At 50.4% G+C, this 69,009-nt stretch overlaps 5 protein-coding genes and 1 pseudogene across 9 annotated transcripts in view; 3 read left to right on the top strand and 3 right to left on the bottom strand.

Moving 5' to 3' along the window:
• Window positions 1–645: 645 nt before the first annotated feature.
• Window positions 646–4,714, bottom strand: LOC120657442 (probable E3 ubiquitin-protein ligase XBOS32). Of its 2 annotated transcripts, none has more exons than XM_039935745.1 (11): window positions 4,261–4,701; window positions 3,679–4,083; window positions 3,527–3,586; window positions 3,349–3,420; window positions 3,088–3,263; window positions 2,849–3,009; window positions 2,330–2,388; window positions 2,200–2,246; window positions 1,961–2,101; window positions 1,603–1,694; window positions 646–1,387 (listed from the first exon to the last, which is right to left on the bottom strand). In XM_039935745.1, the coding sequence occupies exons 2-11, from the start codon at window positions 3,871–3,873 to the stop codon at window positions 903–905; spliced, it is 1,488 nt and encodes a 495-aa protein (XP_039791679.1). In that variant the 5' UTR covers window positions 3,874–4,083; window positions 4,261–4,701; the 3' UTR covers window positions 646–902. The 2 variants fall into 2 exon arrangements, with proteins under 2 accessions (XP_039791679.1, XP_039791680.1); XM_039935746.1 differs by having other exon boundaries at window positions 903–1,387; window positions 3,679–3,912; window positions 4,261–4,714.
• A 3,963-nt stretch (window positions 4,715–8,677) lies between these two features.
• Window positions 8,678–10,852, top strand: LOC120657441 (putative RING-H2 finger protein ATL49). The gene has a single exon (XM_039935744.1). The coding sequence runs from the start codon at window positions 9,166–9,168 to the stop codon at window positions 10,660–10,662; it is 1,497 nt and encodes a 498-aa protein (XP_039791678.1). The 5' UTR covers window positions 8,678–9,165; the 3' UTR covers window positions 10,663–10,852.
• A 19,305-nt stretch (window positions 10,853–30,157) lies between these two features.
• LOC120657439 (probable alpha,alpha-trehalose-phosphate synthase [UDP-forming] 11) lies at window positions 30,158–34,185 on the bottom strand. Of its 2 annotated transcripts, none has more exons than XM_039935742.1 (3): window positions 31,970–34,185; window positions 31,238–31,511; window positions 30,158–30,779 (listed from the first exon to the last, which is right to left on the bottom strand). In XM_039935742.1, exons 1-3 carry the CDS (start codon window positions 33,916–33,918, stop codon window positions 30,453–30,455), a joined length of 2,550 nt encoding a protein of 849 aa, XP_039791676.1. In that variant the 5' UTR covers window positions 33,919–34,185; the 3' UTR covers window positions 30,158–30,452. The 2 variants fall into 2 exon arrangements, with proteins under 2 accessions (XP_039791676.1, XP_039791677.1); XM_039935743.1 differs by lacking the exon at window positions 30,158–30,779 and adding an exon at window positions 30,882–31,167 and having other exon boundaries at window positions 31,220–31,511; window positions 31,970–34,114.
• A 19,147-nt stretch (window positions 34,186–53,332) lies between these two features.
• On the bottom strand, window positions 53,333–56,466 carry LOC120657438 (annotated as a pseudogene). The gene is made up of 2 exons (XR_005668180.1): window positions 54,740–56,466; window positions 53,333–53,907 (listed from the first exon to the last, which is right to left on the bottom strand). The product of XR_005668180.1 is annotated as a protein CYPRO4-like (transcript).
• Window positions 56,467–58,347: 1,881 nt separating this feature from the next.
• On the top strand, window positions 58,348–62,871 carry LOC120657437 (serine/arginine-rich splicing factor RSZ21A-like). 2 transcript variants are annotated; one of them, XR_005668179.1, is made up of 7 exons: window positions 58,351–58,505; window positions 59,147–59,248; window positions 60,763–60,851; window positions 61,097–61,340; window positions 61,616–61,727; window positions 61,813–61,938; window positions 62,048–62,871. XR_005668179.1 is itself a non-coding variant. In XM_039935741.1 (6 exons), the coding sequence occupies exons 2-5, from the start codon at window positions 59,160–59,162 to the stop codon at window positions 61,695–61,697; spliced, it is 504 nt and encodes a 167-aa protein (XP_039791675.1). In that variant the 5' UTR covers window positions 58,348–58,505; window positions 59,147–59,159; the 3' UTR covers window positions 61,698–61,727; window positions 61,813–62,852. The 2 variants fall into 2 exon arrangements, 1 of the variants encoding a protein (XP_039791675.1); XM_039935741.1 differs by having other exon boundaries at window positions 58,348–58,505; window positions 61,813–62,852.
• Window positions 62,872–65,191: 2,320 nt separating this feature from the next.
• LOC120657436 (cyclic nucleotide-gated ion channel 17-like) overlaps window positions 65,192–69,009 on the top strand; it is a 6,961-nt gene continuing 3,143 nt past the window's right edge. The window contains exons 1-3 of the mRNA XM_039935740.1: window positions 65,192–66,405; window positions 67,647–67,859; window positions 67,965–68,251. Of these exons, the coding sequence (XP_039791674.1) occupies window positions 65,827–66,405; window positions 67,647–67,859; window positions 67,965–68,251 (1,079 nt within the window). The 5' untranslated portion in view covers window positions 65,192–65,826. The remainder of the gene's footprint in view (window positions 66,406–67,646; window positions 67,860–67,964; window positions 68,252–69,009) is intronic.

Raw genomic sequence — 69,009 nt, 5'->3', positions numbered from 1 at the left:
CGCCGCGCGGCGCCGATCTGCATCCGCTGACCAGGGGCGCGGAGCCGGCGATATGGGCTTCGCTTCGTAGATGACAAGTAAGCGCTTGAAACGCCGGCGCCGCCGCTGCCGGGGGGCCGCGCCGCCCACCCGCGGCTGAGCACGCCGCCGGCCGGGCTGCCGCGAGGGCACCTGGCAATTGATCAGTCATGGGTAAATCACAACCGAAACTAGGTTCAAAAGCCTCTCCAAAGGCAAAAGTTGCCGCCGCAATTGGCCACTTCTTCGTGATGCAATGTACTTGGCCATTTCAGGAAGGGATCATCATGGATGGTTTGTGACTTTGTGCGACAAGCAGCAGATCCGTGAATGCATCTTGGTGACAGCAACTCAGCAAGCGTAGCAGACCGGCAATAAACAAACGGTACGACGTGGAGCGCAGCACATGGACGGTTATCGGAACGAACCACCAAAAGCACACGCAGAGGGGAGGACATGCATGTTTGTACTAAGCTGTAGCAACCAACAACCACAACACATGGCTCTTTCGTGCCTGCCACTAAAACACCAGTGATGTACTATATTGGCTGCCCTTTTTGCCCCTTTTGAGAAGAACACCAGTGACACAACAAGTGTTGGTCCAGACACAAGGGTAGGCAGGAGTCATGCACTGAAAAATCGATGATGCCTCTGCATTTCATTGCTTCCGGAAAATATATAACACCACAAGGTTATTTACAAACCAAAAAGGTAGTAGTTACATGTTGCTCCTGATATATCAACTAGGAGTTGGGACCGGCGAATTCATACCACAACTGGACGCGAACATCAGACCAACCAAACCGACCAAAGAATACACAAAAAACAGACCTCAACTCAAAAAGCGCACAAAACTGGGGAGATGCAAATGCCTATTCGCTCTATCAGTTGCCAGTAGCAACAATTGGGTTAAAGGTTACCGGCCAGGCTCTTCTGGTAGTCTCTCCTTGGGAAGCCGAGCGCCGCAAGCTAGATCCGAACCTCGAGCATCTTAAAAGGCAGGGATTTGTGTCCATGCCCATACAAAATGCTGGGTTCAGTTTCATCGCTGGTATCCTCTGGCAGCTCAGCGAGCGGAAGGAGGACGAGCCCATCGGTGGCATGCGCCCACACTGGAATTCAGACCGATACAGATGGGCAGCAATCGAAGCAGAAGAATCGGAGTTAACTGCTGGGCATGTTGTGCAAAATGACAATGAAAGGCTGTTTCTCGGCAGCTCTCTTATAGGGCTCGTGCCAGGAAGAGTGATGAAAGATATGATTGGATGTCTACAGAGAGGACATGGTATTGCGCCCGCTGGGCTCACTGATGTGTAGCTAGTTGAACAAAGGTATAGAGCACACCTTGTGCAGAATTCATGTTTGCAACCTACAAAACGGAACCCATATAATGTTTGCAATCATGAAAATCTGAGTTACTAAGTGCTTGTGAACCAGAGCATAAAGTTATAAGCTAATATAAGCACTTGATATAAAGCTCAGACTAGTAACAGTATTGCTAGGATTTCGGAGAACATTTACGTATAAATTCAGTAAGCATCAACTAAAATGACCAATAAACCATATGTACATTTGGCAGCATACCTTCTGCAGCAACAGAACAGCTCCCTTCTAAGCAGACAGCGCAGGGGTCAATACAAACAGGTGACTGGTTCAGGTATCTCCATCCACACTCCCTACAAAATGAATTGAATTGACATAAAGCCATCAGATATTTCCGATACAAACAATGAAAAGAGACCAATATGATAGTCTGCTAAGTGTTAGAATTTGTAACACATGGTTTTGAAAACTATAAACAGGAAACATTATAATTAAGGAACATTAAAGTATACTAATGAATAGCACCACATGGCAACCAATAAGAGGCGATATACAGTTATTCAGTATTTAACACATCAGGACCACATGACCAGGGAACTAACAGAACCATAATGATCACCTTGCAATGTTCATGATACTCATGAGTGGAAGACAAAGATATGGAGATGGAAGAGTGCGTATCTGGCCCTCTGGTTCTTTACTTAAAATTTCTTCAATTGAATTCCGTTGCCAGGAACGAGCCACCATCAATGGGGTCCATCTGCATAATAGAAATGAACGTGGACTTTAGACAATTCACAGTGCTAACAGGAATACTGAAAGCTATTTCTTCCATGCAGCAGAACCTTGGAATCATACCCGCTAGCATTTTGTGCAGTAATGGAAGCTCCTCGAGCCATAAGGAGCTGCATCGAACAAAGCCCTATCAGTACATAATTAAAGGAATTCAGCCAAACATTTTAACAAAATTTTGACCAGCAGGACATACTTGACAACAGACAGCATTTCCACCACAAGCAGCATAGTGAAGTGGGGTGCTACCAGCTCCTGCCACATTGAAGCCAAAGTACATTTTAAACAGCATTATCAACTAAATAACAACATAACAGACAAACAGTTCACTTTAATAAATTAATGTATCTTAATAAGTGAGAACAAGCGAACAATAAAATACAAAGCTGAATGACATCGATTTGCAGATAAGGACAGGAGCAAATTGGTAAGATTTTTCAAGTCACTAAAGGACACATCCTCTCAAGCCATGCCAAGCCACGCCATAAGCATATGTACAAATTACATATACAAGACAATGATTGAAACCATTTCTAAGACGATGAATCACATATGTTGTTAATTTACTGACTGCTTGCAATGTTCCCCAATAGGTTAAGCACTTACAACAAGAGTATCATCCAAAAAGGCAAAATTATTAAATAGCCAAGTATATAGTAATGCCAATGGACTAACAGTTCGAAAAAGCAGTTATAAAGGAACAGTAGCAAAATACCTATTAAATCTATAGTCGTTCCATCCTCAATAGTAACCTCAAAAACAGATGCTCCTAAGTCCAGTAAAAGTTGCACGCACTCTACATGCCCATTTAACGCTGCCATATGAAGTGGGGTTAAGCCTCCATCTGCCTTCTGATTTACCATCTTGACCAAAGCACTGATAGCAAAGACAACTATTGCATCATTTGTGCACAAAAATAAACTAAAGAGAAAACATGCAAGTTATCTAACATACTCATGATCAAAATCAGTAGTTGAATCTTCTTCAGATGATCTATGATTTGTCTGGGTGAAGAAATTTGGTATGCTTGGCACGTAATCTGCAAGAACAAGACGAAGGCATCGGGCATGACCGTGCAGTGCAGCGAAATGGACAGCAGTTCCACCATTGAGATAATCTGTCCTGTGAACCTGTAAGGCATTTTGCCATGTCACAACTGTATATCTGAAAAATTGTAGGGAATGCTGTCGTTGAGTGACGAGTCAAAGAACTCACATTTGCATTGAAGAGAATCAGTGTTTGAACAACCTCCCAGTGGCCATATTGACCGGCTTGCATCAAAGCAGTCTATATACAATTAGCAGAACATATGCTTAGATATACCATATCGACCCATCTATGTCACCTCATCTCAAACAAACTCAATACAGGCAAGTCTAGAAATTGAGCATACCTGGCCCCTGTAATTCCTAAGGTTGATCTCAACGCCGGATTCAAGCAATAGAGACACAATCTGAACATCCAAAGAGCAAACAAATTTGAATGGAAATGGTTTATACATCAACTCAAACTCTGATGCTTCTTCAGAAGATAAAACAGCATTACCTCATGGTGGCCTTGCGCAGCGGCATAGTGCAGCGGTGAGTTGCGGCCGCCAAATGTGGAGTACCGGGCAAGGCGAGGGTTGTACTCGAGGAGCGCACGCGCCTCCTGCAGGTCGCCGTCGCGGGCAGCTGAGACAAGCCGCTCACCGGAAGCAGAGCACCCAAAGGAGTTGCCCACAAGACTGAGGAATCCCATGGATGCCCAAGATGAGGCCTTCACGGCACAGCTCCCTTCCTTCAGAGCGCACGAGAAGAACTCGTATCAGATGCCTCTTAAATTTATCAATCTTCTACGGGGCTGCGGCGAACCGCATTCCAGGATGATTAGGAGACAGGTTGAGAAGCTCAATCGTGGCAAGTGGAACTGGATGATCTCAAGCTAACGGCAAGAAAGACCTAGCATTTCCTGCGAAAACACAAAATTTTACGAAGAACTCAACAAATTGACTCGAAGTCCGGCATAATGCTGCCAAAAAGCAATGACTCTTCCAAGTAATTGAAACGAAACGTAGACTTTTCACATAAACCAAGAAATCGGAGTTGAATGATGCGGTATTGTTGCCGGGAGATCACAAGAACGCACCTTCAGAACTGCCCCGAATCGTCGGTCCGGACCGAGCAGAACGGGGCCGATACGAACAATTCCCTCCTCTAAATCAGGCTGAATCGCCGCAAGAAAACAAGAGGCCGGCGGGCGGGGGATTCACAAGACAAGCGGCAAGCGACGGCCGCCTCGAGTCCTCCCCTCACCTCAGCGCCCACGATTCCAGCGAGGGCGCCGGGCGGCGAATCTTGGGGCAAAGCCAAAGGCGATTTGCAAGAACGCAGCCCTGCGATTTGAGCCGGGACAAGGGAGGAGAAAGAAATAATGATCTTGATTGGGACGGCGACGTGGAGATGCAGGTAGCGGCCGAAAATCTCCACGCTCCAGGTCACACCGCCCGGTCCGTATTACTGGTGCGCCGCTACAGGTCCGTCGTTCCTTGTTGCTCGCCCCACTATTGATTTTCAGAGCACGACTAGTAGCTGTTGGAAATAACAGGAGGCGGCGAAGGCGATGATTATCACTAGGACGAAGTGGTGCTGGTGTGCTTGGATTGGAAAGGAAAAGCAAGGACGCGACACGAGGTTTTTGCTGTTTTGCTTTAGATTTTTCAACGTGAAAATTACTTTCCAGTTGTTCCCTCTCTAGTGTTCGGTTTAGCTGATTATTCGTGTTTAGCACTTGTTTTCTCTTTTTTCCAGATGGATTTAAGCATTCAGCGTGCAGCGGTCCGCTTTCATCATGTTATATCATCTGTGACCTTTGTGGGACACTTGTGCATATCTGAGAAACTTTTTATAACATGCGATTAAGGCCCTGTTTAGTTTTCAAATTTTTTTTACAGTATTCATCACATCGAATCTTCGAACACATGCATAAAGTATTAAATACAGTTGGAAAAAATAACTAATTACACAATTCAACTGATTGGCACGAGACGAATCTTTTAAGCCTAATTAGTCTATGATTGGACATTAATTATTAAATAACAACGAAAGTGCTATAGTACCCAGAACTTAAACTTTTTCGTGAACTAAACACAGCCTATGTTTTTCTTTCGTAGAAAAATGTTGCATCGAACTACAATTGGGGCAAAAAGAATATATTTTCTCGGCCTTTGATATTCTTCAAGGTTTGTGCCCCGGCCAACGATGTGTGTGGGTGGGTGTTTCTGTTTGACCGTTTCGACGGTAGTTCAGTTTAGGACCTCAAAAGACTCTAGCAGTAAAGTGGGGGAGTGTTAACGTTGGTGCAACAGTGACCTAGTAGACAATTGGATGGAAGAATAAAAATGAAAGGTGTAAAAAAAAGTCAAAATATGTACTTATATTGCCGCGATTTGGAGGCAAAGACATTCACCTATGAAATCAGTAATTGCATAGGGCAGTTTTAGTGGGGGTACAATGCGCTTGTACTCCACCGAGTTAATTTTAACAACGTGTTACATGATACGACGGCTCATGTATTGAGGCCAACCTTCTATAGATTTCATTCAGCGGATCAACAATGGAGACATCAAATTTACTAAACCATTCCGAATTCGTGAATTTTTGCACGAGACGTTCTTTACGAATATAAAGAAAAAAAATGCAGTTCCTTTGCTATGCAATGGAGCTGGGGCATCGGCCCCTTAATTATAAAAAGATGCATTCAGTTGCAACCCTGTCAATTTACAGTCTGCAGGTTGGATTATGTCTTCAACTCAACGTTTAACAGAACAACTTACCGAAATAGCAACATGCCATTTTTGTTTTGGTTGAAGACTTGAAGTCATCGTCAGATGGCAATTTGACATTTTTAAAACGGGAGATCACTTTCAGATCGAGGTGCCCTCGCAAAAAAAAAAAAGTTGGTCCGAGGAGGGATACCTACGTAACCTGCCTTAACCCAGTTAGAAGAACACAAGATATAGGCATATAGCTAGCGCAGAACATGGGCCGGGCCGTTGAAAAGCGTTTGCGGCTATGGGCTTTTTGTTCCCGGTCTTAGTGAGCCGAGCCTAGCCTGATGGCAGCATCGTTTCCGTGGACCACAACCCCACCCACTTAGCCCAACAGCTCCAGCAATAATAAACAAACTAAAGCTCCTTTGTCACAAAAAGAAAAAAGAAAACACAAGGTGAAGCACGCATCTCCACGCAAAGGCCCCGTTGTCTCATGTCCTTGTCCGAAGAGCACGCACGCATCCTGACGCAAAGAATGATCCTGTTTATACTAGTAAGTACCACCCTTTTATACTGTTCCTTTGGCCTCGCGTGGTTTGGCTGCGGGCCGGCGTCGGCGGTGCTCGTGAGACCAGACGGCAATCCAAACCACCACCGCTCGTTTGGAGCCCCTGCTGCGGTGCAGATGAGAACAAGATTAGCAGCTCGCGGGGGCAATCATGTCGTGCATTAGGCCACCGAATCGAGTTAAATTCCAGCGATGTGATATGATATGGTGTGATTTGTACGGGTGCCAAGCAAAAGGGCCTCCGCGGCTAACCACTCCTTTTGGTGCGGCGTACGGGCTGCTTGCTAAACGACGCATCCAATCTGCGCCGGGGCTCTGCGTAAAGTACCAGTGCAGGCAGCAGAGCAGCATGAATTTGACATAAACTTGCAGAGGAAAAACAGTGTTTTCTTCCAAAAAAAAGTGAGGAAAACAATGGCAAATTTTGCCCTGCGAGAATACCAGGAGAGGGAGAGAGAGAGAGTATTGATGCAGCAGTGCTCCTCCTAGAAAGTTCGGAGGCGGAAGTAGAGAATCCCAAGGCGGCTAATAAACCCCCGAATTACTGCGCGTCGTCATCAGCGGGGACAATTAAGGTGGATGCGCGCGCTGACCACGCTGCCCGAGACCCCATGGGCATGGGGGTGTGGCCGTGCATGAGCATGAACCCGAGGCGAGAACAGAAGACTTTGGAAGGAGTAGTAGGGTGGAAATCGATCGCTCGCCTCGGTTCCGGGCGGTCGACCCCATTTTTGCCGGCCGCACACGCACGGCCTCTGATGATGATGCTTCGCGCTGGCTGGCTCAACAGTGTGCTACGCCTTGGACTTTTCCGACGTCAAACCCCCCATAATCCGTGCATAGAGACGCTCCCTTCCCTTGATTGTTTAGGAGATAGAGCGAGCTACTCAGCACTAGCATAACACCACCCATGACCATGACCTGCCGGCCACCGCTCACCTCCATGCCATTGACGCTTCTTGGCCATGGCTGATGGCACTGCCAGTCTACTCCATACGTGCATCCAGTTGGCACTGGCTGCACGTTTGGAGCTGAGCTTGCCTGAGCACGTACACTTTGACCGTGCGTCAGCTCAGCTGGAAGGACGGAAAATGTGACCGGTTACTGTGCCTCGTGGTTCTGTTTTACTGCGCCACTATAAAAGTAGTATAAACTACTGCTATGACTAGCCTACAAAGAAGATTTCGTCTTCATTATCGTCCAAACACTGTAAAATTTTCGAACTTGAGCAAGTTTTGACCATCAGCACAGTAGCTGGCTGGCTTGACTTGTTGCAAGGTGGTACTAGCTAGTGGCCAGCAGAGGATCACCGCATCACGAGACTCGCTCAGCAGAGCAGCAGCCAGCAGCTGGGGCTGGCCACGCAGCAGCAGCACGGGGTTTGCGTCTGGGGCCTGCCGCGGCAAAAGGCTTCTGGAATCTGGCGAGGTCAAATCACAAGCCATCGGCATCTGGATTTGAAAGCCGCGTCGGGATTCGCGCCCCGCTAGCTTTCCCTCACTCCCTTGTCACCGTCCCTCTCGCTCGCTGTCTCTGATCTCCGATCTGCTTGCTGCTCGCCCTAGGAAACTGCCATGGAAATTTCACGCCATCGCTTCCCAAATTATGCCATCAATTCGGCATGCCCCATCTGTCGGCACACCGATCAGATCCGGCAGTTTGCGTCTCTCATTTACGCGCAACCATCTGATCTCCCAACACTGGCATGCTACTGAAGGACGACCATGAGAAGCGAGACCACCACCGTTCTTGCAGTGTTTTGTTTGGCATGGGGATCGCATGCACCTGGCCTGTGGCGGCGGCAGAATCCCACTGCTCTGCTCCTCCGGCCGCCCGTCTCGTGACTCGACATCAATACATCATTCGAAATGAATCTGATGTTGATGTACCGGTAGAGCAGCCGCTGCAGGTCATTGAGCCAGGTCAATGCAACCCAGGTGCAAGAGAAGGACGCCACGGTGCTAGTAGCCAATAGCAATCGCCGCCGGCGCCGTTCTCTCCTCCAGAAGCCAGAAACGCAGTGCGGGACATGTAGTAGTACACGAGAAGCGGGCACGCGACGGGGCAGAACGGGAACCGCTCACGTCATTGTTAATCCCTGCAAAAGTCAATGCGATTACAATACTACTCCAGCTCAAGGGGACTCGATCCATCAAGAAAAACAACCGACAAAACCAGCAAGAAAGGGAGAGGCGATCGAGAAAGAGAGAGAGAGAGAGAGACCACGGACCAGGCAAGACCTCAACACATCAACGGACATCACTACATCAGCAGCGTCACCGCGACACCACCGATTTGTTCTTTTTTCTAAAGAACTTTTCTTGCTTTTCTAATGCTGCATCCACTGATCCGTCGCCGCCACCTTCCCGGTGACCTCACCGGAGTGACTCACACTCGCGTGTCCTCTGGCAGAGGCCGCCGTTCTGCTAACCCACACCACACCTAATGCCGCTGCCTTTTTCTTTCTAGCTAACCCATGCGTGAGGGCGTGAGGCTAATCCTCCTTGCAATTTACTATTCCGCTCTGCTTCTCACGCAAAGCTTACCTCCCTTGCAAACTAGCAACTGCAGGTACTTCTAGCTTTTTCTTTTGTTGCATCGCCATCGGCCACCTGCTCCTCAGTCCTCAGTCCTCACAAAAGATCCAAGAATTCCAGGGCAGGATTTCCAAAATGGCCACGCCAAGATCCTCCCCCAACTCCTAGCACATGCCATGCGCAACAATTTTGATCTCTCTCTCCGAAAAGATTTCATTCCATTCAATCCCATTCCGTCCTTTTTTGGGTTGGTCATAAAGCAGAGCTGCTCCTTGGATCCACGGCGGTTTAGCGGTTTCCTTTCCCCTGGCTCCGTGAGATTGATCCAGGCTGCGATGAGCGGCGGCAACTCGTCGTGGCTGATGCCTCCGCCGTCGCCGCCGCAGCCCCAGCCGTCGGCGCTCGACAACGTGGAGGCCAAGATAAGCCCGAGCATCCTCTTCATCGTGGCCATCCTGGCGATCGTCTTCTTCGTCTGCGGCCTGCTGCACCTGCTCGTGCGCCACCTGCTGCGGCTGCGCCGCCGCCGCCGCACGCGGGAGGACGCGGAGAGCGTCACGGCGTTCCAGGGCCAGCTGCAGCAGCTGTTCCACCTGCACGACGCCGGCGTCGACCAGGCCTTCATCGACGCGCTCCCGGTGTTCCTCTACCGCAACGTCGTCGGCGCCGCCGGCCAAGCCGAGGGCAAGGACCCGTTCGACTGCGCCGTCTGCCTGTGCGAGTTCTCGCCCGACGACCAGCTCCGGCTGCTGCCCAAGTGCAGCCACGCGTTCCACCTAGAGTGCATCGACACATGGCTGCTCTCGCACTCCACGTGCCCGCTCTGCCGCCGGAGCCTCCTCGCCGAGCTCTCGCCGACGTGCAGCCCCGTCGTCATGGTGCTCGAGTCAGAGAGCTCCCGCGATATGGGCGCGTCGGCGACGCGGGCCACCGACGCCGCCGACGGCCAGCCGAGCGGTCTCGCTTTGGCGCAGGACGGAGCAGAGGAGGTGGTCGAGGTGAAGCTGGGAAAGTTTATGTGCGTGGAAGGTAACGGCAATGCGAATGCCACCGCCAACGACGGCGATGGGGCCGGCACCAGCAGCGACGGCAATGGCGACGCCAATGCCGAGGCCGGTATCGGGCAAAGAAGGTGCCACTCCATGGGGTCCTACGAGTACGTCATGGACGAGCGCGCCTCGCTCCGCGTGGCGATCAAGCCGCCCAAGAAGAAGCCCGCGGTGTCCAAGTCGCGCCGCCGCGGTGCCATTTCGGAGTGCGAGTTCGGCGCGTCCAAGCGCGGGGAGACATCGCTCCGCCTCCCATTCACAGCAATGGTCCAGCAGCAGCAGCAGCAGTCGGAGTCGGACACGGCTATGGCGAGGCTCACCAAGGACAGCTTCTCCGTGTCCAAGATTTGGATGGTGCCGTCGTCCAAGAAGGACCCGGAAGCGGCCGGCGAGAGGCGCGCGGTGTCGTTCCGGTGGCCGGTGAGCAAGGACGAGGAAGAAGGCAAGAACAAGAAGAGCGGGAGCGAGGCAGACTGGGACGTCGAGGCTGGGAGCTGCGGCGGCAACAGTGTGGTGTCGTCGGTCGCCGAGGAGAGGCCATCGTTCGCGAGGAGGACCCTGCTCTGGGTCGTCGGAGGCCGGCAACAGAGCAGAGTCGGAGCTGTTCCCGATCAGGATACCTGAAGAGAGAAAAAAAAAGGAAATTATTTCCCTCTTTCTTTGTGTTCTTTGGCGGATTGGTGGTAGCGAGTAGCGATTGCAATAGCTAGAAATTTGTAAAACCCAAAAGGCTCTGAAGAATTCTTTCTTTCGCTTGTGTATTCGGGTCCAGCTTCGTGTCAGGCTTTCAGCAATGAGGTGCCATTCCCGATCAGAACTCATCTGAAAGCAACTGACGAATGATGAGCAGCAATGAACTGAACTGCAAAACCATTCGTGCAAACAGAACAAATCCACAGATAATCTTCAGCTGCTATCGAAACAACCATTTAAATGTCCTCAAGAATTCCGTTTCCTGATGTTAAATGCAACTAAGAATACTTTGGGGACAGTGCCGATTGTTTATCTTCTGATCTTCCGCTTGCTGCTCAGAAATTCAGAAACCAGACTGATCTCGATGGATGCGAGTCCGGGGCGGCGAAAGGAGCTGCTGCCCGCGCATGGAAAGGGCGTTTGGTTGGATCCACGCATCCGATCGCCCGGCTCGTCTGGTTCCCGGTGACGGGCATGTGATGAGCGTGCCGTGCCGTGCCATGCTGCGCGCACCACACGGCGTGCTCCTTTGTTTGCTCCTGCTTGTATCTGGAACTCTGGCAGGAGGGCTTTCTCCTTTTCAGAAGCTGCAACGCAGGCGTGCTGTCGAGTTTAGGAAGGTGGCATCTTAACCTGACCTGTAAAGGACGCTCGGCTCCGCTCAACAAAGATTCTTTTCTTCTGCTGCTAGTATATACTACCTCACCCTTTTCCTCGCCACTGATGTGATGAACCCTAGAACTTGAATATTTCATTCATAAAATTCAGATCCTTTTTGAATTTTGATCAACTCTGTCAGCTACTGTCAGTACAACTTGCAGTTACAACATGCATTGCAAATATGACGTGTTGTATTGTATGTATGAGGTAGTACTGGCAATGTGAAGTTCAGATATAACTAGTTTTTTCTTCAGAAAAAAGAAGTAGAGGTTCAGTCAGGATTAATTCAGGTGATGGTGCCACGCATGTGTTGGAATGGAAATGCAAATGGGGTCAAGGAGACTGGTCCAGCTGCTCTACTAGTAACAGACACTGGATGGAAGGAGATGTCCTCCTTGTCACCAGTGGCGGAGCCTGACCAACCAATCAGGGGGGCCGGCCTTCGGTAATTGAGAGATTAAATCAATGAACAGTATCAAATTTACTGTTCATTCAATGGAGATTTTGTCTGGTGGGTGGGGGGGGGGGGGGGGCGCCGGAGCCCAGTTTGGCCTATGAGAGGCTCCGCCTCTGCTTGTCACCATCCCTAGGTTCTGGACGTTGGTGAGCTGTTCCTCCATTACACTGTCCAGTGCTGGCAACGGAACGGTGGTCTCCTTCAGATTACAGGCTGTTCCAACAGTTAATGCGCCTTGGAGGACCCAGGAGTGTACCCTCACAACCCCACCCCGCAAAAAAAAAAACTCTGCGTGGCATCTCTCTTTGTTTATTCCACTTTCTGACGAGCAAAGAGGTGGTTAATGCAAAGTGTGCCGCGCGCTGCAAAAGAGGTCAGACGCACGTAATCGCTGGAGGGTTTAAATTGATCGATTCGGCCCAGAGCTCGGGGCGGTCTATTCCCCGCACATATGAGGAGGCACGGACGTGTCGCAGAAGCCCCTCCACTGTTGCTCCTCAGCCATCCGGCGCCGCCTCTAGCTCCGGCGTCGTTTTCGGCGCCTCCGCCGCTACTCTCCACCGCCGCCAATTTTAATCAAACTTGCAGGCACGGTGCCGCCTTCTCCTCGCTCCCGCCGCCGGGCACCACCCACTGAAATTCCGACCCCGCCCGACCGACGGTGCTACCGTGCCGCCTCACCCTCCACCAGCCAACCCGCCTCCACCGCCGGGCTGCTACCACTCCCGACCCCATCTAAGTCCGGTGGCCATTAGAGCCTCGACAACCCCAGAACCTAAAGTCCGTCGCTGCCTTCCACCACCCCGACCATCGGCAACATCGCTGGTGGCCGCTCCGTCTATCTACCACCTCTCTCCGGCCACCCCTTCCTTTCCCTTAGCTTGCAACCCTCACCGGCGACCGCTTCCCCCTCTCCTGCTTGAGGAAGACGATAAACGATGGTGGACGACGGCTTATGCGACACGTCGCCCCCATTCGCTCTCTCGATAAATAGACTTCCCGTCGAATTTCCCGTTTCCCATCATCATTAACTCCCTTGAAACCCAGCAAGATGCGGTGATCCGTTTGATTTTGCTGGTGTAGTTTAAGAAAAGAGTTTACCTCGCTGCCGCCGGCGCCGACGACGGTTGTTTGTGGTGGATCACCTTGTGGTGGATCACCACCGGCACGCACAAAACATGTCGGGGTCTCTCGAGTGGATCTCGACTCTTCCATTGACTAGCATTTATGTTGATGTGATGCGCCGCTTGGTCGTCGGTGCCGTGGTTTCAGCTTAGACTGTCTATACTCGTCATACTCTAAATTCATCCTCTAAAATATATATTCTGTTCTGGTCATCAATATTCTCTCCTCTACATTCAGTTTCTCCGCACTCGTTCATACTCTACAGACATCCTCTATACCAACTACCGATGGATGGGCCCACGCGTCAGCATCCTTTGTATGTTTTTTATTCCCAGCGCCCTCCCTCTCTCCCCCGTCTCTCTCTCCCTCCACGACCTCGTCTGCTCCGCCCGCCTCCCTTCTCCTCCGCCCGCCTCCTACCTTGCCATCGGCCATGCCCCCCGGTGGCGGCGGCGGCCCGCGGCGACGGGTGCGAGCAGAGCTGGGCCGCTCCTACCGCTGGTGCGCGCGAGGCCGCGGCGGGACTGCTCCGCCGGCCCGCGTGAGGCCGCGCGGAGCTCCCTCTGCCAGCCCGCGAGGCCAGCGGCGGGACGGCCCTGCTCCCTTCTCCTCCCTCGATTTGGGGCGGCGGGCGGCCGGATCCGCCCTTCCTCCAAGGCTCCTCCAAGCTCCGCGGCGCCTCCTCCTCGGATCCTCCCTCCTCCCTCGCCGGCGACTCCTTCCTCCGCCGCGCCTAGTCCCTCCTCCCTCCTCCCTCGCTGGCGCATCCTCCCTACTCCCTCCGCAGCACCTCCTCCCTCGCCGCGAGCTGATCCGCCGGCCTCGAGCTCCACGGCTCTGAGGCGTCCCCGTACAAGGACCGCGGCCCTCCCCCCTCCCTGGCGGGTCGCTGCGGGGCGCGCGCGGCGGAGCTCGGGCGGCCTGGGCGAATCCGCGCGCAGCAAAGCTCGGCCGGCCTGGAGCTCGATGGCATGGATTTCAAGAAGAAGCAGGGGCGAACGGCGAGGAAGCGCGGTGGCCGGCGGTGCTAATCCGCCCTTCTCTATTTCTCTCTCTCTCTTTCTCCCTTCCGGCCTCCCTCTCCCCCGACACCATGCTCCGGCCGTGCTCCATTCCCTCCCTCCCTCTCTCTCCCCGTGGCCATGGAGGCCGGCCTCCCTCTCCCCGGCGAGCAGTTGGGGCTACGCGCGGCTCCTCCTGCGCTGCAGAGCCGGGGTGGTTGCCTCGGGAGGTGGTAGCGGATGGCTTTCTCCTCCCCTGGGAATGCCGGACGGCGGCTCGTCCGGAACAGTTGCGGACCGGATGCAGGACCCCGCTGCGGCGCTCCGTCTGGTAAACTGATACTCTAAGATGGCGTGGCGGACCGCGTTGCATACCCAGTGCAGAGAGATGTTTTTTTATTTTTATATTTTTCAAAATTGTTTTTTACAGAAATATATTTTCGGTTTCACAATTTACAGGTTTATACCCCTACCACCCGGCAGGGGGGCGGCAGGGGCCTATATATAATTAAAATTTATGTTTTATCGCATGTAGGCCCCTACCGCCCGGCAGGGGGGGCGGCAGGCTCCCCCCAATATAAAAGCCGAGGTTCTCCCCCCACCTGCATTTGCAGCAAACAACATCCATAGAGGGAAAATGAGAAACGTGGGGGTGAGGGAGAGAGTTGCAACAGCGAAGCCCTGCCGGATTTTGGATCCGAACCGCAGGTAACCAATATTTCTCAACTTTGTCATTCGAAATTTTTTGTATTTTTAATTCTATAATTAGTGTTTTTTATAATTGTAACCGCTTAGGGTTCGGATTAGTAGTTATAATTGAAGCCGTACCATGGTTTTAGAAACTGGTTTAATTAAAATTAAGTCTTTGGATGGCCAGATATGTCGAGCAAGGTGGCGTTTCAAGTTCATTACGGTAATTGCTATAGAATTACTCGTGATTCCTATGGAGTAAATCTATCAGCATTGGAACGAAGACAGTGCAGTCTAGATAGGCCCCTGCCGCCCCCTTGCTGAGCGGTAAGGGTATAAACCTGTAAATTGTGAAATCGAAAATATATTTCTGTAAAAAACGATTTTGAAAAATATAAAAATAAAAAAACGCGTGCCGAGAGCCTTAGTGGAATCGGAATCCTGCTACTCTTTGCTGGGCCTGGTCCTGCCTGGATGTAGGTAGGAGAGCGACGAGTGGGCCTTTTGATGCCCGCTAACCCAGCGGCCCACTACCTTCTTTCATCAGGCCTGGGGCCCATTTTGGTGCAGACATGTTACCCAGGCCTGGAGGCTGCGAATGGGCCTGAACGCACCCGGCAACGTCCCAGCCCAGCTTCTTCTCTTCCCAACGCGTATAGTGGCCCAATACTTGGAGCCCATTGGGACGCTCTGGAGTTGCCAGGTTTTGGTTAGAAAACTGGAGATGCCAAGGTGGTCGAGTACCATGCTTTTCTCTGCTACTCATCCTACTCCCCTTAAAAATGATCTAACAATTCTAAGCTTCATATAAAAAGGCTCTCTAACAGTTTCAAGAAAAGGGCTGTCTAACCACATCACGACATGCAGAAAAAGAAGAAGATTGCATTGGAAATTTGGAACAGTTGGTTAAACATGTCGTCAGTATTCATATCTCCAAAAAATCGTTTATCAATACCTGCGGAAACCGTTTGAAAGTCTCGCTCACCCAATCAAAGCGTCAGTAGTTTGGGTATGCATATCGTCTTTGGCGCCTGTCAGCCAAAGATGTCATCTTCACAAAAAAGTACACAGAGCAAGGACGGACGCAAGCGAGCTGCTCCTTTCAGCGAATATGCCCTCCCGATCGTCCACTAGAGCAGACGGCACCACAGGAATCAACTTGGATACCCAAGTGGGATCACGAGGCACGGATCCGAGACCAGACCTCGCACGAGGATGCCATCAACACACGCGGTTGCGACGGCCTCGTTCTGGCCTATAGCTTGCCGTCCATGCTCTCGCTTCGAGACGACTAGGACGAATGGACGAATCAAAGCCGCCGCCTCGCTCGAGTCGACGCGCCCTCACAAGGACACACGGCACCGGCACGTACGCGCCCTCGTAGTCGCGCGTCGCCGCGAGCGACCGGTGGCTGCTGGTATTAGTTCAACTCACAAGGATGAAGTGGGAAATCGCTAGGTATGTGTCAGAATGTGACACTTGTTGGAGGGTTAAGACGAGCCACTTGAGACTAGCCGGCCCTTTGTGTTAGATTGATCTTTTTCCTAATAGACCCAACGGGCTATTAGGCCCCTAATCCGCGCCCTGATCGGGGGCACCCAACCCTTAATGGTTGGTGGGCCCCCGCTGCACAGCGCTAAAATAAAAGGGGTGAAGGGGCCGGGGCACGCAAAACGAAGTTCGTCGCGCCGCCAGTACCCTCTCCCACATCCTAAACCCTAGCCGATCTAGAAAGAGCGCTGGAGCAGCGGGAAGCCCCACCTTCGCCTTCTTCACTGCAGCCGACTCCTTCCCGCCGTCCCCGTCACCGTCCTCGACACCGTCGGCCCGGCGTCGACCTCTCTGCTTCACTCGTCGCCGCCCTTGAGCGGATCTCCATCAACGAACCCGAGATGGCCGCCGGATCGAGCTCCACTGGTGGTACAGAAGGTCTCTCTCCCTCTCAGTGTACTCTTGTGTTCTCTACGTTCTAGATCTAGGAACATCTTGTGCTTGAACAAAGAAAAGAGAAAGAAATCCTACTCGGTTTATGCACTGTGTCGATCCTAGAGGTTTAACATTGGTATCAGTTGCCTACACTCGTGCAGATCGAGATTGGTATAGTTGGATTTGTCTGTGAATCGAAAGAAATCAAAGGAAAAGAAAGAATACGATGCAAATAGAAAAGAACAGAAAGAATCGATGGCAAATCGAGTTCAACAGTGAAACCCAAACCCTAACTCTAGGGGAAAGGGGACGCCGGACTTACTGGGTCTATGCGTCACCCATGGCCGCCCTCGTGCGGGACAGACCCGCGCAGCCCGTTTCATCGGGGCGCGGCACAGGATGCTCCGCCGCTCGCCGCCGGGACGCCGGGGCGCACGCGCGCGGGCTCGAAAAGCGAGGAGCCATCCATGGCGAGCTCGACGGCGGCGCGCTCACCCACCGGCGAGCGCGCGCGCCGGCGAGCAAGCCGCGGTGGCGCCGCCCTGTCCACTCCGCCGGGCCACCATGGCCAGCGGCCGTCGCCTCCTTTTCGTGGAGAGAGAAGACAGAGAGGAGAATGAGCCTAGGGTTTGCGAGCGACGCGGCGTCGCCGAGTTTTGTTCCCGCGAAAAGAGCACTCGGCCATCCGATCTTGATCGTCGGCGATGGACGGCTGGGAACGGCGGCCGGCGAACGGGCCAGTTTTGGCCCAAGAGGGGCGCGACGCCGGGCCGGTTTGGCGGCCTGGCCATTGGCTGTTGGGCCGAAGGCCCGAGCGTCGCGCGCGTCGAGTGGGCTGGGCCGATTTCGTGACTGGGCTGCTTCAACAGTGAAATCTTTAAATTATCTTTTCTATTTTCCAGAAGCATTTTAATAACAGTTTTTGAATAGTTTTGATTATAGTTTGATCTCTATTCAATTTTGCACCAACGTGTTTATTGTTTAGAGATAAAAGTTTATATTTTTGCTTTTGGAAATAGAAATTCCTACTTGTTTCCGCTGCTAAGATTATATAGTTGCTTTTATACTTTAATTCGAACCAACGAGACAATTAAAGTTTAAGAGCATGGTTAAAAGCTTATTTTAAAGACTATGGTATTGTTAATTTTCTGACCAACGTTGTTAATTACAATACTGTAATTTCATAGTTTTTGTGCATTTATTTCTATTTCTGCCCAACGGTGATATAGATTTAATTGCATAAACAGTTGTATGTTCTATTTTTGACCAACGTTGGAATTATTACATACAATTGTTGTAATTATGTTCTCATTATTTTTGAAATTTTCAGCGGGGATGAACTTGATGGGATTCATCAGTCACATCCCGACTCTAAAAGGAGACAACTATGGCGAATGGATCAAGAAGGTTGATCTTGCTTTCGTCTGTGGAGAAGTGAATGAGATAATCACCACTCCAAAGCCCACTGAGCCACCGGCTCCAGTGAGAGGAGATTCTGACACTGATACTGAGTGGCAGAAAAAGCAAAGGGACTATGCTCCCTTACAGATGGCTTATGATCTCGAAAAGACAAAGTGGAATAACGCCAACAAGAAATATGTGGCAGTTATAAAGAACACAATTGATCCTAACATTTTGGGTTCAATTGGAGAGTGTGATTCAGCTGCTGAGTACCTTGCAAAGATAAAGAATCAGTTTACTGGTTCTTCAAAGACTTATGCTACACAGATCATAGAGCAGTTGATCACAAAGAGGTACTATGGCAATGCTGGTACAATAAGAGATCATATCATGGGGATGTGCGCTTTGAACTCCAAGCTCAAACCAATGAACTTGGATCTCAAGGAAGAGTTTATGGTGCACCTGGTGTTCGCCTCTCTGCCAAAAGAGTTTGCAACGTTCGTTGTAAACTATAACTCATAGCCAGAGAAGTGGAACATGGAAAAGGCAATTGCCATGTGTGCACAAGAGGAAGATAGACTCAAGAAACAGAATGGTGGGTCTGTCAATTTTGTGCATAATAACAAGAAAAGGCCTTTCCATGCTGCTTCTTCCTCTAAAGCTAAAGACAAAGCCCCTATGCCACAGAAGTATCAGCAACAGCGTCAGCAACAACGCACTCCAGCTCAAGATGAGTGCTTCCACTGTTTTGACAAGGGGCATCGCAAAGCAGATTGTCCCGCTTATTTAAAAATGATAATGGCAAAGAATGGTGAGAATGTAATTTCATTTGTTAATGAATCCCTGTATTTAAAGTTTTCTAAATCTACTTGGTGGATTGATTCTGGTGCAACTGTTCATGTTGCAAATTCTTTACAGGGATTCCGTTCGACAAGGACTACGCTAAGAAGCGAAAGACAAATGAAAGTCGCGAACGGAGTTCAAGCAGATGTGGAAGCTGTTGGCGATGTCTCCCTCGAGCTAGTTAATGGTTTCATGCTTGTATTAAAAGATGTTTTATTTGTTCATTCGCTTCACAGAAACTTGATCAGTGTATCACGCTTAGACACAGATGATTTTGGTTGTCATTTTGCGAATGGCAGATGTGAACTATGGTTTGATAATAATTGTATTGGTGATGCTGTCCTTTACAATGATCTTTATTTATTATCTATGCGTGATAAAGTGCATTCTGTATGTAATGTGAATGTGAATGAATCCTTGTCAGAGAAAGAAATAAAGAAAAGAAAGAGAACTCAAGAAACTTCATCGAAATTATGGCACTGTCGTTTAGGCCATATTTCGAGGGGGAGAATTGAAAGATTAGTGAAAGGTGAAATTCTTCCACAGCTAGAGTTCTCTGATTTTGAACAATGCGTTGAATGCATTAAAGGAAAATTTGTAAAGCAAATTAAAAAGGGTGCCAAACGAAGTGCAGGAACGCTAGAAATAATTCACACTGATATATGTGGTCCGTTTCTTGTGAAAAGTGTGGATGGCTATGATTCGTTCATAACATTCACAGACGATTACTCCCGCTATGGTTACATTTATCCAATTAAAGAAAGATCTGAAGCATTGGATAAATTTAAAATATTCAAAGCTGAGGTTAAAAATCAGCTTGACAAAAGAATTAAAATAGTAAGATCAGACCGTGGAGGGGAGTACTACGGTCGACATACCCCTTATGGACAAGTTCCTGGACCTTTTGCGAGGTTTTTACAGGAAAATGGTATAGTTGCCCAATACTCTACACCGGGGGAGCCTCAGCAAAATGGAGTAGCTGAAAGGCGCAACCGTACACTAATGGATATGGTGCGCAGTATGATGAGATATTCCTCATTGCCATTGAGTCTGTGGATGGAGGCGTTGAAAACCGCCATCCATATTCTCAACAGAGTGCCAAGCAAATCGGTGCCCAAAACACCGTATGAGCTATGGACAGGAAGAGAACCCTCACTGACTCACCTACGGGTCTGGGGGAGCCCAGCAGAGGCTAAAGTGTTTAATCCAAATATTGGAAAACTAGATCCCAAAACTGTAAGCTGCCATTTTATAGGCTATCCTGAAAAGTCGAAAGATTTTCGTTTCTACTGCCCAGACAGACATACAAAGTTTGTAGAAACGAGACATGCTGTCTTTCTAGAAAGTGAAATGATCAGGGGGAGCATGGTACCTAGAGAAATTGACCTTGAGGAGAAGCGGGTGTATGTGCCTACTCCTATGATTCAAGAGCCATTTTTCTCACTACCTGTTGATGCTGCACTAAAAGTTCCTGAAATAGTGACATCAGTACCTTCTTCGGTTGTTGCTGCGCCAACTATTCCAGTTATTACGGTGTCAACACCTATCGCAACTCCACCCATACCAACTGTGAGCGAAGGTTTGGAACCTGTCATCCAGGAACCGCCTGAACCCGCGGTTGGACATGAGGAGGAGGTGCTACAGCCCCCTATGGAAAATATGCCAGAAGTTGAGGCACAAAATGTGCCACAAGCAGTGGCCCTTAGAAGGTCACAAAGAGAAAGAAGATCGGCTATTTCTAGCGACTATGAAGTTTATAATACAGAAGAGGTTCATATGGAAGGTGATCCCACTTCATATGAAGAAGCCATGAGAAGTATTCACTCATCTAAATGGCTGGAAGCTATGAAGGATGAGATGAAATCAATGAGTTCCAATGGTGTTTGGGACTTAGAGGAAATTCCTAAAGGAGCCAAAACAGTAGGCTGTAAATGGGTTTACAAGATAAAACATGACTCCAAAGGGAATGTAGAAAGGTTCAAAGCACGACTCGTGGCAAAAGGCTTTACGCAAAGAGAAGTGATAGACTATAACGAAACTTTTTCTCCGGTTTCGTGTAAAGATTCCTTCAGGATTATAATGGCATTGGTGGCACATTATGACTTAGAGTTACATCAGATGGATGTAAAGACGGCATTCCTTAACGGGGATTTGTATGAAAATGTTTACATGGCACAACCAAAAGGTTTTGCCATGAAAGGAAAAGAACATATGGGGTGTCGCTTAAAGAAATCCATTTATGGATTAAAGCAAGCCTCTAGGCAGTGGTATTTAAAGTTTGATGAAACCATAAGAAAATTTGGGTTTAAAGAAAATGAGGAGGACAATTGCATTTATGCAAAGTTCAGAAGTGGAAAATTTATTTTCCTGATCCTGTATGTGGATGACATTCTACTTGCTAGTAGTGATGTTGGTCTGCTACTGGAGACAAAGAAATTCTTGTCCTCAAACTTTGATATGAAAGATCTTGGTGAAGCTTCATTTGTTTTGGGAATTGAAATTCATCGAGATAGAACAAAGGGGGTATTGGGACTGTCACAAAAGGCATACTTAGAAAAAGTTCTAAAGAAATACAGTATGCATATGTGCAAGCCTTCACCTGCTCCAATAGTCAATGGCGATAGATTTGGGAAATTTCAATGTCCCAGGAACCAGTATGAGATCGATCAAATGAAAGCAGTTCCATATGCTTCAGCTGTCGGAAGCCTACAGTATGCTCAAGTTTGTACACGCCCTGACTTAGCTTTTGTTACCGGGATACTTGGCAGATATCAAAGTAATCCAGGACAGGCACACTGGATTATGGTAAAGAAAGCATTACGTTATGTACAAGGAACAAAAGGCCTCATGCTAACATACAGAAAATCCGATTCCCTAGAGATAGAAGGGTACTCAGATGCGGATTTTGCGGGGGACATCGATGACCGAAAGTCCACATCCGGTTATGTGTTCACACTCGCAGGGGGAGCTATATCGTGGAAAAGCTCCAAACAAAGCGTCACTGCGTCATCGACGATGTACGCTGAATTTGTGGCATGTTATGAGGCCTCGGGGCAGGTTGAATGGTTAAAGAAATTTATACCCGGTTTAAGAGTGGTAGACAGCATTCAAAGACCACTCAGAATGTTATGCGACAATGAACCAGCAGTGTTTTATGCTCACAATAATAAGTCAAGTGGTGCTGCCAAACACATTGACATAAAGTTTTATGTTGTGAAGGAGAAAATCCAGAATCACTCTATTACACTCGAGCATATAAGTACAAAGAAAATGCTTGCGGATCCGCTCACTAAAGGCTTACCACCCAATGTGTTCATGGAACACATAGCCGGCATGGGTTTAAGGGAAAGCCTGTGATTTCTGGAGAATAAAAAAAAAGGGCCCAAAAGATAAAGAATTTGTTTCAAAAACAGTGATGTGTGTGGTAGCTGTTGAGTCTATCGGCCTTGGACCGTAATGATAAAGCATGCTCTATTCATTAATCTGTGATGGAACAACTAAACAAAAAGTTTCAAGTAAAAGTATAAAGTTAAAAGAACAAAGTGAGATCAAGGGGGAGAATGTTAGATTGATCTTTTTCCTAATAGACCCAACGGGCTATTAGGCCCCTAATCCGCGCCCTGATCGGGGGCACCCAACCCTTAATGGTTGGTGGGCCCCCGCTGCACAGCGCTAAAATAAAAGGGGTGAAGGGGCCGGGGCACGCAAAACGAAGTTCGTCGCGCCGCCAGTACCCTCTCCCACATCCTAAACGCTAGCCGATCTAGAAAGAGCGCTGGAGCAGCGGGAAGCCCCACCTTCGCCTTCTTCACTGCAGCCGACTCCTTCCCGCCGTCCCCGTCACCGTCCTCGACACCGTTGGCCCGGCGTCGAACTCTCTGCTTCACTCGTCGCCGCCCTTGAGCGGATCTCCATCAACGAACCCGAGATGGCCGCCGGATCGAGCTCCACTGGTGGTACAGAAGGTCTCTCTCTCTCAGTGTACTCTTGTGTTCTCTACGTTCTAGATCTAGGAACATCTTGTGCTTGAACAAAGAAAAGAGAAAGAAATCCTACTCGGTTTATGCACTGTGTCGATCCTAGAGGTTTAACACTTTGCAGCCCCTGAGTATTCTCTCCTGGAAGTGGGAGGACACCAGTATGGATTTCATTGTCGGCTTACCCAAAATTTCCAAGGAGTATGATTCGATATGGGTTATTGTGGATCGTCTCACCAAGACCGCGCATTTTCTGCCGGTAAAGATCACACATACAGCGAAGCAATATGCCCAGTTACATCTGGATCGTATTGTGAGTCTGAATGGAATTCCAAAGACAATCATTTCAGACCGGAGTGCTCAGTTCATTGCCCGGTTCTGTGAGCACTTTCACGCCGCCCTCGCCACTCAGCTCCTTCGCAGTTCGGCTTATCATCCCCAGACTGACGGCCAGACAGAAAGGATAAATCAAATATTGGAGGACATATTTAGAGCATGTGTGCTCATCTATAATAAAAAATGGGATGAGTGCTTGCCATTGGCCGAGTTTGGTTATAACAATAGTTATCAAGAAAGCATCAAGATGGCTCCATTTGAGGCCTTATATGGACGGAAATGCAGAACGTCATTGAATTGGTCATAAGCTGGGGAGAGAGTTTTCTTTGGGCTTGATATGGTAAATGAAGCAGAAGAGCAGGTTCGGGTTATTCAGGAAAATTTGAAGATTGCCCAATTCCGACAAAAGAGTTACGCGGACAAGAAGCGTCAATCTATCCTATTTCAAGTGGGGGATCATGTCTATCTGCGGGTATCTCTAATGAATGGGGTTCAACGATTCGGTGTGAAGGGAAAACTCGCACCTCGCTATGTTGGGCCTTTTCTTATTAGTGAGCAGTGTGGACCAGTGGCATACCGCCTAGAGCTTCCTGCTCACTTATCCGGGGTTCATAATATATTCCATGTATCTCAGCTCAGGAAATACCTTCGTGTTCCCACCAAGATTGTTGATATAGAAGAGTTAAAATTGGAGCCCGATCTTGTGTATCCTGAGCACCCGGTGAAAATTGATGATTATAAGACTCGAGTCACTCAAAATCATACTAGCAACTTCTATAAGGTGCAATGGAGTAATCACTCTGAGCGGGAAGCTACTTGGGAGACGGAGGAATTTGTTCGGACTAAATGTCCGGAATTGCTACAAGCCTATCGATGTACACACCAATTTCTAACTTTCCCTTTAGCCATTCAGTAAATCTCGGGACGAGATTTCTTTTAGGGGTAGGATTGTAACACCCAGGTGTTAATCCTTGGTAATTAAGTTAACCATGGTCATTAGTTCAACTCACACGACAAATCACTAAACCCAAAAATTTTCCTGTCAGTTTGGGCCGGACCGGTCTGACCGATCGGAGCTACCGGTCTGACCGGTTGAATTGGGTTCAACTGGTTGGGCCCACAATATTTAAATCACACTTTCTTTTCCTCCCCCACCAACTCCCTCACCCTCACCAGAGCCAGCTCGAGCCTGACCTTCCTCTCCCTCCCCTCTCACCCAAACCCTAAGTCCCCAATCCTCCATTTCCACTTGATTCCAAGGCCAAGGAAGGATCAAACCGGCGTGGGGGAGCTTCTTCTCCACGATTCCCTCCCTGGGGAGCGGGGGATCCAAGTTCTTCACAGGGCAAACACTCACCCAAGGTATTTTAGCTTGTGATGGTCGATCTCTAGTTCTAGATGTTTTTAGGTGGTTCCGTCTGGTTAAAAACATCCAAATGTATCCCTGGACTAGTGCCTATAAGGGTTTAAGAATTTGTGGGCGATTTTCGCCGCGCCAAGAAATCCTAGGTTTTTTATCTAGGCAAGACCAGTCTGACCGGTCGGAGGGACCGGTCTGACCGGTAGGGGTCCGGACAGTCCGGTCATTGGTTCGGATACTCCGGGTTTGTGGTAGTCTAGATATTCCGGGTTTAGGTCCGGATTCTCCGGATTTGGGAGTCCGGATACTCCGAGAATACGTCCGGATACTCCGGATTTTTTTGTCTCGAGTAGCACACAGGCCAGACCAGTCTTACCGGTTTGGTATACCGGTCTGACCGGTGCTAGCAGGGCCGAGAGGGTTCAATTAGGGTTAGTTGGCACAATTGGATAGAAATTAATTTGGTTGTTGATTACTTGTAATTTTTGCAAGTCATGCATGCATTCTCTCATATCATATGCATATGCATACGTGTAGCAGCCGCAGCGAAGGAGGTGATATACGAGGTGGTTGCGGAGCCCCCAGAGCCATTAGAGCAGGCCCAGCAGGAGGAGAGGTGTGAGAACCAGGCCCAGAGCCCAGTGGACCCTGGTGTTGAGCAATAGACGCAAGGCAAGCCCCGGTGCACATCCTATTATTTCAAATTTATGACACCTAAATATGTCTCTATTACTTGTGCATTAGATTTAGGAATTATTTGGGACCCTAGTTGCATGATCCCTAGGTTCCCTTGAGTTATACTAGTATGTATAGGACGATAGAAGTGCTATGCTTAATGGTTCTCGGTAGAAGACGAGTGATCTCTGGTCACTCGCGAGAAATAGGATGATTAGAAGTCGAGTAATTTCCGGTTACTCGCGAGATACAAGATATATTAATATTTCAGTATATGAGTTGTTGAATTTGATATGTAATGAATGGAGAATTGAGACCGGACGGAAATGATGAGGATATGTAGGTATGGCAGCAGGACAGGGTTCCTGGGTATCTTAGTCCCGTCTGGGTCGGTTAAGGACCGTAACGTTGTTGACCCTGCTGATCATGTTTGAATTGTACTAATCGCATACCGGAGTAGTAGGAGGTAGTCGAAACCGGTAAGCCGAGTACTGCTTTGCTTCGAAAGTGCAGGAACCCGCACCCAACTCCTAGGGCGAGTCGAGTGGCCGCGGAGAGAGGGGCCGCATATGTTTACTTTTGGTGGTCTCACGTAGGGCTTGGCTGACTATATGTCGTTGGGCTGGTTCCTGTAGTTCGAGGCGGGGAGGGGAAAGGTTGGTGCGTGGGGTCCGACGGGTCACCTTGCAAGATTAAATCGAATCGATTCGCCGTCAGTCGCTCTCGGATATGAGCACCTTGATCACTGCGTCGCATCGTAGTGCTATGACGAGATGATGAGTATATTTATATACATATGATGATGAACACCTTGAATTATTATTGATTTCACCACCATATTTGCTATAGTTGGTTCATGCAAATATTAGAATAGAGTTAATTTGTATAGAATCTGGGGCTAAAATACTGTAAGTAAGGAATTACTTTAGTCGTTTTTCTGCAAAATAACCATCAGCCAAAGGCCTTGCATGTCTAGATATGTGGGCTAAGTTATACCCACTGGTCGGGTAAGTCTTGCTAAGTATTAGTTGCTCAGGGTTTATTGCTACCCAAATTATTTCAGGAGCCCAGGACGTTGAGTTCTGCCCCTGCTGTGCCAAATTCATCTGCCGCAGTGCAGAGGGGTGGAAGGTGGATGAGCGAGACCCCTAGATTAGGGCGTTGGCGGGCTGCACGCTTGCGGGCTGAGCGTGCAGCCTCTCTGTTTTGTTGCGATCGGTCTGACCGGTAGTCCTCGGCCGGTCTGACCGGTGTGGATAACCGGTCTGACCGGTGGTGTTAGGCTGTGAGTGGGCAACAGTGTAGTGTAGTCGTTGTTTGGGTGTAAATTCTAGTTGATAGTTGTAACACTTGTAATTTATGTTTATATTTGAACCAGATTTGTAAAACTATTGTAGTTGAACTCTTTTGTAAAAGTGATGGTTATTTCTATTATTGTCGCGTTGTTGTATTTTCAAGTATTCGTCGTGCTTGTACCATCTGCGCCCGCCTTCGCGTGGGACTTCCGGTGTTGTTTCGATCGGGCCGTGGGTTGAGAAAGAATTGCCAAATTAAGTCATTAAGCTAATACGCCCGATGTGTTCAAATGACGGCCATTACGCTTAATTTAGAGTTTTAATTTGGCGATTCCGTCACAACGGCACATGCCTACGGATCAACCGGATTCTGATCTTGTTGTGCCTGCTACTGCTGCTGTCTAGCCAATTGTTTAGCGCTAGCCCGAGAACAATGCCTGCTGACGGCATGCGGCGGTCTATGGATCTTGCTATATACAATGATCTCACTTGGAAGCCTGTACTACTGTCGTGTCCTCTGTCCAGGCCATGGATCTTCTGCTTGCCGATAAGGATTTCTTGGTCGACGTCACGCTGAACAAGAGATCTCCCCTTGCTGCTATCTCTAGCCGGCTAGCACATCCCGATCCAATATCAATCCATCCATCCATCGTTCAAGCGCCATGTGATCCCAATGATGGTATTGGGATGGTACAGAGAACGGAGGAGAGAAGGATATTCTTTGCTTGCTTCATGGCCATGGGTCCAATTATTCGGCCAGCCATCGGTGGCATGTGCCTTGCCCCCTCCAGCTTCTTCGTTCTGGATAACAGACAATTCATCTGCAACTGGAAACTCCAAAGTGGTGTGTGTCATTGGATAATCCAGAGTTTTCTCAGTGGCGGCATGGATATGCTAGGTTGGACGATTATGTGCAGACAGAACAAGTGAGCTGATGAGGTAGGAAGCCTAACTTGTCATATCCAAGCATCTACCGGAGTCGAGCGTAGCATCAGATGAGCAGTGTATATTTGATCTCGATTGGATCGTTCGGTGTCAAGGATAAAGTATCATGAGCCTATAAACTCCTGTAAACAGTAGTCTTGAACGTTCGTTCTGAACTCTGATCAATCGCACTGCATCTGGAGGTTGACATTCTGACGGTGCCGGGCATCAGATAACGCGATAAGACGACCGTCAGATCGACGAGTTGCGTCTGATGTATCACGGCACGAGATGACAGAAAAAAGAAGTGATAAACATGAGATCATAATGTGCCTGGTAGCTCTGGAGTGGAGAACAGGGGCTACAGCAGAATCCGCGATAATCTGCAAGCAGACACAGCCACTGAACCCGGAACACGTTTTTTTTTTTCAGACTCGAAACACATTGACGGCCATGACGGGAATACAGTAGCCGTGCGCTTGTAGAAGTGTACACAAATTGCTTCAGAAACCAGGACCCCTCCTCGCCCGTTCCTTTTCGCAGCACGTGAGCGATCCGGAGCTAATTGGCCAACTCCGTTCCGTCAGAAAACAAGACATCCCCGTTCGGTCACCTGGCCCCGAAAGGAACCCCGCCTAACCTAACCCTGGGCCGGGGCCGGGGACAGTAAAAAACACGAGGTGCCATGGCACTATGGCAGACGCTCGATGTGTTGCGATGTGACCATCGAGGCTCCTTTCAGCGCGGAATTCCTCTGTCTGAACTCTGAACCTGGTCAGAGAAACGGCAGACGCCGCACCCTGATTAGTGATTGCTCCTTACTACCTGATCTGCATTTGGCCATCTAATCCATCTTGTGAGACCGAATAGACCAGCGCCCCCATGCCCTGGACCATCCGCTATGGGAAGCTAGGCTGGGGTTGCGTCTCCATGCGCGTCAGCGGCATGGGAAGCCAGCAAGCCACGACCAGTTGTGGTGGCCCGAGAGGCCAAGGTTGAACCTGAGACGGCAACACGGCATCCTACTAGCGGATCTTGCGGAGGGGTTTGGTGGCGCGCACCGAATCGACGGGACTGGAGATCGATCGTACGTGCTCAGCGAAGAGGATGGGAAAGCTCGCCGCGCGTTGGCGTGTGCTTATCCCAGCAGACGGTGAGAGACTACCTTTGTTGACTTGAGGGGGAGGTTGCTCCAAGCAATGTAAGATTCGTATAAAACCTCCAGGGATAACCGGGTCAAAACAGTTTTTGTCATAATACAAGGCAAGGTCGGCCTTTTGAAAACCTTTGCGGGCTGCAGCTTTGGACGCTGAGAAATTTCCAGCTGATAGACTTCACAAGGTCATGCCATTTTCTCTTCTCTGAACAAAGTTCCAGGCTGCTTCCATTTGCTTATCCGAATGGAGAAGACTCACCTGTTCACAAGTTCTTCGAAAAAGAGTCACCTGTTCACTTGGGTCAGGTCCGGATGTACAAGTACTATGGTCACCGACTGTGTGTGGCTGTCGAGCCAGACATCTGAATCATTGCGCCTAAGGCGAGCTCCAACGGCTCACCGTAAGCCGCCCTCCACCCTACGTAGGGGGGCCTTTTGGGGGAGCGGGCGCTCCAACGGTCAACGGCTCCCCCACAGCTCCCCCTACGTAGGGGGAGAGATGAATCTCCCCCCATGTATGGGGGGAGTTTCAACTCCCCCTATATCTCTAATCACACCGTTTCTTCGCGATATTAATCCTGTTTGAGCCCCATAACACGATGATAATGTGTATTATGGCAGTACAAATACTGTATGATTTTTTTAAAATTCAAAAACATTAAATAAATAGTTAGTTAATGAGTGATAGTATATAGGGAGAATAGATATGGGGGAATGGTTGGAGAGAAGGAGTTATAGGGGGATGAATCTTTTGAAGGGAGATAGTAAAATATAGTAAATAGTACGTTTGGGGGGAGTTGGATGGGGGAATGGTTGGAAAAAGCCTAGAGCCCCCTTGCCGGCGAGGTGAAATGATGGATCACCCGCCGCGCTGTGGCCTTTAACTGACCATCACGTCTCGCGTGTACCGCATCGACTGTAAGCTACTGCTGCAAGACAGGAGGACGAGGCTGCTGCTTTCCGATGAGAAAGAAGAGAAGAAAAAAGAGGACTGCAATCATGGCAGCTACTACAGACTAACACTTCCTTGCTACCAAAACCTTTCCTAATCCTAGGAAACGTCTGCTTCAGGCGTGCAGGACGCCACCATACGAGCTGCAAGTTGGCAATCATAATTAGGGCTCCCGACGCCTCACCTTGGCTTGTTCGGCTGGCAGCTTCATCCAGCGCAGCAACAATGTTTTTCTCTCACGCCAAATCAGCCTAGCCACCAGCCAGCAGTGTTTTCCTCTCACGCCTGATCAGCCCAGCCACCAGCCAGCCGAACGAGCCTTATTTAATCCCTGATTTGCAACAGTGATGCTACAGTACTATTCGCTAATTATAAATTAATTAGCATCATTAGATTTGTCTCGCGATTTACAACTCATCTGTGTAAAAAAATTTGTAAATAAACTTCATTTAGTAATTCAAATTAGTAAGATTCCAACACAAAATTTTTTTCGCTCGAACTAAAACACGGCCTTGGTGGGGCGGATAAGGAGCACCAGATCAGGGAGGCTGGTGCTATCGGGGGGCATCCATACTGAGCTGGGATTGTATAATGCAGCAAAGGCGAAAGGCGTGGCTGAATGGGACTGCCAGGAACAGATCAAGCAAAGTGAAAGAATCCTTTTGTTGTTTCTTTTTTTCTGATTTCATCGTCATCGTCAACTACATGTACAAGGTGGTCGATACATTCTTGCATATTATCATACGGGGCATGTACAGGCACGGCCGAAGAGGGGTAGAAATGTAAAAGAATGAAAAAAAGAAACCAAAGAAAGAAAACCTGTTGATCCTGTAACTGCAGCTAATCCTAAAGCACGCGTCTGAATCATCTTGGTCGTCACCATTGGTCGGTTATTCGTCACTCCTTCCTGTGCAGTAAAATCCCCCTTCCGTTGTTTCGTCTCTCACAGCGAGCCCTCGAACGAGACCCGGAGCTGCACCGCCGGCCTGGGCCGCTGCGACGGCGCGTTGGCCAGGCCCTCCAGCATCTTGATCACGTCCACCGTGTCGTCCAGGTAGTACCTGGCCATGCTCGGCTTCTTGCCCACGGTGCAGGCGAACACCTCGCTGGTGGCCGGGAGCCTCACGCTGGCGTTGGACGGGCACACGATGCTCTCGAACATGTCCTCGTCCGACCGGTCGTCGCCGATGCACAGCACCAAGTCCGGCGCCTTCCCCGTCTTGACCATGGACGACAGGAGGCTCTCCACCACCACGCCCTTGCTGATGCCCTGCACCACACCAAAACCAAAGATATTTTCGCGACTGTTATTTTTCTCGCTGCTTCCACTACGACCAACCCCCCAGAAATTTCCAAGTGGTTGGGGACAAATGGGATGAGCCCTCCTAAGCAGGTTGCTTTCGGAGGGGCACAACACAGCACAATTAAAAAGACCACAAGGCCCTGCCCTGTTTTCTCGCGGATTTCCCAGTCCACAAGAGGCGCGCGCGGCGTGGTCCATGCTCATAATCCTCTACTACTTGTTTGTGGAGAGACCGGAGAAGATGCAGATTGTCCCCAGGCATGTAGTGGATGAGGACTGGATTGGGTTGGGTCGGGTCGATCCTTATCCGATGGCTTTAGTTCGAAAGCTACGTCTGGTTGATCGGCATGTTTCGTGCACGTCCTCAAACTGGGCTGAACAACCAACCAACAGCAGTAGAATAATCGCGCACGCGCGTGGCTTACCTGGGGGTTAACCTCGACGATGTGCTGGCCCCTCTTCACCACCACGGGTTCGTTGGCCAGCACGTTTTCGAGGTGGTCGAGCAGCTCCTTGGCCTGGCAGGAGCCGAAGTCCGGATCCGCCTCCTGGTGGTGCCAGACCAAGGCGCTCTCCTTGTGCTCGATGGAGGAGCCGTCTGTTGCCTCCGTGTACAGCCGCATCACCGGCTCGGCCGTCTTCTTCCAATCGAAGTCGGCGGCCAACGATGAGGTCTCCCATGGCACGCCCCTGCTCCACCTGCAGTCAAAAGAGTCGATGAGCCATCACCTACTGTATTATTGGCCAACTCGTGTATTTTTTTTTCAAGGGGGATAGTATTGGCCCACTCATTAGGAATGCTGCTCCTTGCAACCAAAAAGTTAAATGAGCCAAAAATACTAGTATACTGAAAAAGAACATGCTTCAAGTAGTAATGCTCCTAGGATTGTTCTGGAACAATTACTGTAAGGAGTAGTAATTGTGATCCGAGACAAGGCTCAGCATCTAGACATGTTGTTGGTCAGTAGTAAAATGTTTTCCTTAATTAAATGTAAGGGCTTATATATAGTCGTACCATTGCTTAATTAGCCACGATCATCATTCATAGGGACCGAATCTGGAACAGTAAGAACCCAAATCCACGCAAAGCAAACGTCCTACCAACTAGCGGATCCTCATCAGTAGTGAAACAGTGCAAGGAGAGATCTTTTCTTTACCTGGTGAAGTAACCGTGCTCCGCGGCGATGCCGAGCTTCTCGCAGGGCGCGAACCACTTGCTCAGCTCGTCCTTGCCCCGCCCGCTCACGATGAACACTCTGTTCTTGGGGTCCTCGCAGAGGCGATTCAGGACGGAGATGACCTCACTGCTGGGCGCCTTGTCGATCGAATTCTCCGGCATCACGGTGCCGTCGTAGTCCAGGAGAATCAGCCGGTTCTCCGTCCTCCGGTACGACGGCAGAATGTGCTCGACGGAGAGCCGCCGGAAGTTGGGGCCGAGCGCCACCACCTTGAAGCTCATGCCGAAGCCGATCCCCCAATGCCGCCGCGAGAAGTGGTCCTTGCAGGCGCGCTGCAGGTCCTGGTCAAACGACCTGGCCCAGTAGGCGACGTCGTGGGTGCTCACGTACTTGTAGTGCTTCTCGTGCCGCAGCCGCTGCTCCGCCTCGGGCATCCGCAGCGCGGCGTTCATGGCCTCCGCCACGGACTCCACGCTCCACGGGTTCACGCGGATCGCGCCGCTCAGCGACGGGGAGCACCCGACGAACTCCGAGAGCACGATGACGCTCCGCTTGGGGGCGTCGTCACCGAGAGCGTCGCTCTCCTGCCGGAGGACCGTGTAGATGTAGGGTATCCGGTTGAGGCCGTCGCGCACGGCGCTCATCACGCAGCACTCGGCCGCCGCGTAGTAAGCCGCCTTCTCCTGCGGCGTCACCGGGCCTTCGAGAAGCACGATCGGGGTGTAGCCGGGGGTGCCGAACCGCGCATTGACCCGGGCGCTGATCGCCCTGGCCTCGTCCTGCACGCCCTGCACGTCGCGCCCCTCGCTGCGCGCCGGGTTGGTGATCTGCACCAGCACGGCGCGGCCGCGGAGCTCCGGGTGGTCCACGAGTAGCTGCTCCATGGCCAGGAACTTGAGGCCGATCCCCTTGAACAGGTCGACGTCGTCGACGCCGATCATCAGGCGCCGCCCCTTGTACGCCTCGGCCACCCGGCGCACGGCGTCCCCCGTCTCCGGCGCCGAGACCACCGATCTCAGCTGCCCCATGTCGATTCCGACGGGCAGTATCTTGACCGTGACGGTGCGGCCGTAGTACTCGATGCCGATGTAGCCGCGCTTGGACTGGTAGTCCAGGCCGAGCAGCCGGGAGCACGCGGACAGGAAGTGCCGCGCGTAGTCGAAGGTGTGGAAGCCGACGAGGTCGGCGTTGAGGAGGGCGCGGACCAGGTCGTCCCGCACGGGGATTGTGCGGAAGATCTCCGATGAGGGGAACGGCGAGTGGAGGAAAAATCCGACCTTGGCGCGCGGGAATCGCTTGCGGAGGAAGGTGGGGAGCGCCAGGAGGTGGTAATCGTGGATCCAGACGAGGTCCTCGTCGGGGGAGAGCACCTCGGTGAGGCGGTCGGCGAAGGCCCTGTTCGCCGAGAGGAAGGAGTGGTAGAGCGTCCGCTGGAACGGGAGGCCGCCGAGCGACGACGGCGTCAGCGGGAGGAGGTAATGGAGGAGCGGCCAGAGGTAGTGCTTGCAGAAGCCGTGGTAGAAGCGGTGGTGGAGGTCGCTGGGCAGATAGACCGGCAGGCAGGAGAAATTCGCCAGCAGGTAGTTGGACAGCTCATCGGAGGCCGCCTCCGCGGCGGCCGCCGGGAGGGTGCCGATATGGAGGACGGGCGCGCTGGCGGGCAGCCCCGAGCGGAGCTGGTAGGCGACGGTGCCGGAGTCGACGGTGAAGACAAACCCGAAGGGCGCGGCCGGGTCGGGCGCCGCGCGCAGCGGCAGGCGGTGGGAGACGATGACGCGGCGCGGCGGGGCGGGCGGCGAGGGCGAGGTGGGCGAGGCCGGGGACGCGACGGACATGACGCGCGGGAGCCGGAGCGGCGTGGGCGACGGCAGGGGCACCTCGTCGGCCGCAGCGAGGTCGAGGAGGTTGTGGCAGGAGAGCGAAGGCATCGCCAACCTGTCGTCCCCTCTCCCTGTTCCTATCCGCGGGTGGCGTCGCAGAGGCTGGAGCGGCGGCGATGGGGCATGAAGAGAAGGGTGGAGAAGCGCCGCGACGCGACGAGGAGGAGCTGGGAGGCGGACGGATCGATCGCTTTTGCCGAAGCTTCTTCTTCTGGTGGGTGGGTGGGGGGGGGGGGGGTAAGAACGGGCGCAGCCGGGGGAGGAGGAGGGGGAGGTATAAATATGGCGAGCTGGATATGCGTGTGCCTCCGTCCTCTGTCGATGGCTGGGGGCCTTATCCACAATTTCTCCGATGGCAAATGACGGGACTGCCCCCGCCGCGACGTGGGATGTTTTTTTTTGAGTCGACGTGGGATGGTTGGGGTTGGGCGGGGAGCAGGGTTAACAATTTCGGCGAAATTTCGGCGAAATTTCAGAAAATTTTTTGTTTTCGCTAGTTATCGGGATCCGAAATTTCGGTATTTTTCGGTATATTTCGTTTTCAAATTCAAAATTCAACAAATTTCGACCGAAATTCAACAAATTTCGACCGAAATTTAACGAAATTCGCCGAAATTTACCGAAATTTCGGAACGGAATTCCGTTTCCGCTAAACACCGGGATTTGACCGGAAAACGAAATGGTTAACCCTGACGGGGAGCGGAAGCGGATAGGTGGCGAGCGTCGCGGTCGCTAACGGTTGGGGTTATCTATCCGACTCGCTCGCGCCGTATCCGCTCGCCGAGTCGTAGTCGACGTCGCGGCCCTCTGCCCTCAGCTTTTGTTCCGCTTACGGGCGGGACACGACGCCGCCCGTCTGCGCATCGCATGCGTAGCTGCGCGCGGCGAAACACCTCCACCTGGTAGATGGATAGGATAGGTGCTACCTGCGCCCCGCTCGGCTGCTGTTGCGTTGTTTATGCTCGCGACTCTCTTGCCGTGGTTGGTTGCGCGGAAATTGAATTCTGGGATTCTTAATTGCTTCGACAAATCAGGGGTCCTCTTGGGTTGGGTCTGAAAAGCCGTGCTAATTGGACTCGAGCACAACGGGTCCTATAGTTTAGATAACCAATTTTAGGTGATGATAATAATTAAGGTCAGACGTATTACACCAATCCAGGGAATCATTCCAATTCCAACTGTACTATGCTGTATTTTCGCGATTCTTAATTGCTCTTTACTCTAGTGGATCAGATTTTTGTGCCGCCAAATGTAAAATGCGATCGATCAAAATGGGGTAGGTCAAGATTTCCAGGATGCCCATATCACACGATCAACTTCGTAGAAATTGTGGCGCGTGTGGACATCAATTTCGTAGAAATTGTGGTCCCGGATTTGGATCAGGTACGATCTCGTGACTTGGTACAATCATAAATAAGATTGTGCTGTCAAGGGTAGTAGTAATTAATACGAGTAGGGACAGGAGATGTACTAGCGCTCTGATGAATAATGATACGTGGGGACAACTATGGGTTTGAAGTTTTTTGCTCTGTTTATGCGCATATATATGGTTTAAAATATGGATAGGTGCTTCAGAAAATCGTCCATAGAGATTTTATCTCAGTGTAATGTTAGGCCCTGTTTAGTTCCCAAAAAAATTTTACAGTATCCATCACATCGAATCTTTGGACATAAATATTAAGCATTAAATGCAGTTGAAAAAATAATTAATTACACAGTTCAATTGTAAATGATGAGACAAATCTTTTAAGCCTAATTAGTCTATGATTGAATATTAATTGCCAAATAACAACGAAAAGTGCTACAGTGTCCAAGCCCAAAACTTTTCATAAACTAAACAGGTCCTTAGTAGTTAAAAAGGTCTCATTTCGAATAAGACTAGTTCCCAACTTCACGTTAGATCTAAAGTGTATAAACTAGAGTAGCTTACATATCCATATCTGGTTTGCAATAGAAACATACAACCAAATATCTAAGTGGAAAGCTTGGTGAAAAAAGTGCCCTGGATGCGAACTTAAATACTACTATGTAACGCATGCATGGTGTCAATTGAGGGCTTGGCGTGTTCTTTTCAGGTGTCAAGATGCAGTGAAAGTAGAGGCCCGAGCTTGTCTGAAGGGATTTTGACTGGCTGCGCAATAGACTTATAAGCATCTTCGAAGATGTGCTTAGCCGACATAATCTCGAGATTGATGAAGTCACCACAGGCGTCTTGTTATTGACGAAAACATCGCCTACCATAAAAGCACAATGTCGTTAAATTCTAAAGTATTCACTTCCACAGATAGCCTAATCAGATCCTGAGGTGCTACTGATGCTCTTGTAGCCAAGAGGATACAGGAAACACATCATTGAAAACAAGATACTTATCGAGAAGATGAGCTAATATAGCCGTCAAATAGACGTTCATTATAGAGATGGTGCGATAGCTGGGGCAAAAAGGGCCGTTTAGAATTTTAATGACAGGGCATGTTGGGCCTGGGACTTGATCAAGAGCCGGCCGTTTGTGGAATCAGATTGTGCACGAGTAGTTCAAGACATGCTGGAAAAAGGAGGACTGGTCCACACTCATCTTCATTGTGCTGGAGGTGAAGGATCAGGCAATGATGTTGGTGGACTGCCGTGTTGCCAAAGTATAAAGAGAGTGTAATCTAGCTGCAAACGTGTTGGCCCATCTAACATGAAGGACTACGCATACTGGCAGAGGCGTGCGCCGTAGATGATACTCCCTCTATATTTTTACAGTTGACGTTAGGATAGAAAATTGCAGTTCACTTTAGTGCAAATCTATGGTTTGAAACGTCAACTGTTGCAAATGGAGGCCTCATGAATTTTTGAAAGATTAGGCCGCCTAATGAATTGACCCAACATGGTACAGCGCCCAACCGTGCGGCGAGTTTACCTCGATCTGTTTCACTGGCCGCGCTTTATCTATCGGGGGCGGGCGACAAACGGCTGCCCACCTCCGGTCCGCGTCCGAGGAACAAGCCGCGTCCGGGTGAACAGTAACTCCCGACTCAAGCTGTTCTGCACTGCACAGCACAGCTGTTAATGGCTGTGCACAGTAACTGCCGATCTCGCCTCGCCGGATCTGCAGCTGCGGCACCGCACGTTGCTACGCTCCCCCCGGTGACCGACCATCACGTGCCGGTCACCCGCGACAGGATAAAGCTCCGGGCCCTCCCCTCTCGCGCGTGCCGTGGCCGCCAGGCTGGCCAGCAGGCCGCGCAGCCAAAGGCGCGGCCCCGGGCAAAAGCCTGGAACCCAAATCCGTTTCCGCCACGTCACGTCACGTCACGTCACGCCGGGGCTCACGTGGACTCCTGCCCGGAGCCACGCGCCGCGGGCAGCTGGGCGTTGGCTGTCCGCCGCGTGGGAGGTGCGGGCATCTCGCCGCATCGGGGCCTCTCACGCGTCGCGCGGGGCCGCCGCCTTCGCCATGCCGAGTTGCCGACCTCACCGTCCAGGCGTCCAGGCCCAGACGTTCAGGCCTTGCAAATTTGCAACGAGTTGCACGCCTGGACGTGTACGCATGACCATCACAATGCCTCGGACTTTTCTTTTTTATTGTACAGAAATTAAAAAGAAATAGTAGAAGTGAGTTCCGTGCGCACACAAATATCTGCAAATAGCAATGGGAGCCAGACGTTATCCTATCCACTCATCCACGCGTCAGCTGGAGCGCTACCATTCCAGCAAAGCTGCAGATGATTTTTATTTCTTTTTATGGCAATCATTAGCGGCGACGCAGCCAGCCGAATGTATCCCGCAGACTGGCAGTAAGGTTCCGCCGCGCCCCTGACCGTGAGGCACAAGTTATGGATCGCGTTTAGTTCCATTAAAAAATTTGTGCACTATCCGTCACATCAAATTTTCGGACACATGAGTATTAAATACAGTTGAAAAAAATAACTAATTATATAGTCTAACTGATTCGTACGAGATGAATATAATAACGCTAATTAATTTATAATTAGACATTAATTATCAAATAACAACAAAATATGCTATAGTAGCCAAACTCAAACTTTTTCACCAACTAAACACACTCGATCAACCACTCCGATTCAGGCAGGCAGCTGCTGCGGCCTGCAGACGGGGGTGTGGGGCTCGTTAAGGCAATCACGGGGGAGCAAGCAAGGGAGAGCACTCGCCTGCCGGCTTGCGGTATCCGCAGCGGCCATGAATTGCTGGAGCGCCACGTCCATGCCCTCCAAATGCTCTTTGCTGCGAGCCTGCGAAACCCAGTGCCATTTGGGGACGGACGTCGCTTTAAAAGTCGTTGGGCGACACGTGCACGTAGAGAAGTTACAGGCCTCCACGTAGGTGTTACCGCAATCATATGGGACAGGAGCCGTCCACGTGCAGCGGCCACCTGCGCACCACGGCTACACGTTACTGTACTAGTTGTTACCGGGGGTGGGTTGGGGAGGTCAAACAGCACCATCAGGAGCGTGGTGGGGCCCGCAACCGCAACCGCCACCAGGCGTCGTACACGGTCCCTACCTCGTATGCACGACACGTCACGGTCGCAGCAGGTTGACGTTAGAGCTTGCTACTGCTGTGGCCGGAACGCGCCACGTGGCCGCCTGGCGTGTTCGCCGCTCGCTCACCCGGCGGCATCCCGTCCCGCGTGTCCACATCGGCCGATCTCGTCAACGGAAACCCCAGCGGCGGACCGTGCCGGCTGAAACACACTGGATATTGATTATTTTTTCCTCTCACCAGATTAGTATTGACGACTGCGCAGCAAGAAAATACAAAAGCGGAAAGGTCGTCGTATACGGTCTCTTAAACTACGGTAGGTCTCACATTCAAGGCCCATCCATGGCCCACGACAAAAGTTTCAACGCAGCATCCGAATCCGACATAGCGTTTGGAGTGAGGAGGGAATTTACGATCTTATGTTTAGATTGTTCGGCAGCTATATGAATTGAGCACAAAACCAGCTATGCTACTCATAGCGAGCAACAAGCATCATAATTTCCATTGGTCTTATCGGATACTTTTTTTATACCGAAAGTATCCTAGCCCATCTAAACAGCTACTTGACCTCATCATCGGTTGTGCCCCTTGCCCCATCTACGAACCGCCGCCGCCGCCCGCCGGCTACCACAATACATCCTCGGACCTCGGTACAGGGCCAGGCATGGGCGGCGCGAGGAGGCGGCCACGATAGATGCAGATAAGCTCCGGCGAGTGCCCTAGATGGACGTGCTTACTCCCTCCGTCTCAAAATAAATACAATATTAGAATTAATTCACACAAACTAATATTAAGTGTAAAATTATCAAAATATCCTTTGTTTTTTTGTGAGTGAATGAGGTGTTAATTGTCTTTTTAAAAAATCTTCTAAAAGTTAGCTTGTCTTTTATGGTAGGTGGGTTAAAATTAATATTTTTTGTGAGATAAATTTTAAAAACTCTATTATTATATTTATTTTGAGACAGAGGGAGTAGACGCCAAGTCGCGCGCCGAAGATCACGCCAATCGACGGGGTCGACGTCAGAGGTGAGACAAGCAAAGCAAGCCGTGGAAACGGAACCTCAGCTCAGCGCCGCCATTCCGTAGCTAGGACACAAAAAGAGCAAAAGGCAGAGATCCAAGCGCTACGCCGCTAACTCGCCTATAGTGGTAATTTTGGAATTCTAGATCACGGGGGCCATATCCGATCGACGATCCTGTCCAACTAGAAAGGCGGACTTGTATCTCGTGACGTAGTACCCTAGCTGATGCAAACAATAGTTAATGTATCTAGTAGTTCCTGTCGTTTTGTTATGTCGCTTTGTTATTTTCATATAGGTGTCGTGGTATATTTTTGGCATTCTATTATCGTGTCGCTATCATTTAAGTACAGACCGGCCGGCACGTCGAGTGGCGGCGGCCTGCCCGCGGGCTATGGGGCACGCGGCGGCGGCCGGCTCGCGGGGCGTGCGGTGGTGGGCGGCGCGGGCGAGGGCTGGCGCGGCGTCGTGGTGCCCTGCGCCCCTCCCCTCACTTGGTTCCTCCCCATTCTTTCTCTCTCTCTCTCTATATCCCTCTCTCTCTCCCCCCGGTAGTGGAAGGGGCGGAGATGGAGTTGCGCCGGTCGTATCCGGCGCCAGCGAGCCGCGACCAGGCAGCCAAAGCTCGGGCCGGCGGCGGGCGTGCGGATCTTCGACACCTGCGCGGAGGCCGCGGTGGTCGGTGACTGTGGCAGAACCGCATAAATTATCCCGGCTCAAGTGCGTAAACCATCACCATAAAGGCAACATTAGCTTAAACGCACTTCAAACGGAACAATTTTTGGTCTGTCGGGTAACGTCCCGATACAACCACCGATTCTCGGATCGAACAAGCATACCTCGCACGAAGGCGAGTCCAGAGATATTACAACCACAAATTTTACAACACAGGCAAGTTCAGTAGTGATTACAAAATAGTTCAAACCATTATTACAAAACCAACTTAAGTAAAACAGTTCTACAAAACATAATTATAAGTTCAGAGTCTAAACAGCGGAAGATGAAACACGATTTCTACAACACGTCGCCAAAAGTATACCAAGCTAGCCCAAGCCGGGTATCACTCGTCATAGTCATTGCCGGCCGAAGACGTATCCCATTCTACGGACCAGCCAGGAGGCAAAGCGCAAGGATAGGTCAAGCTAGCGATCTGATCCTCAAAACTCATACCTGAAAAAGGATTTCAACAGCAAGGCTGAGTATTCTAATACTCAGCAAGACTTAACCGACAACGGGTATAAGTAGCCCACCTTAGCTAGACTATGCAAGGCATTTGTAAGGCTCTGGTTTTCCTTTGCTGAAAAGCAATAAAGAGTAGGTCCTTACTTTCAAGTTTTAGCTTCAAGATTCTAGTTGATTAACCATTCTATGTAAGCATCTACTAACCAAACATGGTGGAACTTCTAAGCAAGCATCAAGATTAATAAGAATATTGTTGCTCTTATTACTCTGTGTGGCAAAGAGATCAAGCAGTCTCATTTCATCGTGAGAGGCGGACGATTCTGAATCGAAATTCAACCTTGCAAGGGTAACCTAGCACACACGTCTGGAATACCGTCGGGTCATTCCCAAACAACCGTTAACCTTTCTTTCCGGCTTGTGGATAGTGCCACTCTCCCCGACTACAGGGCTCCAATGCCGAACCTTGTCCCTAGAAGTCGTAGTGTTGCGCAACATATAATAAAACCTATCCCTACTGAGAGAGTGGGAGGTATATCCACTCCCCGGTCCAATCGGCTACTAGGCTTGCCGCGTACCATATTTACGGCATGTGACTAGTACTTTCAAAAACTTAACCAGCACTACCACACACCGCGACCTTAGCAAGTTCATCAACACAGACGGGGTCTCACATAGGATTTAATATCGAACACAACCCCGTCCGTCGTCCTTATATTGATAACAGAAAGTAAACAAGCAATTCCTATAAAGCTCGCGAGTGACAGACAATCACTCGACTTTTACCGTTCCTATAAGCTTAGCAGATAGTCGAACTCAGGTCTAGTGTTCAGTACATAGGTTCCTAGGATCATGCATCTAGGGTTTTCAATTCAAATCCTAAGAACTGTAAATGCACAAGTAAGTAACAACAGTAAATGATAATAATTTGAAATATAGGTTATGTCCGGGGCTTGCCTTCTCGGTAATTGCTAACTATTTCAGCGCTAGGCTCTTCCGAACTTTGGTTCGGGGCTTCAGTTAGTTCCGCAGTGTTCACTTGAGTTTCGAGATCACCTCCGTCAGATTCCGGGATCAGCTCGTACGTCCCGTCCGATAAGGCAGTCGTGTCTATATGCAATGCAAGAACAACATTAAAAACAAACATGGGTAATCGTTTATAGAGTAGTTAAATAACAAATTTAACTACACAAGGCATTATGATCAACAGCACAAAATAAGTTAACTAACTTCACAAAATGAGTGGTGGTGATTTTCCTATACAAGTAAGTCATGGTTTGTAAATAAATTAACAAATCAGAGTACAAATAGTACTAAAATCTACCAAAATTACCCTAAACAGAACGTGAACAAAGTAATCTACCCTGTAAAAATCATGTCATGACATTTAACCATTTAAACAAAAAAAATCATTTACTACGATAACATCTAGAACAAGCAAGAATTACACAGGTCAAACTAAAGAAGATCAGAAGCTCAAAATTTAACATGAGATCTACACAGGGATGATCTAGCTACTGTGAATTTTTCATGATTTTATCTACATAGAATTTATTCTGAGAAAATAAACAAAACAGACATCAGTTTAACAAAAATCAATTTTAACTACTGATCTAGCCATGAACTGAAGCTTAAACTTCCTGGACAAACTAAACTACTCAAAAAGAACATGTAAAAATAAAATCATGATTTATTACAAACAGAAACTATTTACCATAAATAAAGTGTACTAAACAAAGATTAAAACAAATAAATAGCTACACAAGAGAACTGACCATGAAATTTTTATAGAAAAGCTAGTGTTACATAAGTAAACTACCACCAAAATTTCATAGCAATATCAGCTTTCAAGCATCAGATAAGAAAAAGATTAAACATCTAGTATTTCTTTATCTAGTGACACAAAACCATTTATACAGCAAAAACTTGCTACTAAAGCCTAACATATTATGGTTCTACTGCATAGAGCTCTTCAAAAGGATTCCAAAACATCAAGATTTGCTATTTTACGAATTTTCTATGAATTGATCTAGAATTTCAAAGTTCACTGAAAATATTACAAAGCAGCCCCTACTGGCACTATTCATCTGAGTCTAGGCCTATGCAAATAACCCCCTGGGTTTTCTTTCCTTTCAACCCGAGGTCCCTGGGCCGGGTCAGAGAGGGGAGGCGGCGGTTGACCGGCCGTTTCCCGGCGAGGGGCTCACCGGCGGCGAGAGGGGAGGGGTGCGTGAGCTTCACGGGTGCAAGGCGCACCTCTGGGTGGCCTAGGGTTGCGCGGAGGGGCTCGGAAGCGGCGGCTCGGCGGAGCAGGGCGGGTCGGCGGCGGAGGCAAGCGACGGCGAGGGTGCTCCGGTGAGGTTCAGGCGAGGGGAAGTGGCCTGGGAGCTGCGCGAGGTCGAGGCGGTGCTAAAGGTGGGGGCTGTAGGGGTAGAGCGGGTCTGGGGTGGCGGCTCCGCGGCGGGGTGAAGCTCGCCGGCGTTCGGGGTGAGCGGCGGCGGCGTTCTGGGGCGTGGGGTTAGGGAACTGGCTAAAAGAGGAGGGGAATAGAGCGCGGGGCTTCTTGTAGTGCTCAGGCGCGCGAAAGATCGAGAGCTGGGCCTCGGGTTTGGGCTCTCCACGGCGGCGTCGCGGTGGCGGCCGCCGGGGAGGTTCTGGGCTCGGCGGGGGCGCGTGGCGAGGGGTGGGGGCTCCAGCGCGAGGCAACAGGAGGGGGAGGAGCTCGCCGGCGACGCGTGGGAGCCAGCGCACGGCGAATTGATGGCCGGGAAAGCCGGGAAGGCGTCGGCGGGCGGCGCTGTCGGTGGCCGGCGGCGAGAAGCAGAGCAGAGAGGGGGAGATGGTCATAAGGGCGATTTTGCAATTTCCAAAAGTTCCAGGGACCTTTCTGTAAACAAGCAATAACTTTTAAACCAAAGCTCAAATGGAAAAGTGCCCAACATAAAAGTTGTTCAACTTTTCAAGATCTACAACTTTTATGTTGTGCAAAAATTTATTTGACCAAAGATTCAAGAGTTAAAATTAAAAATCGTTGAAGGATTTTTGAATTCCAGGAATTTTGTCTTTTTCAAAGCAATTTCACTTCAAATGTAGACCTTTAAGCAAAATTGACTACCATGCATTAAATGCACTGAAATTTTGCACAAACACCCTCCACTAAAACTATAATTACACAACCTATTCAACACAACTGCAGAAAGGACCTTGCATAAAATCATAATTACACATATACCCTTTCATAATTACAAAAAGATCCTTTTTAAGCATTTCAAGCACATGATGCAAAGCAAACCTACACCATTACTGTGCGGACACTTATTTAATTACTGTGCAAACACCCGGGGTGTTACAGTGACAAGGCGGATTGGGTTGGACTCGCGAAGCCGGGCTCGGCCGCGGCGGCAGGGACCGCGAGCCCGGGGATGGAGAGGCGGTAGTGGGCCATCTCGCCGGTGGGATCGGGCTCCCCTGCTCCCTCCACCCCCATACCCTGTGTGGTGGCGGGCGGGCGGGCGGAGCGGAGCGCGGTGGTCGGAACACGACGGGGTCGCAGCAGGGGGCGTCCGCAGCGAGGCTTGGGTGGCGGCGGTGGTGGACGTCGTTTTCATAGTCATTGGATGGTCCGATCGGACGGCCGATTTTATTTTTGGGGCGATGTGGCTGCTCTAGGGCCAGGAATGGCCCGAGCGCGGATGGCTTTCCGTTATATTTTATTCAACTATTCGAACTACGAGCTTGTATCTCCTCATCTTTTTTTTCTTTTTTTTCTATGTCCTGCATTCTTTTTCTTTCTTTTTTTTCTCTCTTTTTGCAATGAATTTTTTCCTTCACTTTTTTTTCCTTTTCTTTTTTCTCTCTCTCTCTATTTTCTTCTTTTCCCCACCTCCGGCGCCTCCGGCTCTCTCTCGATCTTTCTCGCAGCTCTCTCTCGATCTTTCTCGCAGCTCTCTCTCTCGATCTCCGTCGCCAGAGGCGAAGCTCCTCCTCCTCCTCGTCACTTGTCCCCTGGTCCCGCGCCGCACTTTTCGCTGGCTCGCCTCCCCTGCTGCCGGCGCCGGCCGCGGCTCCCCTGCTCCCGCGCCACTCGCGTCCCGTGCGTGGATCGAGAAGGCGGCAGCCAATCCCGCATAGAGCTCCTCTCGCTCTCTGCTTTGCTTGGCGTCGTGGATCCATGGGCGACTCTCTCTCTCTGCCGCGCCCGAATCAAGCAGGGGCCGTGGATCCACGGGCGGCTCTCTCGCTCTACTTCCTCAACGAGGCCGCGTGTGGGTCCCATGTGTGGCGAGCAGAGGCTGCAGTGGCGGCGGCCCGAGGCGAGCAGGCGCGAAATCTGGAGCTCGCCGTGGAATCGATCTCCAAGCACGCAGCAAGGATGAGCTCGCCGTGGAATCGAGCTCCAGGCGCGCAGCGAGGATGAGCAGGCGGCGGTGGGCCAGCTCGCCAACGGGATCGGTCTTGCTGCTCCCTCCACCTCCATCCCCTGCACGGCGGGCGGCCGGCCAGAGCGGAGCGCGCCGGGCGGAGCGGAGGCGGCAGCAGCGGCGCGCGCGGCAGGTCTCGGGCGGCGGCCCTCGGCCTCGCCGCGGCCAGCCGCGTTCCCATCTCTCTCTCCTGTTTATCTCCGGCCGGAGGCTGCACGTGGCCGCGGGCCCTTTCCCTGCGGGCGTGAGGAAGCTCAGGCCGGCGCTACGAGGAGCCGGCGGGGGTGGCCTCGGTCAGTGGCCGCTAGTAGCGAGCCGCGGGGAGGAGGGGCTCGGCCAGCCGCCAGCCGTTGGTCGCCGGATCGACGGCCATGATTTTTGTTGATGATGTGGTACGACGTGGAGCTCTTTTTGTTGCAGGAATCGTAGTTAGAGAGATTTGTTTAGCCGTGAGGAGGTCGGAGGAGGTAGACCTGGGCATGGGCTGCCCGACCCGACGAACCCGACCCAACCCGCCCGAAAATAGCCCGACCCGACCCGACCCGAAGAGTTTGATGGGCGGGCTCGGGTCAAAATTTTTGACCCGGTATGACTGACGGGCCGGGCACGGGCTAAAAATTTTGACCCGAAACCCGAAAAACCCGAAGGAACCCGACATTTTACATAGGCCCGGCCCGACCCGACCCGAACCCGACCCGACCCGACTGGCTGTCGGGTCGGGTGCGGGCTCAATTTTACGGCCCGGCCACCGGGTCGGGTCGGGCACGGGCCGCTAGAAAAAACACCGGGCTTTTTTTGGCCCGACCCGAACCCGACCCGGCCCGGAGGATGCCCAGGTCTAGGAGGAGGACCGCAGGAGGAGGGCCACAGGTGTGGGCCTGCTGGGCCCTTCTAAAGGCACGGAAAAAAAAGCCGACGGCGAAGCACGCGCTGGGAGGTCCCCCCTTCGACCCCCTCCCCGCGGGCCCGCGTTCCGTGCCGCGTAAGCCACTGTCTTGGGGGCCCCACGCCCTGTTCGAAGTTCGAACAGGCCTAGCCGTGTTTGGTTAAGAGTAGCACAAATTTTGATCGTTAATTACTAATATTAAATGAAGTTAGTTTATAAAACTAACTCTATAACTCCTACGCTACTTTGCGAGACGAATTTAATGAGGGATTTGATCGTATGATTAGAGGATAGTTACTGTAGCATTACTGTAGTCAATCATCGATTAATTACCGTTATTAGATTCGTCGCGAAAAATTACACTCATTCCTAAAAAAAAATTGCATATAAACTTTATTTAGTACTTCATGCATTGAAAATTCCCTCGTTGCCTACTTGTGCTACTCTCATCCAGTATCAGCAGTCGTCTGGAGGAGGCCCTAGCCCGTACGGATTGCAACTTGCCGCTGGTGATCTGATCCTATCCTGATCCTCCGCTGGCCGTCGTGCGTGAAGGACTGAAGGGGTGTCGTCGTCCACGGCGTACCGCATGTGCAGCTCGTCGTCGTGGTCGTCACCTCGTTTAACTACTGCCGCAAGGTGAGCCAGCCAGCTCGACGAACTGGCTGGCTGGCTGGCACGCGATCGATCTGCAAAAGGGAAATCCTACGACCACAGAGATAACATTATTTATTAGTACCAAAGCAATTGCAATCTTGCATGCATGGCCATGGGGCGGCGACTGCGAGTCGGGACTCGGGGGAGGGGTAGGAGTACGACCTCCCCTCCCCTCCCCTCATCGATGTGGTGGTCTCGGTGATCGAGTTAGGTACGAGAGTAAAAAAAGAAAAACTTTTTGCAGATGCAGGTGAACAGTAGTGTCACAGTGGGCCCGGCCTGGATTTGCCCGAAACGTGAATGATGTGCCTGCGGTTTTTAGGGGGGTGTTTAGTTGGTGAAAAAGTTTGGGTTTGACTACTGTAGCACATTTCGTTGTTATTTGATAATTAATATCTAATTATGAATTAATTAGTATCATTAGATTCATCTCGTAAGAATCCGTTAGACTATGTAATTAATTATTTTTTAAACTGTATTTAATGCTCTGTCTAAAAATTCGATGTGACGGATAGTGCGTAAATTTTTTTTAGAACTAAACGCAGCCTTAAATGAAAACCGGCAGCAGAGCTTGATAGTGTAGCTACTCCACGCGGCTAATTAAACTAGTCCGGCCTACCCATCGGATTATTAGCAGTGAAGTAATCTCCGGATAATGCTACTTACTTGCCACTCGTACTAGGCATATAGCATGCAGGTGACCGCGCACTATATATACTATCAGGAGAAATGCGCGCACTACTAGTTTATTATTATACTCGTTTAGATGGCCGTAGCATCTTCGTAACAACGACCGTGAAGTTAAAAGTCCACGCGCTCTACGCGTGTGGAACTGCAGGTGGATCGCGGCTGGTGGGGAATCTTCTGTTCAGCAGCAGCAGCCAGCAGCTTCGAGCAGCAGCCTAGCAGCGCAGCAAGCAGCACAGCAGCAGCCAGCAGCAGCCCAGATTCAACCAGCCGAACACGGTTTGATGAACTGCTTCTTAGGCCTCCTCCATCGGTGAACTCTTAGCTAGCTCATGCATTTTTTACTCGGTGAACAGTACCAAAACAGATGCGCTAGCGCGCTGACAAGCGCCCGTCGCGCACGCTGTCCAACACACCTCCCTCTCACATGCACGGTTTTCTAGTCGCTGTGTGGTACTGTGCGCGCGAGTGCTCCGGTGCCTCTCTCCTCCACCTGTGCTAGCTCCTAGCTACAGTCCTTGGAGGAGGCCTTACGTTTTTGTCAGTATTTTTTTTTCTTTGATGGGAACTGCATGCACGTAAAATGTGATCAGGTAAATTAATGCTCATGAGTCGATCATGACTGTACTCTTCCCGCTAGCTCGTTCGTTCTCTGCTTCCTTGAAACGTACGCAGTCGATCAATCGTGCGACACCATGTCGGAGTCGCCGTGCGCGTTCGCACCGTGTTTCCGCCACATTCGCCGCCGAGCCGGGTCCGGCCTCCTCCGATCCGATCGATCCGCCCTTATCGACATCGATCTCACCCTCGCCTCCGTCACCTCTGACTCCGGCGACGACCCCTGCGGTGGTTTCTTCCACCGCTCTGACCGAAGACTGTATTATTTACTGCCTCGCGCGCGCGAGAAATCAACGAACCCGGCCGCGCCGCCGTGCGCTCATGCCGGGAAACCGCCGGGCCGCCGCCGTCGCGATGCCGTGCGAGTCACGCGTGCCAGGGGGAAACGCGCCCGGCGCCAGGCAGCGAGAAGTCAGCGCGCCAGGAGTCACGAGGCGCTGGCCCTCTACTTGACGAGTCGACGCGCCCGAGTCTTCCCACGCTCGTGAAGTCGTGATCGAGAGCTCCGTCGCTCAATCGATTGTCGATCCCACGATGAGGTGTGGGACGCGGACAGGACTGCCTCGCTGTCGCGACTCGCGCGTCCTGTTGCGCGGCACGGGAGGCTGCCCGAACGGCGAACCGCAGGCTACCAAGTGTAAGTGTGTGTGCAGCAAACAACCTCGTGCAGCAGCCAGAAATCTTGTGAGTTTTTGTTGGGAGAGCACACGCATTATTGTTGTGTCCAGGTCTCACACTAGATTGTGCGGGTGATGCGAGTTGTTGTTGGCCACTTCTTTCGTGTCTTCAACTTTAAGGAGCGGGTTAAAGCGCCGCCGCCGCGTCCTTCTCCGGCTCCGGTGCCACGCCCCCCGCGACTTCCGGCTCCGGCGGCCTCGGCCGCCTCCGCCGCCGCCCACCACCGCCCGCACGCTAACCGCTCTCGTTCCTCGCTCCCGCCGCCCACCGGCTGTCTCCCACCGCCCGCTCCAGCGGCCTCTCGGCCACCTCCGCCTCCGCCCAGTGCCTGTCGCCTCCGCCCCCGACCCCTTCTAGGCCCACCGGGGATGAAGCTCCCCAGCAACCCCGGACCCTAACCCGGTGGCGGCGTCGGCGCGCGCGTCGCGGGCGGGTCGCACGACCAGTCGATGGCGTGACCGGTCGTCTAATAGAGTTTGCGCAACTTTAACCCTCTGCAAGACTGCAAAGCGAGCGAGCAAGCGACACGCGTTAAAATTTCGAGGCGCGAACCTCTTCCTTGGAAAGGATGGCACTCGCACGCCAGGTCTGGAAGCTAGTAGGCGGACTTTTCGCCGCAGCACTCCGGACCGGATGCGGAAGAAGGCCAGATGTCAACGACCACACCAGACACCAGAGGCTTCGCTGTGTGCCGAAAAGCCCTAGCGCTACACCACACTGCGTCTGCATGCACATCCTTCGTTCCCCCACCTCGCGCTCGCGGGGAAAGAAAGCAACGGCTCGACGGGCCGCGCGGCGCGTGCGCGCACCGCGCGGCGACCCGGCCCCCTCCCGGCGGCGGCGGCGCACTCGATCCGTGGCAGGATTCTTGCCTTGGACTCCATCTCGTGCTATGTCGCGCCGTGGCCAGGCAGGGGCACGCCCGTCCTGACCCAACCCACCCCCCTATCGCGGCGGCTCAGAACACAAAACATGCCCGTTCGCGGCGGCGCCTCTTTTCACCGCCGAAATGCTTGACGCCCTCTCGTCTAGCTCCCTCGATCGGGCCCCCGGCCCGCGTTCCCGTGCCGCCGGCGTGCCGTGTCGCCGACACGCGGCGCGCGCGGTGGAACTGCCGGGTGCCGGCCGGGCGTGCCGAGAAGTCAACCCCCCCCCCCCCTTGTGCCGAGCCATGTTCCACGGCGCGGCGCGACAGGACTGACGTCTGGGTCAAAGAAAAATCGGCGACTGACGTCTGGGTCAAAGAAAAATCGCCCGAGATCACTCGGGCGGATGCCGTGCTCTTTTATTAACCCACGCACTGATCTCTGATGCACTCCTGTCCGCCGGGCGCGGCGTTCGACCAGACGCAACTACTACTACCACCACCGTGTGCTATAAAACTGAAAAGAATATCGTTGCAAGCTCGTCAGAACAGCGTCGTTGGCGGTCAAACGATTGGTCGCATCCGATCCAATCCAATGCTGGGGATAAGATTATCGGGCCGGCCCGTCTCAAGTCTGAACCACAAAGACCGGGGCGATTAGCTCTCTACCTCTACCTTCTCGCTTCTGAGGATGAGGATAGCGAGCAGCTAGCAGCTGCAGCAGTTGGGCGCAGAGAGTAGTGGTGGGGTTTGCATGCGTAGCATAGCTTTTGCTTTCCGGCAGATTTCCGGCTGGGATGGGGTTTGACCTCTGGACAAGCTAGTTAAAGCCCAGGATTAAAGCGAGCTAGGGGAGACCTCTAGATCTTCTTGTCTCAAGTGGTAACAATTGCAAATCCTCGCAACGGTTCGGATCGGATCATATTGGGGACGGTACAAACTGAGAGGACCATGGCCTTGTTTGGTTTGGACTAGATTAGAAAATGTAGTAGATTTAACTGCTAATTACTGTGTCAAATAAAGTCAGTTTGCAAAACCAATTCCAGAAAACATGCGGTAGAAACCCTGAAGAATCTAACGAGGTCTTTGACCGCGTGATCAGAGAATGGTTACTGTAGCATCACTGTAACCAATCATCGATTAATTTCTGTCATTAGATTCGTCGCAAAAAAGTTACATCCATCTTTTAAAAAGTTTTGCAAATAGACTTCATTTAGTACTCTATGCATACGAGATTATCTTTTTGGGAAACGTGTGCGCTAGGATCCTAACACGATCCAAACACGGCTACTCACCATGCTAGGCAGCGGCAGTGATCTTTACCCGGCCGGGGAGGAAGCGGAGTTTGTCGGCCGGCAGTTGGGCAAGTTCCGGGCATGCATTCTGGCACCATGTTTGGGCCACGGGAAATGCCTCGCGCCGAATACGTACACCGTGTATCCCGGGGAGATCACTTTAGTTATTGGGAAAGTTGGAGACGCTCGCCCTGGGTCGCATCATCTTATCTGGTTGCCTTCACACCCTGTGCCAATCTGATGCCAGGGCTGCGTGGTGCTGTAGGATAACATATCCGCGACGCCTTGCGCCGGGGCAACGCCAGGTCTGAAAAGAACCGGCATTCGCCAGGGGAGGAGTGGCAGTCGTTGCAACGTTGTACTAGCTGCCATCATGCACATCTTGAATTCCTAATATATATATAAGGAGACTAGGTTATGGTCATGCTAAAAATTCCATTGCATCTGAATTCTGAGGCACGCGCATGCATTGTCACTGACATCGTGCACCTACACGCACGCATGGTGAATCGCTGAGGACGGCATGGCCATTTTTCAGCTGCCGGCTGCTGGGATCTCACGTGGCCACGTATACGAGCCGCAACCATGCTTGACCAACGACCTGCGTGCCTCTGATGATCGCCGTCAGTGTCTGGATTAGCCTCAACTACTCAATGCTACCCAAATCGACCAGCTGATTTAACTAAAGCCTGCTGTGGAATGATCCGGTACGCAGGACGGGGGACAAGACCCGGGGCGACGTGCGCGTTCCCGGCACGACAGGGCTACCACCACCGCCGCCCCGCGGGAATCGTGGAAAAAGGGTGGTGTTCTGCCAGTAACTTGTGCATCCACCAATCCACCATCCATGGCGACGGCGCGCCGGTGCCGCACGCAACAGCTAACCTCACATACCCCGAGCACGGGGCAGGCAGGCAGATCTATCGCGCCTGCTGCGGCTCTAGGATGAGGACCCGGAGACAGGAAGCGACAAGAGAAGATGCCGCATGCGTGCGTGACATTGCTTCGTGCCCGGAGCTCCACGCCTCCACTGTGGTCGTGGCTCGTGCACTTGTGCTACTGCGATTTCAGCGAGCATCGCAATCCGAGGTGGGAGATTCCATTATGCGGTTGGGATGGAAGAGACGTGGTGCTACTACTGAAATGGAGATAAAATGGGGGGGGGGGGGGGGGGGGGGCACGTTCCGGTTGCCCAAGTAAGCCGAACCTGTCGTGCAGCCGGGGACCGGGCGCGGGAGACGTGTCGCGGCCTCAGCGGGCGACCGTTCGCCGCCGGGTGACATGGCCATCGGAGACTTGTTTTCCCTTCCATCCATTCTCTTTCTTTTTACGCCTCTTCCACCCATTCGTTGTTCGGGATGACCGTGCAGTGCTGCCATTCGTCGGTTGACATGGGGCGCGGCAGGTCATCGTGTGCGATTGACACAAGTGGTTGGGACGATCAAACCGCCCCGACTACTGAATCGCGCTTTATGCCGCCGATGCCGTCGTCTTGCGGTATGTCGTCGTACCTGACCGAAAACGCGAGGAAAAAGCGAGCCCCATTCAGCTGGATGGATGGATAAGCACGGCAGGCGGGCAGGCAGAAGCAGAGGACCGTCCCAGCAAATGCTACGCGGCCTTTGGACACGGTCCGGCGGCCAGTCCTTTTGCCTCCTAGCCCGGGGCCCTTCCCTTGGACACAAGGCGAAGCCAGTAGCAGCCGTGTCGTGCTCGTGCCGCCGCCGGCGCGGGCAAGGGCGCCAGCAAGCGCAACCACCGCGGGATGGGGGTATGCCGGGTGCGTAGTAGACGTTAGGTGAGGGCGGGGTACCGTACGTCGCCGCGGGCAGGCAGCGAGCTGTTGCTGGGTGCCTTATCCGGATTCTAGAAGACTGGATCAGTAGTTGGGTTGTTAATTGCTGCCCATCACCTCATGATTAATCGTACTGCTGGCTAGTTGAGCACAGTGATTAGATACGACCGGAATAGTGGAGTGCCGCGCCTGTGATGATGGCATTCTGCCTTCGTCATCATGGTTCGTGCGTGCCGGTGCGGCAGCAGAATGTGTGTGAATTGTGAAGGCACTTGGCAGCTGCCGGTGTTCTACACAACCCCACGGGACATGAGCAGCGGAGACTGGCTGATGATGCTTCGTTGCGGCTGTGTCGTTTCGACATGGTGGGCCAGTGTTCTACTGCTCCTACTACTCCGAATGAGCTGGCTTATGGGTTATGGCCCATTTGAGGTCCACAAGGCACAGAAGCGAACTCAACTTATCGACAAATGGGCTTCCCAAATGTGTGATGCACACGCATGGACCGAAGAAGAGAAAAAAAAAATCTAGACTCGAGAATTATATACGGCGCTCCTAGGATGTCCGATGCATGGAACGCTCCGACGAAAAAATAAAAATTAACATAAAATATTACTACTTATATTATAAAAAAATAATTCTATCATTCGACTATAGGATAGAAAATCCTATCACAACATGAATATCATGTTTCGTGCAACATTCATTGCGAAATACGTACACAATAGTTGCAAGATTGATGCTAAGCTATTGCAGAGCATCCGTTTTTTTTAAAAAAAAATTACAGACATCCATACTGTAGCATTCCGAGTAGTTACAGACAGACTTTTATTTTGAGGAATAGTTAACGTACATTCATTCACCTGGATACATGGACTCGAGTCTGAAATCCACATTTTTATATATGCAAATCCTTTTACACATGATGCCTACCAAACAAATAGTGCAAACCACTTGACTGATCCACAACAAATGATAACAAACACAAGTTGTTACCAACTTCCTCAATGAAGCTAAATCAGCTTTGTACCAAGAAACTTTACAGCCAACCATGTAACGAAACCAACCAAACCGTGTATGAGAACGAACAAACCAACCACTAAACGAACAGGAATCTGCAACTTCCCACACTATCTTACACAAACAAAAGAAAAATCAAAACTGCCAGAGCTAGTGCCTATTTGCTATACTGAAAGAGCTGACTTTCATCGGCGTCGCAACCACTAGAGGAGCCTCGGGAGAGTCACTAGTTGCGAACTTCTCGTGCATGAAGCGGCTGTCAACAATGGATTCATCCTTGAGGACGACCTTGTAGCAGTAGCAGCTCTTAAGGCCCTGCTGACCACGGTAGCAATCATGGTTGCTGTCCTTGACTTGCTGAAAGTTCCATATGACACTAAATTTGCCAACCGTTGCAACAAGATGCTTTTCCTGCTTACCGTTGTCTGTTACCTGAGGAAATCAATGAGATACAGAGGAACAGACATCAGATGAATGCCAAAGAGATTGCAGAATACAAAACTTATGATTTCAAACAAGCCAATTTACAAACAAATGATCACTGTAAGGAAATAGCAACTGCTAGTAGATGAGCACTTGATTGTGGTGTTGTAACTGACCGTTGACTCATAATATTGCCAGTATAACCCCCCTATTATTATGCAATAAATTTGAACAGCAAATTACCATTATAGGCAATGAGAAATACCAAAGGTGGGATACATTTGAAGGTGGTCTTTAAGCAAGCTTATTTTTTGCCATCCCAATCGTTGAAGGATGTACTCAAGGTTACATAAACAACTATATTATGACTGCAAAATGGTAGATAAGGAATACATCTATATGACCACTACCTCAAACTGATACTTCTTACAATGTGATGTAGTACTAGAAGCATGCAGTCTAAATTGACTTGGATTCAGATCATACCAGTTTTTACCACTTCGAAATTAAACATGAAGAGGAGGTAAAATGCATAGAACACTTAACACTGGCAACAAGTTCTTTCCCTCGTAAACTGGTGTTTAATTGGTACAGAGTTGCATCTTGTGACAATAATGTGGTCGGATTACACCACCGTAACAGCAAGTTTGCTAAACAACAGCCATTATGGACATAAAACAGTTGCATATATTAGTTTGTGCAATAATAGACTGTTACTGTGACCAGAGACCAGAGAAATCTAGATGATTTGCTTAACATGCACATCTGAATAAGCTTTCTATTTAATTTAACCAGGTTAGCAATAGGAACATCTATTATTATTGCTCAAAATAGGACTTACCCATGAGAACTGCCCACCATGGAATTTGTTGTCAGTCCCTGCTAAAATCGAATCTAGTGGAGTGAGCTTGAGCAACCTTGGTGCAGCAATCCTATTTCCCATCCGCCCACTAAACCCAGTCTTTTCTTTGCCATCCTTGTCCTTGAAGATGGTGCAGATCAGAATCAAGTATGTGTCTGTTGTGCCCAAAATCCACTTCCCGTCATACGTAACATCGACATGTGTAATTGGGGACCCAAGCCCTGGGAATGCCGTCTTTGCCATACGCATTGAGCTCTTAGAATAGAGTCTTATCTTGCCGTCCACTGAACCAACAACGATTGAACCATCCCCAGTACTTGCAAAGCACTGGAAGTTAGTGCCCCGCGAGAACTGATGGCCCTGTGACCAATTTAGCACTGGTGATTCTGATGAGCTACCAATAGTCTGCACTCTGCCTCTGGCATCGCGCATATCCCATCTGCACAACCGGTTGTCATCCAGCCCCAAGAATGTCGATCCGGCAGGTTCCAGCTGCGCACCCTTACTGTCATTGGCAATGTCTCGCATTGTAATGTCAGTTCCATCCTTTTCGAACTGCCATTCGGCCACGACCTTTCCAGTTTCAATATCAACATGGTGAACACCATTAGAACGCAGAGCCTCTCCAGGGCTCATCAGCAGCATGTTTGTCTCGCCGCGCATAAGGAGAGCCTTCTTCGGTGTCGAATAGGCGTTCCCACTGCCACCACGGCCACGTGAGATCCTCACCGACGCGCCCTTTCCGTGCAAGCCATGCTGGAAGTTCTTGACAACCTGTATCCCAGCGCCGCCGACCAAGAAGCTGTTGTCAAGCGCTCCAAGCGCGAGGCTCTGGATGCTGTCGCCGTCGCCGGCCTCCTCCTCGAACTGCTCAAGGAGGTCCCTCGCTGGAGCGGTGACGGGAGGGTTGAGGCTTTCCTGCGCGTCGGCCCAAACGGCGTCGTCGGCCTCGTCGGGGCGCGCCCACGCGGCGAAGTCAGCGCCGAACACCTCCTTGCGGCCCTCATCCGTGGCCTCGACCCCGTACGTATTCTCGAAAAAGCACCGCTCGTACTCCATCCCGAATCGGCGGAATTCGGCGTCGGTGGGCAGTCGCAGAGCCCATACGGAGCCGCCCGCAGCGAAGTCCGCCCGGCGCTGAGCAGGGTTCGTCTTCAGCTGGAGCGCCGAGTCCACGGGGCGGAGACCCGCGGCCCCGGGCGGACCTCCAGGAACCACCTGGGGGAGGAGGCGTCGTCGCTCGCCTTGTCGATGAAGGCGTAGGTCGCGCGGCGCTCGTCGAGCACCCAGCGCGCTGAGGGCGAGGACCCCCCGACGTGGAGGTAGAGCTTGGCGGCGGTGGGGCGCTGGTACTTGAGATCAAGCGATCTGAGCTTGGCGTCGATGGCCTCGAGCGACGCGGGGGTGGCGGTGCGGAGGAGGTCGTCGTCGCGCTGGCCCGCGCTCGCGGCGGGCTCGGAGATGGGGGATCGGGAGTCGTAGTCCTCCTCGTACTCCTCCTCGTCGGACGAGGTGAGGTCGATGTCCTCACGGCTGTGGGAGCCGCCCATGGCGGTTGCTGCGGAGGGGAATTCCGCGCGCGGGGTTTGCGAGGTGCGACGCGGGAGGCGAGAGGAGATCGCGATGGAGGCGGGGAAAGTAAGGTCGGAGCGGCGGGGAGGGTGTATATACGCGGCGGGGAGCGCGGGGAGGACAGGGGATGGTCGGTGCGTACGCCTGACGCGACGCGCCCCACGCGCCGGGGACGGCGAGGAGGTTGCTTCGCGAAGAGGATGAACGGATTTGCTTTTCTTGTTTTTTATAGGATTTTTTTTTCCTTTGACGTGGAGAGGGAGGTGGGCGAAGGGAACTAGCACGGAAAAAGTTTTTTTTTGTCTTCCTCAATTTTGAGTCGAATTTGTTTTTCATCACTAGACAATAAAACCGTCCGTCCAGCCTCCTCAGACTTACAAAATCATGCAAACAACCTCTCTGAGCGGTTTGAGGGTGAGGTGGCAGCGATTTTTTTTATTTTTTTTACTTTGATTAAATCTTTGAAAAATCACAGTAAATCACAAAAAAATCTAATTTTGTTGAACTCCACGTAAGTAAATCTACACATTGAACATATTATATGATATATTTTAGCACAATTTTTTTAGTTTTAGATATATGTTTTTCTGTAATTAATTTATAATTATAGTCTCCATTATCAAATTATGATGAAAATTTTATAGTCTCCATTATCCATTATAGTTATAGTCTTTTCTCTATACCAACTATCAGCATGTGGGGTCCACAAATCAGAATTTCTTTTCTTTTTTTAACCCCCGCGGCCTACCTCTCTCTCTCCCCCTGCGCTGCCCTCTGCGCCGCGGTGCGGCGCCCTCCGGCTCCCTCCTCCCGCCCTCCTCTCTCTGCCCTTCCTGCTCCCTCCCCTCGCCGCGGATCCGCTCCGGCCACCACCGGATCGAGCAGCAGCGGCACGGCGCGCGGAGCTTGGCCGCGGGTTGCGGCGGCGCTGCCCGCGAAGCTCGGTCGCAGCCCTCGGCAAGCGGCAGCTGAGGAGGCCCACGGCAAGCGGCAGCGGAGGAGGTCCGCGCGGGTGGCGTGGCCACGGCAAGCGGCAGCGGCGGCGGCCCGACAGCGACGGCGCGGCGGTGGCCCGCGCGAGCGCTAGCACAGCGCGGCGCGAGGCGAGCGCGGCTGCGGGGGCAAACGGGCTCGAGCTCGGCGACGCAGCTACTACTCGACCGCCGCGCGCGGTGGCCCCCGACCCCGAGCCATGCCCCGTCACGGTCTCCTACCTGGTCTCCTGCGGCCTCTTCCCCGCCGCCGCCGCCACCGCTTCCGTGGCGGAGGTCACCCGCACGGTGCGCCAGGACCCGCTGCTCCTCAACTTCGATCCCGACCGCATCATCCGCCCCAAGCTCGACTTCTTCGTCTCGCTCGGATTCGAGCCCCGCTTCCTCACACCCGTGGAGACGGGCCATGCTCCCCGCGGCGACGGCGACGGGCCATGCTCCCCGCGGCGACAGGCCAAGCTCGAGAGGCGCGGCCGGATCTGGCCCCCCTTCTCCCTCCCTATCCCTCGCCGCCGCCAGGCCGCACCTCGCGCACCTCCAGGCCGTAATCTGCGACGACGCGCCGGCGAGGACGCCTAGCACCGGAGGCGAGGTGGTCGCGTGGAGCGGTTGCTTCCGTACGCGAGGTGGGGCCACCGCACGAGGTAGGGGGCGTCCGGGAATTCCGCTTCATTTGGCGCAACCGGGCGCCCATGTTGTACCCCGCTACGTTACAGGGAGCTTTTGCGGACGCCGCTGCAGCATTCCTGTCCGCTATCGGCTCCTTCAGTAACATTTACAGGTGCCCAGTGCGGGCAACCTTATGTGAATGGTTTGGTTTTGTGAGTCTGAGAAAGCTGATGGACGGATTTGTGGTTCGGAAAGAAAAAATAGATTCGGTTCAAAGTCGAGGGAGTCAAAAAAAAACTTTCCAACTAGGAAAGCAGTGGCGACAGTTGGGCCGGGCCTGGCGAAAGCTGGGTAAGGTGCAACAAGGCCCACGCGAATATAAGGCTCGCGTGAACGCCCGATATATTGCGACCCCGGTCACCCGTCCCCGTCTGGCTCTCCCTGCCGTCGCCTCCACACACAACTAGAAGCTTCGCTTCACTCTGCCCTCCGCCGCCGCGCCTGCAGCCGCCGGGGGCGAGAACTTGCCCGTTCCGATTCCACGCTCCTTCTCTCGTCTTGTCTCCGCGCAGGTGGAACCCAATCCCCTCTGATCTCGTATCACGTCTGTATCCGCATCAGTTAATTGCCTCAGATTTCGGAACCCTAGATACGTACCTGTTGTACTTGTCACCGTCTCCTGTAGATTCCTGTTACTGGGCGGGCGATTTTGCAGTTCGTCTGCTCGGCAGGTGGTTCGATTCGCTAGCGCCTTTTGTTTTGAGTGATCATACCGTGCCCATCTCGCTGTGGAGTTGTTGCTCGTTCATAGCGTATTCCCCTAACGCCTATTAGGTTTGCTGCTCAATAGTATCACTTGAATTACTTCTTTGGTTTAGGTATCTAGCTTTGCAAAAAAGCATGTGAGTTTTTTTTCCCTTGTTATTATGGTTCTCACTACAATTGTGGGAAATTTTTTACGTTTCAAATTTTTAGCTGTAGCAGCAAAGCATCAGTTGGTAGACGTGTTTGTGGAGTACAATCTTACAGATTGTTGAATTACGATTCAAGGCATTTGGTGTTGGTGTGATGTTTAGTGGGGTGGTTTTTTATTTCAGATACTTGTCCCTTGCCTTGTCCTTTAGACATACCATTTGTGAATGTGTCTTTCGGTTAATTGTTTGAGAGTCCAGATTTTAATTAGCTCAAATATTCCATACTTGACTGAATTCAGGAATCTGTTCACAATGGCCCGAGTGTATGTTGGCAACTTGGATGCCCGGGTGACTTCTGGGGAACTTGAAGACGAGTTTCGTGTGTTTGGAGTTCTGCGAAGGTAACTTTTGTTAATTTTTTTTTGCGTATAACAATGTTTATGTAGCAGTAATAGCTTTATGATGCTTCAGCGATTTGGTTCCATAAATTATTGGGGAAGGTGATAGTGCATAACCAACTTTTCACTTTCCTTGTATTGTTGGTCAAATGTTTATGTTGAGCTTGAAATAATCAAATCTCTTTCCCAGTTCATTAGTCTTGTTTCATACACTGTGATCTTTCCTTTCGAAAGGCTCCGAGCCTCCGACTGCCTGACCAAATTTATTGATTACAGTAGTGTCAAACTTCTTAGTAGGACCAAGACCGAGTACATGATGTGCGATTTCAGCGCGACTAGGCATGAGGGGGGAGACGTTAGTCTAGATGGGCAAGTGGTGGTCCAGAAGGATACGTTTCGGTATTTAGGATCGGTGCTACAAAAGGATGGCGACATTGATGAAGATGTTAGACATAGAATTTCAGCTGGCTGGTTGAAATGGCGGCAAGCTTCTGGCATCCTTTGTGACAAGAGGGTGCCACAAAAGCTAAAAGGCAAATTCTATAGGACAGCAATTCGTCCGGCGATGTTATACGGTGCTGAATGTTGGCCTACAAAAAGGCGACATGTGCAGCAACTGAGTGTAGCAGAGATGCGGATGTTGCGGTGGTTTTGCGGGCACACAAGGAGGGATAGAGTCCGGAACGAAGTTATTCGGGATAGGGTCGGGGTGGCACCAATTGAGGAGAAACTTACTCAGCATCGGCTGAGATGGTTTGGACATGTCCAACGAAGGCCTCCTGAGGCGCCGGTGCGTAATGGGGTCCTTGAGCTAGTCGATAATGTAAAGAGGGGTAGAGGTAGACCTAAACTGACGTGGGCTGAGTCGGTTAAGAGAGACCTTAAAGATTGGAACATCTCTAAAGAGATAGCTTTGGATAGGAGCGCTTGGAGACTAGCTATTAATGTGCCTGAACCTTGAACTTATTTCTTTCGGGTTTCATCTCTAGCCTACCCCAACTTGCTTGGGAAAAAAGGCTATGTTGTTGTTGTTGTTGTAGTAGTGTCAAACTTCTGAACTTGACCATCCAAATCCAACAATATCATCCACCTATAGAAGTTTTTCATATTTAGAGATAGAGAGGTGCTTTGTGATGGTTATGTTCATTGTTCAGTGTTCAGTCCCTTCCAATTTTTTTTCCTATATGGAAAGTGGGTATTCATTGATACTTATCTTTATGTCGGTTCGAGTGAGCTGATCAGTTGTACCGGTTGCATATCCTTTATGGCTTCTTGCTTTTACAATATTAAGTTTAGATTTGTTGGTTATGTTCATTGTTCAATGTTCAGTCCCTTCCAAGTTTTTTTTTTCTTATATGAAAAGTGTTTCTGATCTTAAGGGTATTCATTGATACTCATCTTCATGTCGGTTCTAGTGAGCTGCCAGTTGCATATCCTTTATGCCTTCTTGCTTTTACAATATTAAGTTTAGATTTGTTTCTTCTGTAGCCATTTGCTAACTGCTGTTTCTAATGCAGTGTCTGGGTTGCACGTAAACCACCTGGCTTTGCATTTATCGATTTTGATGACAGGAGGGATGCGGAGGATGCAATTCGTGATATAGATGGTATGTATCTGTCCGTTTTGGTTGAACTTGCTTTGTCTGGATCTGGACATTCTTTAGTTTCATGCAAAATTTCCTGAAATTGTTTGAAAATTTATTTGATCAGCTGTAGCACTTGCTTCCAGTTTGAACCTTGTTTGTGGTGAATGATGCAAAACTTTGATCATTCTGGATTTGCATTTTGTTACTCGTTTAGTTCTTATTCATATCTGGCATTAACTATACTTCGATGCATGGTTTCTATGTAGGTAAGAATGGATGGAGAGTTGAGCTATCTCGTAATTCCAGTGGTCGTGGTGGTCGTGATCGGTATGGTGGATCTGAGTCGAAGTGCTATGAGTGTGGTGAGACTGGGCACTTTGCACGTGAATGTCGTCTGCGTATTGGATCTGGAGGTCTAGGCAGTGGAAGACGTCGCAGCAGGAGTAGGAGCCGCAGCCGCAGCCGCAGTCGCAGCCCCAGATACCGTAGGAGTCCTAGCTATAGTAGAAGGTAACCAGGTTTTTCTTCTTTTTGTTTAGCTTGTAGATTTGGATTGTGTAAATTGACTCTTGACTATTGTTCAGCCTTTGTTGGTTATTTCTTTCTTTAAAACTGATATGATTTTGCTTTAATGCTCTCCTATTGTCGATTCTTCATGGGCTTGGCTAGCCTGCCTTTTTACTTCTACTTTGCCAAACTGATTTTGTCATTTACCAGGCTTCTCTATTTTTTTTTTGAAATTACATAGTACATAGCTCTAACTAAGTTAACTACTCTGATTGCAGAAGCTACAGCCCTCGTTACCGCTCTCCGAGGCGTCGTAGTCCTTCTCCAGCTCGTGGACGCAGCTACAGCAGGTCGCCGTAATACAACAGCGACCAATATAGGCTATAATGGGTAATTCAAATTAGTGAAATCCTCAATTCTAAGTCGCTAGATGGATTTATAGAGCTTGCTTACCTTGTTACATGCTGTTTTGCAGAGATAATGATGCCTGTACTGGTGACCTGAAGTCTGCCTGATTCTTGTTCTGTGTGAGAACTTGCTCCTTGGTTTGGCTGCTAAGAACAAATTCAGAACTGTCGTCAGCTGCATGACTTCAGTTCAGGTTTAATACTTTATCTAGCATATTGTGATTGTCTTGATTATGCTGTTAAAAGATATTAAGATCTGGATGTATTATGCAACTAAGACATTACCTTCTGTGTGTTAAAAAGGCGTGTTCTGCTTAAACGACTCGGCCATCTACGACTCTCAGTTGTAGTCTGCATGGTTTTGTTCGTCCTTCATTCTTCGCACGCCCTTGCCTGCAAATGAATGCCAACCATCTATTACTCCCTGCCTTCGATGTCTCATCAAGTCGTCATGACTGAAATTCTTCACCGAAGATGCTACTTCGTCACAGATTATAGTAACATTCTTTTCCTCTAAATAGTTAGTAAGGTTTGAGTTACAGGGAACTAACAAATGCAGCTCGTGAAAGTAATAGGGCGATTGATTTTCTTCATAGAACAAGAACACAGCATGTTGCTAACGCTGCTGTGTGAAAATAAATCTGCAATTGCGCATGCTGGGGATTGGGGTGAGCCAAGTGTGGGCCTTCAGCTGCACCTAGTTGGGTATCCAAGGAACTTTTGATCAGGCTGACATCAGCAAGAGGCGCAGCCTTCGACTGACTTGTTGGTTTTATTCATTGTTTGGTTCTGCACTCCATGGCCCCTGTGTTCTGCCTTCACTGCAAAACCACGAGTGGTCGCTTATTTTATTTGTGCCTTTGTGGTAAGTTATTCTTCGTAACTTGGATAATGCTTATGTTGTGCCTTTGTGGTAAGTTATTCTTCGTAACTTGGATAATGCTTATTGTTGTGCATTTGTGGTAAGTTATTCATAACTTAAGCTGTTTTCTTTTCTCATCAGTGTTGTCGGACCTGTTCAGTCGTATAAATATTTTTCTCTCTCTAGAATATAATTGTAATTGTATGCAAGTATGTTCACAAAATAATGTATAGATTTGAGGTATAATCTTGAGTGAGCGAGGACCTTTGCAATGTGCCCTATAATGATGAACTTCTCTTCACAGTGCTCTGCTTACCCATCTCTGCAATGTGCTCCTGCCCTTTTCATACTGCTTGGTCTTCTCAGTTGTTATATACCATTTGTACCTTTGTGCACTCGTGCCCAAAACCCACTTTTGCGTATGCACTATAATTTGTAGATCTTTCCATTGCTTTGCTTGGCATAGCCAGAGAGGAAATCGTGCATCAATTCCAGAGAGGATATCGTGCATTTAACTCTTAGCCTAACCTGTATGCCTGGCGTGTTTCTGGTCGTTGAACTTTTGCTAAGTCCGCGTTATGCGTTGCTTTGGTATTTTATAGGCAGTCGTGTTTTATCGTTAGCTCGGCCTTTGGATCAGATGTGATAGCCTGCTCAGTGTCGAGCTTGTTTTTCCGTCGTCATTTACACGGTACGCTTTGTGCACATGTGTGTTTGCCTGTTTGGCTACTAGCTCAGTCCGGATGTCTTCAGGTACTGTTTGTCGAGGCTTGCAGCGCCACTCGCATAGTTGTCGGTATTAGTATTACTTAGCTAACGAAGCGCATTATATTATACCTATGCTATTTTTCTGGCTGTGTTTGGTTAGGAGGTGAAAAAAATTCCATGAAAATTTTACCCCATGTTTGGTCAAAGCAATGTAAACTTTTTCTTATGTTTGATAAAAACAATTGTGCGGCGCTGGGAGATGCGCACGGTTAGTGGGCTGTGGGTCCCGCCAGAGGGCCCATCCCATCAGGCCAGCCACAACCAAACATATGCAATCTATTTCATCAATTTTTTCCCCTCCACTAAAGAGTTGAGCAATATATTTTTAGGCCGTAATTTGTCTCTTTTTTTCGTTGGTTGGAGCTAAGTGTTGGCCTAAACATGGAAACAGTAGATACGTTTGTCCTATGTATTACGCGTGATTTGAATGTAACTAAATAATAATAATAATAATAATAATAATAATAATAATAATAATAATAATAATAATAATAATAAACGCCACTACCTTGGACGTTTACAACCCTGGCGAATGAAATCAGGAGGGCGACGTCCCGAAGACAATCGGACGACTATCTACGATAACGCGCACGGGTTAGTTGGACTTTTGGTTTCTTATTAGAATCATCTGGCTCGATCCGATATAAACAAAGCGGCACTCGAGGGGGGAGGTCGAAGCCCGAAGGTGCGTCCCCGCTCGTTTCTCCTCGGATTTCCACTCCACCAGCTGCCGCGCGCCGAGATGATGGCATGATCAGTTCGCGCTCCCGCACCAGTTGCAGCCTCGACACGCTAAAAGAGATTCGCCCCTCGAGGCCTCCACGCAGCGGCGGGCGATTGGTTCCCTGGCACCTTCAGACGTGTACCAGAGCGTGTCGTGATCCGCTTGCCCGATGCCGCTCCCGAGCGCCTAGCTACGGTCGTTCCCCGTTGGCCGCTCCCAGCGCACCAACGTGAAAAGCCCAAGAGCCTCTCGCTGTTCCGACGTGAACTTGTGGGCGCGGTGCGTGCGTGGCATGAAAAAAACCCGGTTCCCTGTCGATGGTCGGTGCCGTTTCGCCGTGCGGTCTGCTTGCCTTGACTCGGCTCAACGGACAATCATGCGCCTCGCCTTTAAGGCGCCAAATCACGAGGGAATTGGACAAGCAGCACGTACTGGTCGGTGCTCGTGACAATAAAGAAGCCAGCCAGCTGATTTGGAAGGCCAAGTGGAGAGCGACGCCCTTTCCAGCTCCACGGGCAGCCGCAACAGGCGAGCGAGTGTCGCCCCCGCTCCGGACCAGCACAAGGGAGCGGCTGCTGTTCCTTGACCCCCACCCTTATCGGCAAAATGATGAACTTTTGAGTCGTGTCTGATGAAGCTACCAATTGGCACCACATTTCCTGATGGGGAGGTTAATGGAGGACCGCACTATGTGAGACCTTTACTCTCAGCCGTGCTAGTTGGGTCGTGATCCTGAGTTCTTGACCATGCCAGCAGAATGCTAGAAAAAAGGAAAAAAAAAACAGGACGTCATCTCCGTTCAACGGTTTCAACCTCCTAGCAAGTTGGGGCAGTCCGACAGACGGCGTCCGTCAAAGCCTTTGCCGAAGCCAAGCCGTCCTGTTTTCATTTACGACGAGAGCGTAGTAGTATTTCAATAATGGAATCTCCGAAGCCCTCCAAAGTCAAACCCGGTTTGGGAGATGTCTCCGGCTTGTTATCAACACTCGTCTTCTCCAGCCCTCAAAAAAAAAAACACTCGTCTTCTCCCCGGCGACCAACTTGCCCACCTCTTCTGTCTTCTCATCGCCGGACGCCGGGACCCCCAAAAGAAAACCTCCATTTACCGCCGCTCTTAGCACTAACCACGGTGAAAACGACCCCACTAACCCCAGGTTTTAACCCAAAGCCCCTCAATTAGCGTCGACAATAAAATAATTAACCCAGAGCGCGGAGGCATCCGCATTCCCCCGGGAGTTTCTGCTCCCTCGCCCGCCCCGACTCCCTCCTTCCTCGAACTCCTCGCCGCCGGCTCTTCCCAACTCCGCCGACTCGCCTCGCTGGCCCCCCCTGCCCCTGCCTGCTCCTGGTGACCTGGTCCCGGATTCGCCTGGCCGGTCTCCTGCACCTCGCCGGCGGCCGGGTCGTCGCCCTCACCGCTGGGTGGCTGTCACCACCAAACAATCCCCCCATCGCCTGCCCGCGCCGCCGAGCGCATCCCGAGCGCTCCGCGAGAGTTGACTTCCCAAGCACGCCGGTTCGAATCGCCCTCTCCAGTTCCCCTCTCCGTCCTCCTCCCCTGTGCCCGCCGGCGCTACTCCTGTGCGAAGTGCAGATCCATTGGGACTCGGAAGCACATCTCCTTTTGCTGGTAAGGAAGCAGCTGGATGGATCGTTCAGAGGGTTAGTCCTGTTCTATTCTTCAGTTTATTTGCCACGAGCAGTCAAATCCGGGTCTTCCCTTGCGGGATGGACTGCGATTTGTTTGCTGCGTGGTGGAGAAGCTCAACAGGATTGTTCTCCAGAATTTTTCGGGGATCGGCTGATCCCCTGGGGCCGCTGCCAATGAAGCCAGCCATACCGCTTCACCAGAAGCAGGCGGGGCTCGCGGCGAGCAAGCTCGGTGTGGGGACCTCGAAGAAGCACAGGGCTTTTGTAGCCGGCGATGAGCAGTGGTACAACAAGATTTTTGATCCGTCAAGCGACTTCATCTTGACATGGAACCGCGTCTTCCTCGTCTCCTGCTTCGCCGCGCTATTTATAGACCCTCTCTACTTCTATGTGCCCAAGATCAGCTACGGTAGCCCCAATTCCTGTGTTGGGACAGACACCCATTTAGCCGTCATTGTTACCTTGCTTCGATCAGTCGCCGATTTGCTATACGTCATGCACATCATAATCAAGTTCAGAACCGCATATATCAATCCAAGCGCAACTCTGAGGGTGTTTGGAAGAGGAGATCTTGTCACAAATCCCAAGGAAATTGCGTGGAAGTATTTGAGATCTGACTGTGCAGTTGATGTGGTGGCTGCATTGCCTTTGCCACAGGTAGCTTGGTACTGTTTCTTTTGTTCTTGTTAACTTTAGTATTACTAGTGTAATGATCCCTGGTATTAAGCTGTCTGCCATTAGTACCTTTTATGACTGTTATTATTTTAGGTAATTATTGACTGCAATGATGATGCAAATATGGTATGGAACAGAAAAAGTTCACTGCGATGCTGCAATTCAAAACATTTTGTGAATAAATCCCCTATATAGATAGTATGTGTTGATGCAGCACAGGTCACACTTTACTTAAAATACTTTGCTTGTTCAACCATTCTATCTCCAAGTTGGCCATGATTTTGCTTTTGAGAAATAGATGGCACTTAAGTTCGACCATGGTAATCTTTACCTCAGTGGTACTTAAGATTGTAAATGTCTCTTAGAGATATTGTAGAAGTTAAGAGATAGTTGCTTAGCCTTCATATGACACTCTTTGAAATTATTTATAAAATTTGTAAGTACACCCATTCTTTATTTTCAAAACAAGTACCTCAATCCTGATAGGGAGGGATTCCCTACTTTTGTTGTAGCATCCATTTGCAAAACACACATTGCTTTTCCATGTCTTTGTTTGTGCCTATAAATAGGTCAAATCTGAACATCATGTTTGTTTGTCAGTTACGATCTTAATTGTTACTACTATTGACTTTTAAATATGGAACTTCTTTAATGAGGTGCATAGTTTGTCCTAGTTCCTTCTCATTTAGCTGATATTTTTTGATGGGACCCTGGGCCAGACAGCTGCGTCCAGGCAGCACATCTGGCCCAAGGCATCCGAAACCCAGGGCCTGTTTGCTTTACGACTGGGCAGAGCTGCCTGGCCCACGCAGCGCACCCAGGCATCCAATTTCAGACGACTGCGGCCGGTGAGCTGCTTTTCAGGCCTTAAGTAAACATGGCCGCCAATGATGCCTGGACCAACTGTGACCAAACAGGCCATAATGCCTTAAACCCTGGAATCCTACAAGGGAAAAGGCATGTGCAAAATTATTATACTCCCAGACCTAAAAAAAAACACTTGTCTCAACTCTCAACTTCTTATGCCAAATTTTATCTGGACAGCTGTACCTCGCTGTTTTTGAATGGGTGGGAGCACTGCCATTTAAGAAAAAAAAAACCTTAGGGTTACAATTGTTTATTAAATATGGAAACTAAAGGAAAATGCTATTAGGTTTAACATATACCTCAGTTTGCACTATATGACTATACCTTTTGCTTACTTATCTTCACTTTATTTGCAGATCATTATCTGGTTTGTGATACCAGCTATAAAGTATTCCACTTCTGAGCATAACAATAACATTCTGGTTCTTATTGTTCTTGCTCAGTATCTCCCAAGATTGTATCTCATATTCCCCTTAACTTATGAAATTGTCAAAGCTACTGGAGTTGTCGCAAAGACTGCTTGGGAAGGGGCCGCATACAACCTGGTGCTCTATCTGATAGCTAGTCATGTATGATATACTACACAAGTGGAGTTTCTCATCATTTTCTATCTTGTATAGAAAATTACGTGTTAGATGTGGCAAACTTTTAATCCTTTGTTCCTCTTCTGTCAGGTTCTCGGTGCACTATGGTATTTGCTATCTGTTGATCGCCAGACAGCCTGCTGGAAGATGAATTGCAGGGATGAAATTGGTTGTGCTATTAAGTTCCTAGATTGTGATGACACACCGAATGAAACTTGGGCAAATACTACGACCACCTTCAGTAAATGTAATGCTAGCAATGGCACCATCGATTTTGATTTTGGCATGTTCCTGCCTGCGCTGCAAAATCAAGCACCTGCTAAAAGTTTTGTGATGAAGTATTTCTACTCCCTCTGGTGGGGTTTGCAAAATTTAAGGTATTTCCTATTTCCTAAACACACATTTTCATATCATAGTCAATTGGAGTTCCTAATGGAAACTTATTTTACATTTCCTTTGCTTGAACCTGTTATCAGTTCCCGTTTAATCCCACTGTATGGGTGGGTTGGGGAAAAACTTAGGAAAAAGTCCATTTTTGGCCATCCAACTATCGCCCGAGTTTGATTTTGGCCATGCAACTCCAAAACCGGGTATCCTTGACCATCGAACTATCAAAACCGTTCATATTGATCATTTGGCTGTTTTGAAAGGTGGTTTCGCTGACGTGGATGACACGTGGCAGTGAGGCCCACATGCCAGTCCATTTTCCTCTCTTCTCTCTCATCTCTCTATTTCTTTTCTCCCTGTCACGTGAGAGGAACGCGATTCCATTCTGGCAATCGCGCGCTACTTCAATTTCCAACAATCGATCCGACAGCCGCGGGATCCGGCATGGAAGCACGCTCCTTCCCTTTCCGTGCACGTTTTTCCTTCTAGTGATGCACCGGATATGCTCTGCTGAGGTCAGGCAGATGCTAATTTTGAGTACAATACATAGAGTACGTGCTGCACAGAGTGATAGACACATGTATTAGTTGATATTCTTTTTTTCTTTCCCTTTCTAAATTTGAGTTGTATTAAATCAAGTGTTATATTTTCCCTTTTCAGTATTTTTGCCTTCTATTATGTGTCTCCTAGGAAGTTTTTTTTGATAATTGTTTCATCAAATTTATGTTAAAAATATTTTCCCGGAAAG

This window comes from Panicum virgatum, chromosome 1N (genome assembly GCF_016808335.1).
Source record: "Panicum virgatum strain AP13 chromosome 1N, P.virgatum_v5, whole genome shotgun sequence".
Classification (NCBI taxonomy): domain Eukaryota; kingdom Viridiplantae; phylum Streptophyta; class Magnoliopsida; order Poales; family Poaceae; genus Panicum; species Panicum virgatum.
This window is presented reverse-complemented; position numbering and strand designations above follow the sequence as displayed.

Coding starts and splice junctions, on each gene's coding strand:
- LOC120657442 (XM_039935746.1), bottom strand. CDS start 3,873: ATGGGATTCCTCAGTCTTGTGGGCAACTCCTTTGGGTGCTCTGCTTCC. Junction 2,247..2,329: donor GAAATGCTGTCTGTTGTCAA/GTATGTCCTGCT, acceptor TGTTCGATGCAG/CTCCTTATGGCTCGAGGAGC. Junction 1,695..1,960: donor AGTATCATGAACATTGCAAG/GTGATCATTATG, acceptor TTCATTTTGTAG/GGAGTGTGGATGGAGATACC.
- LOC120657437 (XM_039935741.1), top strand. CDS start 59,160: ATGGCCCGAGTGTATGTTGGCAACTTGGATGCCCGGGTGACTTCTGGG. Junction 59,249..60,762: donor GTGTTTGGAGTTCTGCGAAG/GTAACTTTTGTT, acceptor TTTCTAATGCAG/TGTCTGGGTTGCACGTAAAC. Junction 61,341..61,615: donor AGTCCTAGCTATAGTAGAAG/GTAACCAGGTTT, acceptor CTCTGATTGCAG/AAGCTACAGCCCTCGTTACC.
- LOC120657441 (XM_039935744.1), top strand. CDS start 9,166: ATGCGCAACAATTTTGATCTCTCTCTCCGAAAAGATTTCATTCCATTC.
- LOC120657439 (XM_039935742.1), bottom strand. CDS start 33,918: ATGCCTTCGCTCTCCTGCCACAACCTCCTCGACCTCGCTGCGGCCGAC. Junction 31,512..31,969: donor GAGCACGGTTACTTCACCAG/GTAAAGAAAAGA, acceptor TTTTGACTGCAG/GTGGAGCAGGGGCGTGCCAT. Junction 30,780..31,237: donor TCGTCGAGGTTAACCCCCAG/GTAAGCCACGCG, acceptor GGTGTGGTGCAG/GGCATCAGCAAGGGCGTGGT.